The 67,086-nt window shown below is 43.1% G+C and overlaps 4 protein-coding genes and 1 long non-coding RNA gene across 12 annotated transcripts in view; 2 read left to right on the forward strand and 3 right to left on the reverse strand.

Annotated features, from left to right (window-relative positions):
• mslnb (mesothelin b) overlaps positions 1-18,185 on the reverse strand; it is a 121,004-nt gene extending 102,819 nt beyond the window's left edge. For 4 of the 5 annotated variants that reach the window (XM_029740117.1, XM_029740118.1, XM_029740119.1 and 1 more), the window contains exons 1-4: positions 18,033-18,184; positions 4,473-4,582; positions 2,760-2,778; positions 1,066-1,102 (exon numbers count right to left, since the gene is read on the reverse strand). In XM_029740117.1, the coding sequence (XP_029595977.1) occupies positions 1,066-1,102; positions 2,760-2,778; positions 4,473-4,530 (114 nt within the window). In that variant the 5' untranslated portion in view covers positions 4,531-4,582; positions 18,033-18,184. Of the gene's footprint in view, positions 1-1,065; positions 1,103-2,759; positions 2,779-4,472; positions 4,583-18,032 lie in introns of all 5 variants that reach the window. The other variant, XM_029740120.1, reaches the window with a different exon arrangement.
• A 4,205-nt stretch (positions 18,186-22,390) lies between these two features.
• LOC115178113 (probable glutamate--tRNA ligase, mitochondrial) lies at positions 22,391-37,374 on the forward strand. 4 transcript variants are annotated; one of them, XM_029739143.1, is made up of 11 exons: positions 22,391-22,989; positions 25,493-25,648; positions 26,760-26,949; positions 27,310-27,460; positions 28,200-28,348; positions 29,470-29,642; positions 30,781-30,889; positions 33,580-33,733; positions 34,368-34,498; positions 36,065-36,206; positions 36,819-37,374. In XM_029739143.1, the coding sequence occupies exons 1-11, from the start codon at positions 22,695-22,697 to the stop codon at positions 36,915-36,917; spliced, it is 1,749 nt and encodes a 582-aa protein (XP_029595003.1). In that variant the 5' UTR covers positions 22,391-22,694; the 3' UTR covers positions 36,918-37,374. The 4 variants fall into 4 exon arrangements, with proteins under 4 accessions (XP_029595003.1, XP_029595006.1, XP_029595004.1 ...); XM_029739146.1 differs by lacking the exons at positions 22,391-22,989; positions 25,493-25,648 and adding an exon at positions 25,778-26,007; XM_029739144.1 differs by lacking the exons at positions 22,391-22,989; positions 25,493-25,648 and adding an exon at positions 26,039-26,287.
• A 788-nt stretch (positions 37,375-38,162) lies between these two features.
• On the forward strand, positions 38,163-59,006 carry LOC115177919 (ADP-ribosylation factor-binding protein GGA2). Its single transcript, XM_029738913.1, has 17 exons — positions 38,163-38,809; positions 39,995-40,079; positions 42,492-42,567; positions 46,568-46,666; positions 50,879-51,002; positions 51,368-51,468; positions 51,546-51,626; positions 51,747-51,884; positions 52,461-52,542; positions 54,739-54,858; positions 55,192-55,455; positions 55,651-55,712; positions 55,958-56,079; positions 56,178-56,335; positions 56,973-57,142; positions 57,489-57,599; positions 58,322-59,006. The coding sequence occupies exons 1-17, from the start codon at positions 38,764-38,766 to the stop codon at positions 58,436-58,438; spliced, it is 1,956 nt and encodes a 651-aa protein (XP_029594773.1). The 5' UTR covers positions 38,163-38,763; the 3' UTR covers positions 58,439-59,006.
• A 739-nt stretch (positions 59,007-59,745) lies between these two features.
• On the reverse strand, positions 59,746-60,720 carry LOC115178406 (uncharacterized). Its single transcript, XR_003872615.1, has 2 exons — positions 60,294-60,720; positions 59,746-60,218 (listed from the first exon to the last, which is right to left on the reverse strand). It is a non-coding gene; the product is annotated as an uncharacterized LOC115178406 (long non-coding RNA).
• A 1,020-nt stretch (positions 60,721-61,740) lies between these two features.
• Positions 61,741-67,086, reverse strand: part of LOC115178581 (cAMP-specific 3',5'-cyclic phosphodiesterase 4C-like) — a 30,786-nt gene continuing 25,440 nt past the window's right edge. The window contains exons 16-18 of the mRNA XM_029739837.1: positions 66,627-66,803; positions 63,340-63,480; positions 61,741-61,752 (exon numbers count right to left, since the gene is read on the reverse strand). Of these exons, the coding sequence (XP_029595697.1) occupies positions 61,741-61,752; positions 63,340-63,480; positions 66,627-66,803 (330 nt within the window). The remainder of the gene's footprint in view (positions 61,753-63,339; positions 63,481-66,626; positions 66,804-67,086) is intronic.

Genomic DNA, 67,086 nt, shown 5'->3' on the forward strand with positions numbered 1-67,086 from the left:
GGTAGTTTCCTGCTACATCCTACTATATCTGCATCAGTTAGATTGTTGGTAGTTTCCTGCTACATCCTACTATATCTGCATCAGTTAGATTGTTGGTAGTTTCCTGCTACATCCTACTATATCTGCATCAGTTAGATTGTTGGTAGTTTCCTGCTACATCCTACTATATCTGCATCAGTTAGATTGTTGGTAGTTTCCTGCTACATCCTACTATATCTGCATCAGTTAGATTGTTGGTCGTCCCTGAGGGCCACAGGGTGTCAGGGCAGGCTATTGTTCCAGCCCAGCACTAACACACCTGATTCATCTGATGCTGGATTACTATTGGTTGACGTTTCTAAACTTGTATGTATCCCAAATGGCATCCTAATTCCCTCTTTAGTGCACCACTTTTGACCAGTAGTGCACTAAATAGGGAATAGGGTCCTATTTGGGACATATCGTTTCCTCAGAGACTAACATGAGAGAGGTGTTTGACCCTCTGTCCACACAATGGGTATCAATGGAGAAATGACACGTTCAAAGAACGACACACACGTGTCGATGTACAGCTACTGAGACTTACATAAATATCAAACATGTCAAACCTGTCTAGATTCTACTGAATCACTCTGACCTTTTACCTTGTTAGACATGTTTTTATGAGAGAGACAGAGGGATGGAGGGAGGGAAAGAGAGAGAGGAAGGGAAAGTGAGAGAGGTGGGGGATTGACAGAGAGAGAGAGAGAGAGAGAGAGAGAGAGAGAGAGAGAGAGAGGGGTGGAGGGAAGGAAAGAGAGAGGGAGAGAGAGAGAGAGAGAGAGAGAGAGAGAGGGGGGGGGGGCAGACAGAAAGAGAGGGGGGGGTGGAGAAGGGAAACAGATGGAGAAGGGAAGAGAGATAAAGTGAGATGGGGTAGAGAGAGAGAGAGGGTGGGAGTGGAGGGAGAGAGAGAGAGGGATGGAGAAAGAGAGAGAGAGGGAGGGAGGGAGAGAGAGAGAGGGAGGGAGGGAGAGAGAGAGGTGTGGGGCAGACAGAAAGAGAGGGGGGTGGAGGGTGAGGGAGAGGTTGAATGCTCGCACTCACCTGAGTACACAGTTCTTGTGTATGGCAGGTCTCATTTCTGTAAGTTTCCATCAGCAGGGGAGGTGAAGCATAAAGAGTCAAAAGAAAACATCTGAAAAATTCTTTACATATTTCAGCTGCCTGACTATAGAAGAAGAATCATGAGGACACAGAGAACCTTCTAGAGTTCTAAAGTTACGCCAAAGAATCCTCAAAGAATCTTTAGCTGATGTGATTGTTAAGTTTGACATGTAAATGTATAAATGTGTAATACATGGGTTTAGTTTGACATGTACATGTGTAATACATGGTTTAGTTTGACATGTACATGTGTAATACATGGTTTAGTTTGACATGTACATGTGTAATACATGGTTTAGTTTGACATGTACATGTGTAATACATGGGTTTAGTTTGGCATGTACATGTGTAATACATGGTTTAGTTTGACATGTACATGTGTAATACATGGTTTAGTTTGACATGTACATGTGTAATACATGGTTTAGTTTGACATGTACATGTGTAATACATGGTTTAGTTTGACATGTACATGTGTAATACATGGTTTAGTTTGACATGTACATGTGTAATACATGGTTTAGTTTGACATGTACATGTGTAATACATGGGTTTAGTTTGACATGTACATGTGTAATACATGGTTTAGTTTGACATGTACATGTGTAATACATGGGTTTAGTTTGACATGTACATGTGTAATACATGGTTTAGTTTGACATGTACATGTGTAATACATGGTTTAGTTTGACATGTACATGTGTAATACATGGTTTAGTTTGACATGTACATGTGTAATACATGGGTTTAGTTTGACATGTACATGTGTAATACATGGTTTAGTTTGACATGTACATGTGTAATACATGGTTTAGTTTGACATGTACATGTGTAATACATGGTTTAGTTTGACATGTACATGTGTAATACATGGTTTAGTTTGACATGTACATGTGTAATACATGGTTTAGTTTGACATGTACATGTGTAATACATGGTTTAGTTTGACATGTACATGTGTAATACATGGTTTAGTTTGACATGTACATGTGTAATACATGGTTTAGTTTGACATGTACATGTGTAATACATGGTTTAGTTTGACATGTACATGTGTAATACATGGTTTAGTTTGACATGTACATGTGTAATACATGGTTTAGTTTGACATGTACATGTGTAATACATGGTTTAGTTTGACATGTACATGTGTAATACATGGTTTAGTTTGACATGTACATGTGTAATACATGGTTTAGTTTGACATGTACATGTGTAATACATGGTTTAGTTTGACATGTACATGTGTAATACATGGGTTTAGTTTGACATGTACATGTGTAATACATGGTTTAGTTTGACATGTACATGTGTAATACATGGTTTAGTTTGACATGTACATGTGTAATACATGGTTTAGTTTGACATGTAAATGTGTAATACATGGGTTTAGTTTGACATGTACATGTGTAATACATGGGTTTAGTTTGACATGTACATGTGTAATACATGGTTTAGTTTGACATGTACATGTGTAATACATGGTTTAGTTTGACATGTACATGTGTAATACATGGTTTAGTTTGACATGTACATGTGTAATACATGGGTTTAGTTTGACATGTAAATGTGATATTGTTTTTGTTATAGGCCTCATTCTGGACTGGAATGTGGCTCAGATGACAATGACTTACCGTTGTGCATCTGATATTCCTGTGGGAAGACAATGACATCATTTATTGGTTTAATAATTGAATGTGTTTATTTAATTTCTTTAAACTGAGAAGAAAGTGATTAGTTGTGGGCAATGAATAAAAACTTGAATTCTTCCAATTCATTTGACAGTACTGTTAACTGTTATTCTGTCTCTCTCTCTCTCTCTCTCTCTCTCTCTCTCTCTCTCTCTCTCTCTCTCTCTGCTACTACCTGGGGAATACATGTACAAATGTCAATGCTAATATCCAGGTTTTCTATGTAATAAAAAGCAACAGCATCCATTAAAATGTCATTTACTTACACTTGCAGCAGTTAACCTAACCATGCCCTTGAGTACAGTGGACCTGCTCTCTACTCTACTGTACTCTACTATACAGTACTGTTTACTGTACTATACTGTCTACTGAACTATACTATACTGTATTCTACTGTACTCTACTCTACTGTACTCTACTATACAGTACTGTCTACTGTACTATACTATAATTTACTGTCTACTGTACTATACTATACAGTACTTTACTGTACTGTCTACTGAACTATACTATACTGTATTCTACTGTACTCTACTATACTGTACTCTACCATACTGTACTCTACTGTACTCACCCATCAGCTGTCTGACTGAATTACTCTACTGTACTCTGCTCACTACTGTATTATACTGTATTCTACTGTGTACTGTTTTCTACTTTATTATACTGTATTTACTGTATTATACTGTACTCTACTGTATTCCACTGGCTACTGTATTATAATGTACTCTATTGGCTACTGTATTATAATGTACTAACTTTGTACTCTGGTGTCTACTGTACTCTACTGTATTAAACTGTACTCTGCTGTACTCTACTGTCTACTGTATTATAATGTACTCTACTGTCTACTACATTATACTGCATTATACTGTACTCTGCTGTCTACTGTATTATACTGTACTCTACTGTATTATACTGTACTCTACTGTATTATACTGTACTCTACTGTCTACTGTATTATACTGTACTCTACTGTCTACTACATTATACTGCATTATACTGTACTCTACTGTACTCTACTGTATTATACTGTACTCTACTGTATAATACTGTACTCTACTGTCTACTGTACTCTACTGTCTATTGTACTCTACTGTATTATACTGTACTCTACTGTATTATACTGCCTACTGTATTATACTGTATTATACTGTACTCTCCTGTACTCTATTGTCTACTGTATTATACTGTACTCTGCTGTATCATACTTTACTCTGCTGTCTACTGTACTCTACTGTATTATACTGTACTCTATTGTCTACTGTATTATACTGTACTCTGCTGTATCATACTTTACTCTGCTGTCTCTGTATTCTACTGTCTGTATTCTACTGTATTATACTACACTCTACTGTAATCTACTGTCTACTGTATTCTACTGCATTTTACTGTACTCTGCTGTACTCTAGTGTCTACTGTATTTTACTGTACTCTGCTGTATTATACTGTACTCTGCTGTCTACTTTATTCTATTGTATTCTACTGTCTGTATTCTACTGTATTATACTACAATACTGTATTCTACTGTCTACTGTATTCTACTGTACTGTAATGTACTGTACTCTACTGTGTTCTATTTTACTCTACTGTTCTGTACTGTATTTCGCTGTCTACTGTATTATGCTGCACTCTAATGTACTCTACTGTTCTTACCCCAGAAGCAGCAGAGAGCTGTGAGGTAGATCAGGAGGAAGAGGTGGTGTGATCTCATGATGACGAGATAATGACTGTCATGGGGTCAACTGGAAACAGATATCACTGATCTAGGAACAGAAGATAACAGGTTATTATCACTTTAACAGGTTACTATCATTATAACAGGTTACTATAGTAGAGTCAACTGGAAACAGATATCACTGATCTAGGAACAGAAGATAACAGGTTATTATCACAATAACAGGTTACTATCATTATAACAGGTTACTATAGTAGAGTCAACTGGAAACAGATATCACTGATCTAGGAGCAGAAGATAACAGGTTACTATCACTATAACAGGTTACTATCATTATAACAGGTTATTATCACTATAACAGGTTACTAGTATTATAACAGGTTACTATAATAGAGTCAACTGGAAACAGATATCACTGATCTAGGAACAGAAGAGAACAGGTTATTATCACAATACCTGTCACGTCCTGACCAGTAAAAGGAGTTATTTGTCATTGTAGTTGGTCAGGGCGTGGCAGGGGGTGTCTGTTTTGTGTGTTTTGGTGTTTTTGGTTTAGGTTCTATGTTTTCTATTTCTATGTTTAAATCTAGTTTTCTATTTCTGTGTTGGGGTTTTGGCAACGACCTCCAATTAGAGGCAGCTGGTTGTCGTTGTCTCTAATTGGAGGCCATATTTAGTTGTGTTAATTTCACTTGTGTTTTGTGGGTGGTTATTTTCTGTATAGCCTGGGAGCCTTATGGAACTGTTTTTCGTTGTTTGTTTATTTTGTTTAAGTGTTATCTTTAAATAAATTAAGAAGATGAGCACTTTACCCGCTGCGCCTTGGTCCAATCCTTACGACGCCTATGACAGACCCACCCACCAAAAAAGGACCAAGCAGCGGAAGAAGGAGCAGCAGCAGAAATATTTGGAGTCGTGGACATGGGAGGAGATCTTAGACGGAAAGGGACCCTGGAGGCAGGCTGGGGAGTACCGGCAACTGAGGGAGGAACTGGAGGCAGCGAAGGCAGAGCGGCGCTATTATGAGACGCTGTATAGGCCCAAAGGCAAGTGCGAGAGGCAGCCCCCCAAAAAATGTTGGGGGGGGCACACAGGGAGTTGGGCAGAGTCAGGGTGAAGTCTTAAGCCAACTCCCCGTGCTTACCGTGGGGAGCGGGTGACAAGGAGAGCACCGAGCTACGCAGAAATGCGCACGGTGTCGCCCATACGCACGCACAGTCCGGTGCGGCCAGTAAGGGCTCCGCAGCGTTGCCGGGCGAGAGTTGGCCGGCAGCCAGGGAGAAGTGCGCAGGCGCAGCGCATCTGGCCACCAGTGCGTCTCCTCGGTCCAGCTTACCCCGCCCCTGCTCTACGCACGGCAGCCCTCACTCTACAGCACAGCCCAGTTCGCCCTGCGCCAGCGCTCCGCCCGTGCCGGGCTACAGTGACCACTCAGCCAGGACGGGGTGTGCCTGCCCTGAGTTCCAGACCGCCGGTGCGCCTCCACGGCCCAGTGTGCCCCGTGCCCGCTCTGCACACCCAATCTCCTGTAAGTCTCCCCAGTCCGGGGAGACCGGTCCCAGCTCCACGCAGGAGGCCTCCAGCGACGCTCCTCAGCCCTGAGCCTCCAGCGACACTCCTCAGCTCGGAGCCTCCAGCGACGCTCCCCAGCCCGGAGCCTCCAGCGAAGCTCCCCAGCCCGGAGTCTCCAGCGAAGCTACTCAGCCCGGAGTCTCCAGCAACGCTCCTCGGCCCGGAGTCTCCAGCGACGCTCCTCAGCCCGGAGTCTCCAGCGACGCTCCTCAGCCCGGAGTCTCCAGCGACGCTCCTCAGCCCGGAGTCTCCAGCGACGCTCCTTAGCCCGGGGCCTCCAGCAACGCCTCTCAGCTGGGGGCCTCCAGCGATGCTGCGCAGCCCAGAGTCTTCTGAACGGGAGCTATGCCCAGAGCCAGAGCCACCTCCGTAGTGGGAGGATTGGGAAGGGGGGGTGTAGCACAGGGACCGTCGTTGAAGGTGGCCACCCTCCCTTCCCTCCCTTTAAGTTTGGGGTTGTTTTGTGGGGTTTTTGTTTTTTGAGGTGCATTCGGGGTCTGCACCTTTGGGGGGGGTACTGTCACGTCCTGACCAGTAAAAGGGGTTATTTGTCATTGTAGTTTGGTCAGGGCGTGGCAGGGGGTGTTTGTTTTGTGTGTTTTGGTGTTTTTGGTTTAGGTTCTATGTTTTCTATTTCTATGTTTAAATCTAGTTTTCTATTTCTATGTTGGGTTTTTGGCAATGACCTCCATTTAGAGGCAGCTGGTTGTCGTTGTCTCTAATTGGAGGCCATATTTAGTTGTGTTAATTTCACTTGTGTTTTGTGGGTGGTTATTTTCTGTATAGCCTGGGAGCCTTATGGAACTGTTTTTTATTGTTTGTTTATTTTGTTTAAGTGTTTTCTTTAAATAAATGAAGAAGATGAGCACTTTACCCGCTGCGCCTTTGTCCAATCCTTACGGCGCCTATGACAATAACAGGTTACTATCATTATAACAGGTTACTATAATAGAGTCAACTGGTCTCTGGGGATATAGTTCGTGGAACAGAAGATAACAGGTTATGCAGGCCTTTTTCACAACTTAGGGAGAAGGGTGACGTTGTCCCTAGATGCTGATCTTGGGTCAGTTTAACATTGTTCCCCACAAATGGTTAAGGTAAGGATTGGGTGAGGGGAAGCTGATACTGGATCTGTACCATGGGGGAAACTTCTCCCCAGAGCCTGATGCAGACAAGAGTGAATGAAACAGGGAGGCAGATATAGACAGAGAGATACAGAGTGAATGAAACAGGGAGACATATGGAGAGAGGTACAGAGTGAATGAATGAAGGAAACAGATATGGACAGAAAGATACAGAGTGAATGAAAGAGGGAGACAGATATGGACAGAAAGATACAGAGTGAATGAATGAAGGAAACAGATATGGACAGAAAGATACAGAGTGAATGAAACAGGGAGACGGATATAGACAGAGAGATACAGAGTGGATGAAACAGGGAGACATATGGAGAGAGATACAGAGTGAATGAATGAAGGAAACAGATATGGACAGAAAGATACAGAGGGAATGAAAGAGGGAGACAGATATGGACAGAAAGATACAGAGTGAATGAAAGAGGGAGACAGATATGGACAGAAAAATACAGAGTGGATGAAACAGGGAGACGGATATAGACAGAGAGATACAGAGTGGATGAAACAGGGAGACGGATATGGACAGAGAGATACAGAGTGGATGAAACAGGGAGACGGATATAGACAGAGAGATACAGAGTGAATGAAACAGGGAGACGGATATGGACAGAGAGATACAGAGTGAATGAAACAGGGAGACGGATATAGACAGAGATATACAGAGTGAATGAAACAGGGAGACGGATATAGACAGAGAGATACAGAGTGAATGAAACAGGGAGACGGATATGGAGAGAGATACAGAGTGGATGAAACAGGGAGACGGATATGGACAGAGAGATACAGAGTGAATGAAACAGGGAGACGGATATAGACAGAGAGATACAGAGTGAATGAAACAGGGAGACGGATATGGAGAGAGATACAGAGTGAATGAAACAGGGAGACGGATATAGACAGAGAGATACAGAGTGGATGAAACAGGGAGACGGATATAGACAGAGAGATACAGAGTGGATGAAACAGGGAGACGGATATAGACAGAGAGATACAGAGTGGATGAAACAGGGAGACGGATATGGACAGAGAGATACAGAGTGGATGAAACAGGGAGACATATGGACAGAGAGATACAGAGTGGATGAAACAGGGAGACGGATATGGAGAAGGTGGAGGCCCGAGATAATCACACTCCAGCTGCTAGAGGCCTTGTGTAGTTCGGACAAGGCAGCTCTCCCATTTTCTTTCCAACCAATAACTTGCTGATTGTGATGAATGGAGTATGCGGTGACTATATGAGAGAACTACCGACATGTCATTGTCATCGTGTGGTCAGGAGAAGCATCAAGGTGTGTCAGGTCAACATCATCCACACGGCTTTACATGCAATCTACCACAAACAGGCTCAAATCAAATCTATGTTTATTATCAGATGTTAAAGCAGGTAACAGTGAAATGCTTGTGTTTCTAGCTTCAGCAGTGCAGTAAATTATTGTGTTTCTAGTTTCAGCAGTGCAGTAAATTATTGTGTTTCTAGTTTCAGCAGTGCAGTAAATGATTGTGTTTCTAGCTTCAGCAGTGCAGTAAATGATTGTGTTTCTAGCTTCAGCAGTGCAGTAAATGATTGTGTTTCTAGCTTCAGCAGTGCAGTAAATGATTGTGTTTCTAGCTCCAGCATGTCACGTTCTGACCAGTAAAGGGGTCATTTGTTATTGTAGTTTGGTCAGGACGTGGCAGGGGGGTATTTGTTTTATGTGGTTCGGAGTGTGTGTTTATGTAGAGGGGTGTTTGGTTTGAGTATTCCGGGGTTTTTGGGTTATGTTCTACGTGTCGTATTCTAGGTTCTATCTATGTTGTGTATTTCTTTGTGTTGGCCTGGTATGGCTCTCAATCAGGAACAGCTGTACATCGTTGTTGCTGATTGAGAGTCATACTTAGGTAGCCTGTTTTCACCTGTCCCTTTGTGGGAAGTTGTGTTTGTGCATTGCTGTGTGTAGCATGCAACACTGTTCGTTCGATCGTTTTGTTTGTTACGCGTTATGTCCAGAATACAGTATGTACAGCAGTAGTTATATATGATGAGCTATGTCCAGAATACAGTATGTACAGCAGTAGTTATATAGGATGAGCTATGTCGAGAATACAGTATGTACAGCAGTAGTTATATAGGCTGAGCGATGTCCAGAATACAGTATGAATGGCAGTAGTTATATATGATGAGCTATGTCCAGAATACAGTATGTACAGTAGTAGTTATATAGGATGAGCTATGTGGAGAATACAGTATGTACAGCAGTGGTTATATAGGATAGAGTTCCCTGTGGTAGCTGGCTAGTGATAGTCTCTAAGGTGCAGGGTAGAGTACCAGGTGGTAGCTGGCTAGTGATAGTCTCTAAGGTGCAGGGTAGAGTACCAGGTGGTAGCTGGGTAGTGATAGTCTCTAAGGTGCAGGGTAGAGTACCAGGTGGTAGCTGGTTAGTGATAGTCTCTAAGGTGAAGGGTAGAGTACCAGGTGGTAGATGGGTAGTGATAGTCTCTAAGGTGAAGGGTAGAGTACCAGGTGGTAGCTGGCTAGTGATAGTCTCTAAGGTGCAGGGTAGAGTACCAGGTGGTAGCTGGCTAGTGATAGTCTCTAAGGTGCAGGGTAGAGTACCAGGTGGTAGCTGGTTAGTGATAGTCTCTAAGGTGCAGGGTAGAGTACCAGGTGGTAGCTGGCTAGTGATAGTCTCTAAGGTGCAGGGTAGAGTACCAGGTGGTAGCTGGCTAGTGATAGTCTCTAAGGTGCAGGGTAGAGTACCAGGTGGTAGCTGGGTAGTGATAGTCTCTAAGGTGAAGGGTAGAGTACCAGGTGGTAGCTGGCTAGTGATAGTCTCTAAGGTGCAGGGTAGAGTACCAGGTGGTAGATGGGTAGTGATAGTCTCTAAGGTGCAGGGTAGAGTACCAGGTGGTAGCTGGTTAGTGATAGTCTCTAAGGTGCAGGGTAGAGTACCAGGTGGTAGCTGGGTAGTGATAGTCTCTAAGGTGCAGGGTAGAGTACCAGGTGGTAGCTGGGTAGTGATAGTCTCTAAGGTGCAGGGTAGAGTACCAGGTGGTAGCTGGCTAGTGATAGTCTCTAAGGTGCAGGGTAGAGTACCAGGTGGTAGCTGGCTAGTGATAGTCTCTAAGGTGCAGGGTAGAGTACCAGGTGGTAGATGGGTAGTGATAGTCTCTAAGGTGCAGGGTAGAGTACCAGGTGGTAGCTGGCTAGTGATAGTCTCTAAGGTGCAGGGTAGAGTACCAGGTGGTAGCTGGTTAGTGATAGTCTCTAAGGTGCAGGGTAGAGTACCAGGTGGTAGCTGGTTAGTGATAGTCTCTAAGGTGCAGGGTAGAGAAGCAGGTGGTAGCTGGGTAGTGATAGTCTCTAAGGTGCAGGGTAGAGTACCAGGTGGTAGCTGGGTAGTGATAGTCTCTAAGGTGCAGGGTAGAGTACCAGGTGGTAGCTGGTTAGTGATAGTCTCTAAGGTGCAGGGTAGAGTACCAGGTGGTAGCTGGTTAGTGATAGTCTCTAAGGTGCAGGGTAGAGTACCAGGTGGTAGCTGGGTAGTGATAGTCTCTAAGGTGCAGGGTAGAGTACCAGGTGGTAGCTGGCTAGTGATAGTCTCTAAGGTGCAGGGTAGAGTACCAGGTGGTTGCCGGGTAGTGAGGTGCAGGGCTTCACTGAGAAGAATGCTGCTAGCTTGCACCTAACGCCTACACGCACACACACACACAGAAAGATTAAAACACAAAAGGATAATGATGGTGTCTTTCCGACAGCAGATCAATCACATGACGTGGTCTGTCTGTCAAACAATGGTAGATAGATCAAGCTAAAATAACTACATCTTATCCAGCCACACACACACACACACACACACACACACACACACACACACACACACACACACACACACACACACAGAGAGAGAGAGAGAGAGAGAGAGACACACACACAGAGAGACACACACACACACACACACAGAGACACACACACACACACACACACACACACACACACAGAGACACACACACAGAGACACACACAGACAGAGACACACACACACAGGACATCCACTGTCCAGCCAGAGATGGACACAAACTGTGTAGGTGAAGTTACACATCTAGTTTTTCTAGTTTGACCCCTTCCCCTATGCTCTCTCCCACTCACTGGGAGCAACACACACACACACAACAACTTAATGAGTCACCTGTTGTGTGTAAGGTCTATGACCTATTGTATAATGTGCGTGTCAGCTAAGTATGACGCTGCTCAATCTGTTCCTTTGTTTGGCTGTAGAGTCTCTTTGTATCAGCTCTTCAGTTAAAACCTGTTACGGCTGGGGGTTCCGCTAGGGGAACGTTTCCACAACATCCAGTGAAATTGCAGAGCGCAAAATTCCCAAAAATTATTAGAAATATTTAACTTTCATAAAATCACAAGTGCAATACACCAAAATAAATCTTAACTTCTTGTTAATCCAGCCACCGTGTCAGATTTCAAAAAGGCTTTACGGTGAAAGCAAACCATGCGATTATCTGAGGACAGCGCCTCATCATACAAATGCATAACAAACCATTTTCAACCAGGGAAGTGCGACACGAAAGTCAGAAATAACGATATAATTCATGCCTTACCTTTGAAGACCTTCTTCTGTTGGCACTCCAAAATGTCCCAGAAACATCACAAATGGTCCTTTTGTTTGATAAATTCCTTCATTATATCCCCAAAATGTCAATTTATTTGGCACGTTTGATTATCTGCAGTTCCTATAGCTTCCACGAGATGTCAACTGTCTTTAGAAATTGGTTGATGTTTTTCTTTTGAGTAATGAAGAAGTAGGGCTGTTCAGAATGAGTGTCAAGCCAAGTGGACTCTTTTGTTTGGGGCGCGCGACCTGGAGCTCGCTCCACTTTGATTTTATCCGCTATTGAACACAGTATATTCCGAAAACCTATTGAAAACACAGTGAACTCAAAAAAAATCCCTGGATGGTTTGTCCTCGGGGTTTCGCCTACCAAATAACTTCTATTATACTCACATACATTATTTTAACAGTTTTAGAAACTTTAGAGTGTTTTCTATCCAAATCTACCAATTATATGCATATCTTAGCTTCTGGGCCTGAGTAGCAGGCAGTTTACTATGGGCACGCTTTTCATCCGGACGTGAAAATACTGCCCCCTATCCCAAACAGGTTTTAAACATACAGCTGTGTTTGTCCATTATCAAATACACCTTCTAGAAGTGTTTGGCCTAAGTCCACTACTAACACCACTACTAAGCCACTCCTAAGTCCTCTCCTAAGACCACTCCTAAGTCCAATACTAAGACCACTATCAGCCAACACACTATTCCAACACACTATTCCAACACACTATTCCAACACACTATTCCAACACACTATTCCAACACACTATTCCAACACACTATTCCAACACACTATTCCAACACACTATCAGCCAACACACTATTCCAACACACTATTCCAACACACTATTCCAACACACTATTCCAACACACTATTCCAACACACTATTCCAACACACTATTCCAACACACTATTCCAACACACTATTCCAACACACTATTCCAACACACTATTCCAACACTCTATTCCAACACACTATTCCAACACACTATTCCAACACACTATTCCAACACACTATTCCAACACACTATTCCAACACACTATTCCAACACACTATTCCAACACACTATTCCAACACACTATTCCAACACACTATTCCAACACACTATTCCTCCTCATTTTGATCAAATTCATCAATTCAGGATAAAAATCTACAAGATATAGTTTCTTGTACACAAAATTAAATCAGAGATGGTGGATTTAACCATCAGTAAACAGTAGTGGATTTAACCATCAGTAAACAGTAGTGGATTTAACCATCAGTAAACAGTAGTGGATTTAACCATCAGTAAACAGTAGTGGATTTAACCATCAGTAAACAGTAGTGGATTTAACCATCAGTAAACAATAGTGGATTTAACCATCAGTAAACAGTAGTGGATTTAACCATCAGTAAACAGTAGTGGATTTAACCATCAGTAAACAGTAGTGGATTTAACCATCAGTAAACAGTAGTGGATTTAACCATCAGTAAACAGTAGTGGATTTAACCATCAGTAAACAGTAGTGGATTTAACCATCAGTAAACAGTAGTGGATTTAACCATCAGTAAACAGTAGTGGATTTAACCATCAGTAAACAGTAGTGGATTTAACCATCAGTAAACAGTAGTGGATTTAACCATCAGTAAACAGTAGTGGATTTAACCATCAGTAAACAATAGTGGATTTAACCATCAGTAAACAATAGTGGATTTAACCATCAGTAAACAGTAGTGGATTTAACCATCAGTAAACAGTAGTGGATTTAACCATCAGTAAACAGTAGTGGATTTAACCATCAGTAAACAGTAGTGGATTTAACCATCAGTAAACAGTAGTGGATTTAACCATCAGTAAACAGTAGTGGATTTAACCATCAGTAAACAGTAGTGGATTTAACCATCAGTGAACAGTAGTGGATTTAACCATCAGTAAACAATAGTGGATTTAACCATCAGTAAACAGTAGTGGATTTAACCATCAGTGAACAGTAGTGGATTTAACCATCAGTAAACAGTAGTGGATTTAACCATCAGTAAACAGTAGTGGATTTAACCATCAGTAAACAGTAGTGGATTTAACCATCAGTAAACAGTAGTGGATTTAACCATCAGTAAACAGTAGTGGATTTAACCATCAGTAAACAGTAGTGGATTTAACCATCAGTAAACAGTAGTGGATTTAACCATCAGTAAACAGTAGTGGATTTAACCATCAGTAAACAGTAGTGGATTTAACCATCAGTGAACAGTAGTGGATTTAACCATCAGTAAACAGTAGTGGATTTAACCATCAGTAAACAGTAGTGGATTTAACCATCAGTAAACAGTAGTGGATTTAACCATCAGTAAACAGTAGTGGATTTAACCATCAGTAAACAGTAGTGGATTTAACCATCAGTAAACAGTAGTGGATTTAACCATCAGTAAACAGTAGTGGATTTAACCATCAGTAAACAGTAGTGGATTTAACCATCAGTAAACAGTAGTGGATTTAACCATCAGTAAACAGTAGTGGATTTAACCATCAGTGAACAGTAGTGGATTTAACCATCAGTAAACAGTAGTGGATTTAACCATCAGTAAACAGTAGTGGATTTAACCATCAGTAAACAGTAGTGGATTTAACCATCAGTAAACAGTAGTGGATTTAACCATCAGTAAACAGTAGTGGATTTAACCATCAGTAAACAGTAGTGGATTTAACCATCAGTAAACAGTAGTGGATTTAACCATCAGTAAACAGTAGTGGATTTAACCATCAGTAACAGTAGTGGATTTAACCATCAGTGAACAGTAGTGGATTTAACCATCAGTAAACAGTAGTGGATTTAACCATCAGTAAACAATAGTGGATTTAACCATCAGTGAACAGTGGTGGATTTAACCATCAGTAAACAGTAGTGGATTTAACCATCAGTAAACAGTAGTGGATTTAACCATCAGTAAACAGTAGTGGATTTAACCATCAGTGAACAGTAGTGGATTTAACCATCAGTAAACAATAGTGGATTTAACCATCAGTAAACAGTAGTGGATTTAACCATCAGTGAACAGTAGTGGATTTAACCATCAGTAAACAGTAGTGGATTTAACCATCAGTAAACAGTAGTGGATTTAACCATCAGTAAACAGTAGTGGATTTAACCATCAGTAAACAGTAGTGGATTTAACCATCAGTGAACAGTAGTGGATTTAACCATCAGTAAACAGTAGTGGATTTAACCATCAGTAAACATTAGTGGATTTAACCATCAGTAAACAGTAGTGGATTTAACCATCAGTAAACAGTAGTGGATTTAACCATCAGTAAACAGTAGTGGATTTAACCATCAGTGAACAGTAGTGGATTTAACCATCAGTAAACAGTATTGGATTTAACCATCAGTAAACAGTATTGGATTTAACTATCAGTAAACAATAGTGGATTTAACCATCAGTAAACAGTAGTGGATTTAACCATCAGTAAACAATAGTGGATTTAACCATCAGTGAACAGTGTGGATTTAACCATCAGTGAACAGTAGTGGATTTAACCATCAGTAAACAGTAGTGGATTTAACCATCAGTAAACAGTAGTGGATTTAACCATCAGTAAACAGTAGTGGATTTAACCATCAGTGAACAGTAGTGGATTTAACCATCAGTGAACAGTAGTGGATTTAACCATCAGTAAACAGTAGTGGATTTAACCATCAGTGAACAGTAGTGGATTTAACCATCAGTAAACAGTAGTGGATTTAACCATCAGTAAACAGTAGTGGATTTAACCATCAGTAAACAGTAGTGGATTTAACCATCAGTGAACAGTAGTGGATTTAACCATCAGTGAACAGTAGTGGATTTAACCATCAGTAAACAGTAGTGGATTTAACCATCAGTGAACAGTAGTGGATTTAACCATCAGTAAACAGTAGTGGATTTAACCATCAGTAAACAGTAGTGGATTTAACCATCAGTAAACAGTAGTGGATTTAACCATCAGTGAACAGTAGTGGATTTAACCATCAGTAAACAGTAGTGGATTTAACCATCAGTGAACAGTAGTGGATTTAACCATCAGTAAACAGTAGTGGATTTAACCATCAGTAAACAGTAGTGGATTTAACCATCAGTGAACAGTAGTGGATTTAACCATCAGTGAACAGTAGTGGATTTAACCATCAGTAAACAGTAGTGGATTTAACCATCAGTAAACAGTAGTGGATTTAACCATCAGTGAACAGTAGTGGATTTAACCATCAGTAAACAGTAGTGGATTTAACCATCAGTAAACAGTAGTGGATTTAACCATCAGTGAACAGTAGTGGATTTAACCATCAGTAAACAGTAGTGGATTTAACCATCAGTAAACAGTAGTGGATTTAACCATCAGTAAACAGTAGTGGATTTACCATCAGTGAACAGTAGTGGATTTAACCATCAGTAAACAGTAGTGGATTTAACCATCAGTAAACAGTAGTGGATTTAACCATCAGTGAACAGTAGTGGATTTAACCATCAGTAAACAGTAGTGGATTTAACCATCAGTGAACAGTAGTGGATTTAACCATCAGTGAACAGTAGTGGATTTAACCATCAGTGAACAGTAGTGGATTTAACCATCAGTAAACAGTAGTGGATTTAACCATCAGTGAACAGTAGTGATTTAACCATCAGTAACAGTAGTGGATTTAACCATCAGTGAACAGTAGTGGATTTAACCATCAGTAAACAGTAGTGGATTTAACCATCAGTAAACAGTAGTGGATTTAACCATCAGTAAACAGTAGTGGATTTAACCATCAGTGAACAGTAGTGGATTTAACCATCAGTAAACAGTAGTGATTTAACCATCAGTGAACAGTAGTGGATTTAACCATCAGTGAACGTAGTGATTTAACATCAGTGAACAGTAGTGGATTTAACCATCAGTAAACAGTAGTGGATTTAACCATCAGTAAACAGTAGTGGATTTAACCATCAGTAAACAGTAGTGGATTTAACCATCAGTAAACAGTATTGGATTTAACCATCAGTAAACAATAGTGGATTTAACCATCAGTGAACAGTAGTGGATTTAACCATCAGTAAACAATAGTGGATTTAACCATCAGTAAACAGTAGTGGATTTAACCATCAGTAAACAGTAGTGGATTTAACCATCAGTAAACAGTAGTGGATTTAACCATCAGTAAACAGTATTAGATTTAACCATCAGTAAACAATAGTGGATTTAACCATCAGTGAACAGTAGTGGATTTAACCATCAGTAAACAGTAGTGGATTTAACCATCAGTGCCTGCTCAGAGATATTACATTAGTTGTGTGCCGGATGTGGATATCCAGGTTGTTCTTAGGGCCGACCAAACAGTAGTATTCTACCTGACGAACTAACAAGCCTCATGCTATTCTCAGAGGTGGAACCATAGAACTCCCACCTGGGATGTTACCTGTTACCAGAGAAACAGACCTACTCAACAACACAATACTGCTGATGTAACATAGACTGTTATAACAGACCTACTCAACAACACAATACTGCTGATGTAACATAGACTGTTATAACAGACCTACTCAACAACACAATACTGCTGATGTAACATAGACTGTTATAACAGACCTACTCACTAACACAATACTACTGACTGGTAACATAGACTGTAATAACAGACCTACTCAACAACACAATACCACTGACTGGTAACATACCTGTTACAAAACTGATGTAAACAATTTGATAAAAAATACTTAATGCCAACTCAACACAATAGAAATGCTGGCTTATTGTCAATAATAAAATACTATATTTAAAAAATGTTCATAAAAACTTAGCGAAACTATTTTTATTTAAAAAATGACTTCACCACCATGTGAAGGGTGAGAGACCTGCATTGTGATTCTGGTTGACTGTGCTGATGAAGTGATTTAGTAAGAAAGAACTGTTCACAACAAACAATAAACAAGAGGGTTGATCTGTTAAGAACAAAATAGAAGTAAATTGTGCTAAAAAATGAAATAACTTTAATCTCCCTACTCCATAACTGCATGTTGTTTGGTAGCTAAACGCGACACCATTCACCTGTACACACACAACAAACAAAACGACTTGCACACCCAGTCAAAAACCTCTGAATTCAGTCTCAGTCTAATAACAGGGTATGTATCCTGTAAGCAGTCATTATGTCAACCTCCACACTCTCTCCACTCCAACTCGTTTTTATATGCAAGGCTTTTTTAATGAAGGTAAAAATCAAAGCTTACCTGATTAAGGTTTTAGCCGTGTCAGTCAGTCAGCTCGGTAGGTGTGTTAGCGTTGGGATTCCTTCCTCCGTCTGTCTCTGTGAAGGTGTACTGATACCTGAGACGCAGGTCAACCAGTAAGCTACTGTGTTTCCTCAGACACAAGATTATGTTGTGAAAGAACGAGGGTGTGTATCATCTCTAGTTATAAGGGCCTGAGTCATATTAATGCTCTACAGGTGTGTGTGTGTGTGTGTGTTTGTGTGTCTCTCTCTCTCTCTGTGTCTATGTGTGTGTGTCTCTGTGTGTGTGTGTGTCTCTCTGTGTGTGTATGTGTGTGTTTCTGTGTGTGTGTGTCTCTGTGTGTGTGTGTCTCTCTGTGTGTGTGTGTTTCTGTGTGTGTGTGTGTGTGTGCGTGTGTGTGTGTGTACAGTTGCCCTTTGAATACAGTAACACACTGATCCATGGTTAAATTGACAACGCCCTGCGGCTGCTGTGTCCGGCCACCTGAACCCCTAGTTTTATGTCGTTTTTTGTGCTATAAAGTGTGTGTGTGTGTTCCTGGGTGTGTGTGTATGTTATTGGTGATGATGGTAAATGTTATTGTTATATCAGTGTTATTGGTGATGATGGTAAATGTTATTGACGATGACGGTAAATGTTATTGTTATATCAGTGTTTGTGGTGAGGATGGTAAATGTTATTGTTATATCAGTGTTTGTGGTGATGATGGTAAATGTTATTGTTATATCAGTGTTTGTGGTGATGATGGTAAATATTATTGTTATATCAGTGTTTGTGATGATGATAAATATTATTGTTATATCAGCGTTTGTGGTGATGATGGTAAATGTTATTGGTTATAACATGATGATATAAATCAACAAAACCAATAAAGATGTCCCAGGGAGATCAGGTTGGATCTGGATGGGAAATTCCTCTGTGTCTGTGCTTCAAATGATGAATCAAGACAAACCAGTTAAAGTTGATTGTGTGTGTGTGTGTGTGTGTGTGTGTGTGTGTGTGTGTGTGTGTGTGTGTGTGTGTGTGTGTGTGTGTGTGTGTGTGTGTGTGTGTGTGTGTGTGTGTGTGTGTGTGTGTGTGTGTGTGTGTGTGTGTGTGTGTGTGTGTGTGTGTATGATATAATACCAGTTTTTCCTCTATAGGCCACCACAGAAAAATACTTTGGTTTATTTTAATAATGTAGATGTATAGATGTATGCTCACTACCAATACGCTTGTTTACACTGCGCTGCACTGGGGTCAGAAAGCAATCATGGTTACATCAAGACACCGTGGAGCCAGCGCTAGATATAGGTCTGAAAACGTACCTCAATGCAGGGATGGGATATGCCACTTGTACTCCAAAGTTTACCTATCCACACCGCCCCCATTGAGAAGATTGAAGTACTGCTAGTTATCCCATGGAAAACTGCCCTTTTCGTCCTCATGCTAGCTAGCAGTTGCCATCTCAGCCATTTTGGAATGACAGTGTCAACAAAGGCTGCTGTGGCTACTGCTAGCTAGCATGAGCACAAAAAGGGCAGTTTTCTGGGAAAACTAGCAGTATTTCAATCTTCTCAATGGAGCAGTGTCGATAACGGTAACATTTGGAGTACAGTGGCATATCCCACCCTGCACTGAGGTTTGTTTTCTGACCCATATCTAGCGCAGGCTCCACAGTGTCTTAATGTAACCATGATTGCATTCCGACCCCAGTGCAGCGCAGTGTAAACGAGCGTAAAGGTAGGGCCGGTGTCTTCTGGCAAGGTGAATACTGAATACACACCCATTGGAGACAGCAGCACTGTCCCTGCATGGCTTTCCCTCTGTCCCCTGGAAAGGAATGCTACAGATGAGTGAATGTACCACCATTTTCTAGGAAACCGGTGGAGGTGCGGCGTCATACCTGCAACCAATCAGAGCACACAAAAAATGTTTATTCAAACAGACCAATAGAAAAGCAAATGATTACCTTAGTTACTCTAATAAGGTCTCCTCCAGCCTGTTCCTTAGTTACTCTAATAAGGTCTCCTCCAACCTGTTCCTTAGTTACTCTAATAAGGTCTCCTCCAACCTGTTCCTTAGTTACACTAATAAGGTCTCCTCCAGCCTGTTACCTAGTTACTCTAATAAGGTCTCCTCCAGCCTGTTACCTAGTTACTCTAATAAGGTCTCCTCCAACCTGTTCCTTAGTTACTCTAATAAGGTCACCTCCGACCTGTTCCTTAGTTACTCTAATAAGGTCTCCTCCAACCTGTTACCTAGTTACTCTAATAAGGTCTCCTCCAGCCTGTTACCTAGTTACTCTAATAAGGTCACCTCCAGCCTGTTACCTAGTTACTCTAATAAGGTCTCCTCCAACCTGTTCCTTAGTTACTGTAATAAGGTCTCCTCCAGCCTGTTACCTAGTTACTCTAATAAGGTCACCTCCAGCCTGTTACCTAGTTACTCTAATAAGGTCACCTCCAGCCTGTTACCTAGTTACTCTAATAAGGTCACCTGCAGCCTGTTACCTAGTTACTCTAATAAGGTCTCCTCCAGCCTGTTACCTAGTTACTCTAATAAGGTCACCTCCAGCCTGTTCCTTAGTTACTCTAATAAGGTCTCCTCCAACCTGTTACCTAGTTACTGTAATAAGGTCTCCTCCAGCCTGTTACCTAGTTACTCTAATAAGGTCTCCTCCAGCCTGTTACCTAGTTACACTAATAAGGTCTGCTCCAGCCTGTTCCTTAGTTACTCTAATAAGGTCACCTCCAGCCTGTTACCTAGTTACTCTAATAAGGTCACCTCCAGCCTGTTACCTAGTTACTCTAATAAGGTCACCTCCAGCCTGTTACCTAGTTACTCTAATAAGGTCACCTCCAGCCTGTTACCTAGTTACTCTAATAAGGTCTCCTCCAGCCTGTTCCTTAGTTACTCTAATAAGGTCTCCTCCAACCTTTTACCTAGTTACTCTAATAAGGTCTCCTCCAGCCTGTTACCTAGTTACTCTAATAAGGTCTCCTCCAGCCTGTTACCTAGTTACACTAATAAGGTCTGCTCCAGCCTGTTCCTTAGTTACTCTAATAAGGTCACCTCCAGCCTGTTACCTAGTTACTCTAATAAGGTCACCTCCAGCCTGTTACCTAGTTACTCTAATAAGGTCACCTCCAGCCTGTTACCTAGTTACTCTAATAAGGTCACCTCCAGCCTGTTACCTAGTTACTCTAATAAGGTCTCCTCCAGCCTGTTCCTTAGTTACTCTAATAAGGTCTCCTCCAACCTTTTACCTAGTTACTCTAATAAGGTCTCCTCCAGCCTGTTCCTTAGTTACTCTAATAAGGTCTGCTCTAACCTGTTCCTTAGTTACTCTAATAAGGTCTCCTCCAGCCTGTTACCTAGTTACTCTAATAAGGTCTCCTCCAACCTGTTCCCTAGTTACTCTAATAAGGTCTCCTCCAGCCTGTTACCTAGTTACTCTAATAAGGTCTCCTCCAGCCTGTTACCTAGTTACTCTAATAAGGTCTCCTCCAGCCTGTTACCTAGTTACTCTAATAAGGTCTCCTCCAACCTGTTCCTTAGTTACTCTAATAAGGTCTCCTCCAGCCTGTTACCTAGTTACTCTAATAAGGTCTCCTCCAACCTGTTACCTAGTTACTCTAATAAGGTCTCCTCCAGCCTGTTACCTAGTTACTCTAATAAGGTCTCCTCCAGCCTGTTCCTTAGTTACTCTAATAAGGTCTCCTCCAACCTGTTACCTAGTTACTGTAATAAGGTCTCCTCCAGCCTGTTACCTAGTTACTCTAATAAGGGCTCCTCCAGCCTGTTACAACAGTCATCAATCAAATATGTTACAATTATTATTTTTCACACCCACAGCAAACCTCTCAGGGTAAGATTTTCTAGTGATGGGAAACCGAGGCTTTCTGAAGCGATCGGGGCTTTCACCAAATTGTGCTTTAAGATTGTTCATTAAACTGAGCTTTAACACAATTCACATTAGTGACATCTGCTGGTCATCAATGAAAAGCAATGTTTGATGTTTATGTACGTTTTTTTCCATACTATTCATCAAATCTCCACAACGCAGAGGTTAGTTGCAGCGGCAACTAAGATCAGTTACCATTGCAGGTTCGCAATTTCCATCATCTTTCCCTTTTTTGCTGTCAAAACTGAGTCGAGGCCATTATCTAAGATGCTTAAGACAGAAGCTTATACTTAAACAACAATGTGCAGAAAGTGTGGCGTCATAAAACGATTTTCTAAATAATATACCTTCGTTCGGATTCGACCACACTTTGTGTTCTCTTTGTGTTCTGGGTATCAATAGTCCGTCCCATCACTAAGGTTTCCACACTGCGCTTTTATCGGTGAGCGGACTTTTATTTTGAACAGAGCAAACCAGGAAGTGGTGTGATGACGTCATGTGATTACATGTGTAGAGAGCCGGGTACAGTTGACAGTCAACTTCAAAAACTATTAAATCAACAACGCAAATCGATCCTAAACAGCAAACATCGGTAGAATGAATTTGTAAGAGCAATGTCAAGATGCCGGTTTTCCCCTCTCACCAAGACACTCCTCTCCTTGTGGTGTTAACGTTTCCGCGTTCGTTAGCTAGCTAGCTAGCTAGCTGTCTGTAGCGAGTGGAACACATGGATACCTTTGTTTTGTAACTTCGCTAGTTAGCTAATTATTATCATGCTTCTGTCATTGTTTATACATTTCAGCACACCATCCAGATGCCTTCCAATAAAAACGTGTAAGCGGTGTTGCCAGTACAGTACAGGAAGGAACGTCCATAAAGTCGATACCCCAGTGTTGTTGAAGAACGCGTTGCCATTGGCTTTCAACCGCAGTGGTGGACACGGCGGAAAGCAAAAATACATTAGGTTGAATAGCTCGCAGAAGAGATGCTTTTCATCTGAATGTGACGAGGTTTGTCATCATCATGAACATGGTGAAGTGAGAGTGAGGTTCGCTCCGAGTCCAACAGGTACAATAATGCAGCGAATTGGGGGGGTAGTAGGTAGACTGATTAGGATTTGAACCCACGACAGGCTGTTAATAGCTAAACAATCGGATGAATAATCAGGTGTGTTAGTGCTGGGTTAAAGCCTGCACAGTGCATATAGCTCTACAACCCTTGGCTTGGTGGTTGGTTTTGAGCCGTGGCTAAAAGGAGTACACTACAGGGAATAGGATGCCATTTGAATTAGGGACGCAGACTATAACCTGTACATGCTATAACACGACTGTTACAGTGATGCCACATGACCTAACAACGTCCTTCCAGGGGCTAGCTAGACTGTTACAGTAGTAGTGATGCTACCTAGCTAGACTGTTACACTAGTAGTGATGCTACCTAGCTAGACTGTTACAGTAGTAGTGATGCTACCTAGCTAGACTGTTACACTAGTAGTGATGCTACCTAGCTAGACTGTTACAGTAGTAGTGATGCTACCTAGCTGGACTGTTACACTAGTAGTGATGCTACCTAGCTGGACTGTTACAGTAGTAGTGATGCTACCTAGCTGGACTGTTACAGTAGTAGTGATGCTACCTAGCTAGACTGTTACACTAGTAGTGATGCTACCTAGCTAGACTGTTACAGTAGTAGTGATGCTACCTAGCTGGACTGTTACAGTAGTAGTGATGCTACCTAGCTGGACTGTTACACTAGTAGTGATGCTACCTAGCTGGACTGTTACAGTAGTAGTGATGCTACCTAGCTGGACTGTTACAGTAGTAGTGATGCTACCTAGCTAGACTGTTACACTAGTAGTGATGCTACCTAGCTAGACTGTTACACTAGTAGTGATGCTACCTAGCTAGACTGTTACAGTAGTAGTGATGCTACCTAGCTGGACTGTTACAGTAGTAGTGATGCTACCTAGCTGGACTGTTACACTAGTAGTGATGCTACCTAGCTGGACTGTTACAGTAGTAGTGATGCTACCTAGCTAGACTGTTACAGTAGTAGTGATGCTACCTAGCTGGACTGTTACACTAGTAGTGATGCTACCTAGCTAGACTGTTACAGTAGTAGTGATGCTACCTAGCTGGACTGTTACAGTAGTAGTGATGCTACCTAGCTGGACTGTTACAGTAGTAGTGATGCTACCTAGCTAGACTGTTACACTAGTAGTGATGCTACCTAGCTAGACTGTTACAGTAGTAGTGATGCTACCTAGCTGGACTGTTACAGTAGTAGTGATGCTACCTAGCTGGACTGTTACACTAGTAGTGATGCTACCTAGCTGGACTGTTACAGTAGTAGTGATGCTACCTAGCTGGACTGTTACAGTAGTAGTGATGCTACCTAGCTAGACTGTTACACTAGTAGTGATGCTACCTAGCTAGACTGTTACACTAGTAGTGATGCTACCTAGCTAGACTGTTACAGTAGTAGTGATGCTACCTAGCTGGACTGTTACAGTAGTAGTGATGCTACCTAGCTGGACTGTTACACTAGTAGTGATGCTACCTAGCTGGACTGTTACAGTAGTAGTGATGCTACCTAGCTAGACTGTTACAGTAGTAGTGATGCTACCTAGCTGGACTGTTACACTAGTAGTGATGCTACCTAGCTAGACTGTTACAGTAGTAGTGATGCTACCTAGCTGGACTGTTACACTAGTAGTGATGCTACCTAGCTAGACTGTTACACTAGTAGTGATGCTACCTAGCTGGACTGTTACAGTAGTAATGATGCTACCTAGCTAGACTGTTACAGTAGTAGTGATGCTACCTAGCTGGACTGTTACAGTAGTAGTGATGCTACCTAGCTGGACTGTTACAGTAGTAGTGATGCTACCTAGCTGGACTGTTACAGTAGTAGTGATGCTACCTAGCTAGACTGTTACAGTAGTAGTGATGCTACCTAGCTAGACTGTTACAGTAGTAGTGATGCTACCTAGCTAGACTGTTACAGTAGTAGTGATGCTACCTAGCTGGACTGTTACACTAGTAGTGATGCTACCTAGCTAGACTGTTACAGTAGTAGTGATGCTACCTAGCTGGACTGTTACAGTAGTAGTGATGCTACCTAGCTGGACTGTTACAGTAGTAGTGATGCTACCTAGCTGGACTGTTACAGTAGTAGTGATGCTACCTAGCTGGACTGTTACAGTAGTAGTGATGCTACCTAGCTGGACTGTTACAGTAGTAGTGATGCCACCTAGCTGGACTGTTACAGTAGTAGTGATGCCACCTAGCTGGACTGTTACGGTGATGCCACATTACCTAACAACCTCCTTCCAGGGGCTAGCTGGACTGTTACAGTGATGCCACACTGTAACGGCCCTAGTGGCCATTTTGGCTCTGACAAGGCTTACTTCCTTATGTAGGGACTACAGTGCCATTTGGGATTCCAGCTATCTGTGCTTTACTGTACAACAAACTAGCTATAATTGACCCCTCTGTCTGTTTGTGTAGTGCAGTACAGTAGTAGTAATACCATGTAGACTAACTAACTATACTGACCCGTGTCTCTCTAGGTTTCCTGCACCTGGGGGGGCTGCGTACAGCTCTCTACAACTATATCTACGCTAAGAAGTATGGCGGGAGCTTCATCTTACGTATGGAAGATACAGACCAGAGCAGACTGGTGCCGGGAGCTGCAGAGTCTATAGAGGATATGTTGGAGTGGGCTGGTAGGACAGATTTAACAACACACATATATACAGACCTACACACAGACCTACACACAGACCAGAGCAGACTGGTGCCGGGAGCTGCAGAGTCTATAGAGGATATGTTGGAGTGGGCTGGTAGGACAGATTTAATAACACACATATATACACCTACACACAGACCTACACACAGACCAGAGCAGACTGGTGCCGGGAGCTGCAGAGTCTATAGAGGATATGTTGGAGTAGGCTGGTAGGACAGATTTAATAACACACATATATACACCTACACACAGACCTACACACAGACCTACACACAGACCAGAGCAGACTGGTGCCGGGAGCTGCAGAGTCTATAGAGGATATGTTGGAGTGGGCTGGTAGGACAGATTAAATAACACACATATATACACCTACACACAGACCTACACACAGACCTACACACAGACCAGAGCAGACTGGTGCTGGGAGCTGCAGAGTCTATAGAGGATATGTTGGAGTGGGCTGGTAGGACAGATTTAATAACACACATATATACACACCTACACACAGACCTACACACAGACCTACACACAGACCTACACGCAGACCTACACACAGACCAGAGCAGACTGGTGCTGGGAGCTGCAGAGTCTATAGAGGATATGTTGGAGTGGGCTGGTAGGACAGATTTAACAACACACATATATACACCTACACACAGACCTACACACAGACCAGAGCAGACTGGTGCCGGGAGCTGCAGAGTCTATAGACGATATGTTGGAGTGGGCTGGTAGGACAGATTTAACAACACACATATATACAGACCTACACACAGACCTACACACAGACCAGAGCAGACTGGTGCCGGGAGCTGCAGAGTCCATAGAGTTCATGATGGGGTGGGCTGGTAGGAGCAGAGACATAAAGTAGATATTAAGGAGTTTGGCCAACTTTTACAACGGACGTTAGCACCCGTGAGCGTTCCAATACATTCCAAGTATTTGGAATCTAATTCAGATTCTAGACATTCAGTTCCACAGCATTGTTTACATTCTAGAACATGCTGTGGACTGGTCAATATTGCATTTGCCCATGTAATAATGGGGGCTAACATGGATACCTTCCATCTCCATCCTACCCTCCCCAGGTATCCCCCCAGACGAGAGTCCCCGTGGAGGAGGCCAGTACGGTCCCTACCTCCAGTCCCAGAGGCTGTCCCTGTACAGCCAGGCTGCTGACTCCCTGGTCCAGACAGGGAAGGCCTACCACTGCTTCTGCAGCCAGCAGAGACTAGAATTACTGAAGAGAGATGCCCTACGCAGCGGACAGACACCGCGGTGAGTTGGCTAAACACACACACACACATACTTTTATTTATTTTATTTAACTTATATTTATTTTATTTAACTAGGCAAGTCAGTTAACAAATTCTTATTTACAACGACGGCTTACACCGGCCAAACCCAAACTCGGACGACACTGGGCCTGTTGCACGCCGCCCTATGGAACTCCCAATCACGGGCCGGTTGTGATACAGCCTGGAATCGAACCACTGTCTGTAGTGACGCCTCTAACACTGATATGCAGCGCCTTAGACCGCTGCACCTCCTCGGGAGCCCAACATACACATGTATGGACATGTTCAAATACACACACTCACTCATTCACACATATAACTGAGCATTCCTCTACTGCAGGTATGACAACAGGTGCAGACACCTCCGCCCAGATCAGGTAGAGGAGAAGCTGGATCAGAAGGTCCCCCATGTGATCAGGTTCAGACTGGAGTCTGGAGTAGAACCCTTCAACGACCTGGTCTTCGGATGGAACCGTCATGAGGTGGCCCAGGTAAACCGGCTGATACATAAATAAACACAAGCTGTACCTGCAAGCGGTGTGCAATTTCTATTGATTTATTCCGACGCCCCTGCAACACGTAACCTCAGATTTGCAAGTGCTTTTCTTATTTCAAAACACATATAATTGAAACGCCACCTCCCATCCCAGGTTGAAGGAGACCCGTATTAATCTGACGGGTTCCCCACCTGGCAAATGTAGTAGATGGATAGATAACATATATATCTACCTATTCCTCTCCTCAAAGGGATATTCAATGTCTGCTTTTCATTCTTTTTTTTACCCATCTACCAATAGGTGCCCTTCTTTGCAAGGCATTGGACAACCTCCCTGGTCTTTATGGTTCAATCTGTGTTTGAAATTCACTAAAATACAGATAATTGTATGTGTGGGGTACAGAGATGAGGTAGTCATTCAAAAATCATGTTAAACACTATTATTGTACACAGAGTGAGTCCATGCAAATTATTATGTGACTTGTTAAGCACATTTTTACTCCTGAACTTATTTAGGCTTGTCATAACAAAGGGGTTGAATACTTATTGACTCAAGACATTTCAGCTTCTCATTTTTTATTTATTTGTATAAAAAAAATCGAAAAACATAAGTCCACTTTGACATTATGGGGTATTGTGTGTAGACCAGTGACAAAAAAATATACATTTAATTTTAAATTCAGGCCGTAACAACAAAATGTGGAAAAAGTCAGTACTTTGTGCCCCTGCTGTAGGTTGAAGGAGACCCTGTAGTGATGAAAGCAGATGGTTTCCCCACCTATCACCTGGCTAACGTAGTAGATGACCACCTGATGAAGGTCAGCCACGTCCTGAGAGGATCAGAGTGGCTCATCTCTACCTCCAAACACCTGCTGCTGTACAGGTACACACACACTGGTGTGATTCCCACTAGGCACACCCATACAACATTGTTAAATAATAATATTCATAATAATAATACATTTTATTCACTCCTTTCAAGATGCCCAAGGACACATACAGAGCAAAATAGAATAACATAGCAATTATGAGCATGACAATACCAGAAGCAATGTACTAAAAGCAATGTACAAAACGGTAGGTTGCTTTGTGTTATGTTATTGTTATTTCAGGGTTATGGGATGGAAGCCCCTGGTTATGTTATGTTATTTCAGGGTTCTGGGCTGGAAGCCCCTGGTTATGTTATGTTATTGTTATTTCAGGGCTCTGGGATGGAAGCCCTGGTTATGTTATGTTATTGTTATTCCAGGGTTATGGGATGGAAGCCCTGGTTATATTATTGTTATTTCAGGGTTATGGGCTGGAAGCCCCTGGTTATGTTATGTTATTGTTATTCCAGGGTTATGGGATGGAAGCCCCTGGTTATGTTATTGTTATTCCAGGGCTCTGGGCAGGAAGCCCCTGGCTATGTTATTGTTATTCCAGGGTTATGGGCTGGAAGCCCCTGGTTATGTTATTGTTATTTCAGGGTTATGGGCTGGAAGCCCCTGGTTATGTTATTGTTATTTCAGGGTTATGGGCTGGAAGCCCCTGGTTATGTTATTGTTATTTCAGGGTTATGGGCTGGAAGCCCCTGGTTATGTTATGTTATTGTTATTTCAGGGCTCTGGGATGGAAGCCCTGGTTATGTTATGTTATTGTTATTCCAGGGTTATGGGATGGAAGCCCTGGTTATATTATTGTTATTTCAGGGTTATGGGCTGGAAGCCCCTGGTTATGTTATTGTTATTTCAGGGCTCTGGGATGGAAGCCCTGGTTATGTTATGTTATTGTTATTTCAGGGTTATGGGATGGAAGCCCTGGTTATGTTATTGTTATTTCAGGGTTATGGGCTGGAAGCCCCTGGTTATGTTATGTTATTGTTATTCCAGGGTTATGGGATGGAAGCCCCTGGTTATGTTATTGTTATTCCAGGGCTCTGGGCAGGAAGCCCCTGGCTATGTTATTGTTATTCCAGGGCTCTGGGCAGGAAGCCCTGGTTATGTTATGTTATTGTTATTCCAGGGCTCTAGGCTGGAAGCCCCCGGTGTTCGGACACCTTCCTCTCCTCCTCAACAGAGATGGCAGTAAGCTCTCAAAGAGACAAGGAGATATCTACATACAGAGTTTCCAGAGGAGTGGAGCCCTACCTGAAGCACTACTGGATATCACCACACACTGTGGATCTGGCTTTAACAGTAAGAGAGGGAGGGGGAGAGAGAGAGAGGCAGGGGGATATCTTTATACAGAGAAGTAGTGCACTATACAGGGAATAGGAGTCAGATGTAGTGCACTATACAGGGAATAGGAGTCAGATGTAGTGCACTATACAGGGAATAGGAGTTAGATGTAGTGCACTATACAGGGATTAGGGGTCAGATGTAGTGCACTATACAGGGAATAGGAGTCAGATGTAGTGCACTATACAGGGAATAGGAGTCAGATGTAGTGCACTATACAGGGAATAGGAGTCAGATGTAGTGCACTATACAGGGAATAGGAGTTAGATGTAGTGCACTATACAGGGAATAGGAGTCAGATGTAGTGCACTATACAGGGAATAGGAGTCAGATGTAGGGCACTATACAGGGAATAGGGGTCAGATGTAGTGCACTATAAAGGGAATAAGAGTCAGATGTAGTGCACTATACAGGGAATAGGGGTCAGATGTAGGGCACTATAAAGGGAATAAGAGTCAGATGTAGTGCACTATACAGGGAATAGGAGTCAGATGTAGTGCACTATACAGGGAATAGGGGTCAGATGTAGGGCACTATACAGGGAATAGGGGTCAGATGTAGTGCACTATACAGGGAATAGGAGTCAGATGTAGTGCACTATACAGGGAATAGGAGTCAGATGTAGTGCACTATACAGGGAATAGGGGTCAGATGTAGTGCACTATAAAGGGAATAGGGGTCAGATGTAGTGCACTATACAGGGAATAGGGGTCAGATGTAGTGCACTATAAAGGGAATAAGAGTCAGATGTAGTGCACTATACAGGGAATAGGAGTCAGATGTAGTGCACTATACAGGGATTAGGGGTCAGATGTAGTGCACTATACAGGGAATAGGGGTCAGATGTAGTGCACTATACAGGGATTAGGGGTCAGATGTAGTGCACTATACAGGGAATAGGGGTCAGATGTAGTGCACTATAAAGGGAATAGGGGTCAGATGTAGTCCTCTATAAAGGGAATAGGGGTCAGATGTAGTGCACTATAAAGGGAATAGGAGTCAGATGTAGTGCACTATACAGGGAATAGGGGTCAGAAATAGTGGTAGGGTGCCATTTGAGACGCAGACTAAATGAATTTCCCCTGTCATCCTGCAGGTAACCGTGTGGGTCGTAAGATGGAGGAACTGATCGCTGAGTTTAACCCGTCTAAGATCACCACCCACTCTGCTCTGCTGGACCTGGGCAAACTGGCTGAGTTTAACAAGTACACTACCTGTCTGTCTCTCTGTATCCATCTCTCCCTCCCTCCACAAGTACACTACCTGTCTGTCTCTATGTATCCATCTCTCCCTCCCTCCACAAGTACACTACCTGTCTGTCTGTCTCTATGTATCCATCTCTCCCTCCCTCCACAAGTACACTACCTGTCTGTCTGTCTCTCCCTCCCTCCACAAGTACACTCCCTGTCTGTCTGTCTCTACAGTGGGGGAAAAAGTATTTGATCCCCTGCTGATTTTGTATGTTTCCCACTGACAAAGAAATTATCAGTCTATAATTTTAATGTTAGGTTTATTTGAACAGTGAGAGACAGAATAACAACAAAAATATAGAGAAAAACGCATGTCAAAAATGTTATAAATTGATTTGCATTTTAATGAGGGAAATAAGTATTTGACCCCCTCTCAATCAAAACGATTTCTGGCTCCCAGGTGTCTTTTATACAGGTAACGAGCTGAGATTAGGAGCACACTCTTAAAGGGAGTGCTCCTAACCGCAGCTTGTTACCTGTAAAAAAGACACCTGTCCACAGAAGCAATCCATCAATCAAATTCCAAACTCTCCACCATGGCCAAGACCAAAGAGCTCTCCAAGGATGTCAGGGACAAGATTGTAGACCTACACAAGGCTGGAATGGGCTACAAGACCATCGCCAAGCAGCTTGGTGAGAAGGTGACAACATTTGGTGCAATTATTCGCAAATGGAAGAAACACAAAATAACTGTCAATCTCCCTCGGCCTGGGGCTCCATGCAAGATCTCACCTCGTGGAGTTGCAAGGATCATGAGAACGGTGAGGAATCAGCCCAGAACTACACGGGAGGATCTTGTCAATGATCTCAAGGCAGCTGGGACCATAGTCACCAAGAAAATAATTGGTAACGCACTACGCCGTGAAGGACTGAAATCCTGCAGCGCCCGCAAGGTCCCCCTGCTCAAGAAAGCACATATACATGCCCGTCTGAAGTTTGCCAATGAACATCTGAATGACTCAGAGGACAACTGGTGAAAGTGTTATGGTCAGATGAGACCAAAATGGAGCTCTTTGGCATCAACTCAACTCGCCATGTTTGGAGGAGGAGGAATGCTGCCTATGACCCCAAGAACACCATCTCCACCGTCAAACATGTAGGTGGAAACATTATGCTTTGGGGGTGTTTTTCTACTAAGGGGACAGGACAACTTCACCGCATCATTTGACGGGGCCATGTACTGTCAAATCTTGGGTGAGAACCTCCTTCCCTCAGCCAGGGCATTGAAAATGGGTCGTGGATGGGTATTCCAGCATGACAATGACCCAAAACACACGGCCAAGGCAACAAAGGAGTGGCTCAAGAAGAAGCACATTAAGGTCCTGGAGTGGCCTAGCCAGTCTCCAGACCTTAATCCCATAGAGAATCTGTGGAGGGAGCTGAAGGTTCGAGTTGCCAAACGTCAGCCTCGAAACCTTAATGACTTGGAGAAGATCTGCACAGAGGAGTGGGACAAAATCCCTCCTGAGATGTGTGCAAACCTGGTGGCCAACTACAAGAAACGTCTGACCTCTGTGATTGCCAACAAGGGTTTTGCCACCAAGTACTAAGTCATGTTTTGCAGAGTGGTCAAATACTTATTTCCCTCATTAAAATGCAAATCAATTTATAACATTTTTGACATGTGTTTTTCTGGATTTTTTTGTTGTTATTCTGTCTCTCACTGTTCATATTAAAATTATAGACTGATCATTTCTTTGTAAGTGGGCAAACGTACAAAATCAGCAGGGGATCAAATACTTTTTCCCCCCACTGTATGTATCCATCTCTCCCTCCCTCCACAAGTTCTTTAGGCTGGCTGCTGTCAAATCTCAAGGTTGAGTATAGTTCAAGGGTAAGTAGGTTTGTCCCTGTTGCTCTGTGGTTCTTAACTCAGCCACCAGGTGGTGTAGTCTGAGTACCAGTCTCTGTAGCTAACATTCCACTCCTTGTCATTGCCATAGAGACTGGCCTCTGGTAATCTCAACGTTCAATATGCAGCTGGTTTACGGCAGAGTTGCTCATTGGTTGTTCAAAATAACATTAATATTTTCCACGACTAGCAACTTTTCACGTTGTCAACACACTGATTTTATCTGGCTGAACCAAAATAGGAAAGGTTGCTTAGCAACCGGATAGCAACACTTTCAGTGGAGAGAAAACGGTGATAGTTCCAATAGTTGTATAATCGTTGTGATTGGAGGATAGCTGTGAGGGGTCATCGAATCAGGATCAACTCCTCTGTTCTCCTCAAGCTCATTAATGATAGAATGTTCAGATTTGAAGATGGCAGAACGTCCGGTCTCTTTGGCACATGGTGTGGAATGTTAACTAAGAGACTGTTACCCAGGTGGTGCTGTTGCACTGTGTATTTCTGCCTATATATTGTGTCTGCTGACCTGCCCCATTCAGTCATGATAAATGACTCCAATAATCACCTAATCATGATCTTCAGTTTAGAATGCAGTTTGATTAATCAGATGGAGAAAAGGTGTGACACCAATCAGGCCCCTGAGTACTGACTGGCATCGCCCACCTCTGGTTCTAGCACATAAGGGTCTAGGAGCAGCTTTCTCAATTCTTCTCCTACCACCCTTATCTTAACAACCCAACTCACTCTAGACCAGTCCTTAGTAATCTCAGTAATCCTCTCTGTGTTCTCCCAGGATCCACCTGCAGCAGCGTATCGATGATGCGGTGCAACGTGATTGGCTGGTGAGGGATCTGCAGGGGCGGATCCAGGAAGTGTACGGAACACAGGTCCAGGATCAGGATGTTCTGCAACCAGATTACATCACACGGGTTCTACACCTGCGCAAGGTAACTATGACCTCATCACAGGGGTTCTACACCTGCACAAGGTGACTATGACCTCACACACATTCTACACCTGTGCACGGTAACTATGACCTCATCACACGGGTTCTACACCTGCGCAAGGTAACTATGACCTCATCACAGGGGTTCTACACCTGCACAAGGTGACTATGACCTCATCACACACGTTCTACACCTGCGCACGGTAACTATGACCTCATCACACGGGTTCTACACCTGCGCAAGGAAACTATGACCTCATCACACGGGTTCTACACCTGCGTGCAAGCTAACTATGGACGTAACCAAGGTAACAGGGCATCAGCTGTTGTGTTGGTCTTCGCACCAGCTGAAAAACAATCCCTTCATCCCTCTGGCGTTCCGACATTCCCAGTTTGAGAATCTCACAGCCCAGTGCAGAATGTGGAGCCTGTCTGTCTGGAGGTCACCATCTCTCTCTCTCTTTCTGTCTCACTCACTCACATATCTCCTCTCTGTCTGAGCTGGTAGCTCCAGAGCTGGTAGCTCCAGCTCCTACCTGTGGGTTCCACCATCCTTCTCTGTCTAATTCTCTCTCTCTCTCTCTCTCTCTCTCTCTCTCTCTCTCTCTCTCTCTCTCTCTCTCTCTCTCTCTCAGGGTCATATCTCCTCTGTGTCTGACCTGGTGTCCTCAGAGTATTCCTACCTTTGGGTTCGACCTTCTTTCTCTGACCAACAGATGGCAGCACTCAGCTCAGAGATACAACATATCGCTACTCTGGTCATACGGTACGTACCATAACTACTATAGACTAACAGGACTACTCTGGTTCATACCATAACTACTATAGACTAACAGGACTACTCTGGTTCATACCATAACTACTATAGACTAACAGGACTACTCTGGTTCATACCATAACTACTATAGACTAACAGGACTACTCTGGTTCATACCATAACTACTATAGACTAACAGGACTACTCTGGTACATACCATAACTACTATAGACTAACAGGACTGCTCTGGTTCATACCATAACTACTATAGACTAACAGGACTACTCTGGTTTATACCATAACTACTATAGACTAACAGGACTACTCTGGTTCATACCATAACTACTATAGACTAACAGGACTACTCTGGTTCATACCATAACTACTATAGACTAACAGGACTACTCTGGTTCATACCATAACTACTATAGACTAACAGGACTACTCTGGTTCATACCATAACTACTATAGACTAACAGGACTACTCTGGTTCATACCATAACTACTATAGACTAACAGGACTACTCTGGTTTATACCATAACTACTATAGACTAACAGGACTACTCTGGTTTATACCATAACTACTATAGACTAACAGGACTACTCTGGTTCATACCATAACTACTATAGACTAACAGGACTACTCTGGTACATACCATAACTACTATAGACTAACAGGACTACTCTGGTTCATACCATAACTACTATAGACTAACAGGACTACTCTGGTTCATACCATAACTACTATAGACTAACAGGACTACTCTGGTACATACCATAACTACTATAGACTAACAGGACTACTCTGGTTCATACCATAACTACTATAGACTAACAGGACTACTCTGGTTCATACCATAACTACTATAGACTAACAGGACTACTCTGGTTCATACCATAACTACTATAGACTAACAGGACTACTCTGGTTTATACCATAACTACTATAGACTAACAGGACTACTCTGGTTTATACCATAACTACTATAGACTAACAGGACTACTCTGGTTCATACCATAACTACTATAGACTAACAGGACTACTCTGGTACATACCATAACTACTATAGACTAACAGGACTACTCTGGTTCATACCATAACTACTATAGACTAACAGGACTACTCTGGTTCATACCATAACTACTATAGACTAACAGGACTACTCTGGTACATACCATAACTACTATAGACTAACAGGACTACTCTGGGTCATACCATAACTACTATAGACTAACAGGACTACTCTGGTTCATACCATAACTACTATAGACTAACAGGACTACTCTGGTTCATACCATAACTACTATAGACTAACAGGACTACTCTGGTTCATACTGTATCTATCATAACTAACTGTTAACTAAAACTACTCCTGGTTCCCTTTCAATGTAGTCAAGTTTGTTTGTCAGAAGTTAAGTGACAGTGTCCTTTTTAATGAACCAAAGCGTTTCTGAAAATGACATGACTGTCAGTTATGTGTCTTTCATGTTTTAATTGATAACCAAAATGTTCTAGCGTGTACTATTAACATGTCTTGGTGTTAACGGCCTGTCCCATGTCTGTCTCTGTGTAGGTTGATGGAAGGTCTGAAAGGAGGTGAGGAACTGACAGTAGACCAGCTCAGTGTAGAACTGAAGACTCTGGCTAAGAAGACCAGCAACACTAAATACAGAGATGTTATGAAGATTATACGACTGGCCCTCAGCGGACTACAGGTAGGAGAGAGACTGGCCCTCAGACTACAGGTAGGAGAGGGACTGGCCCTCAGACTATAGGTAGGAGAGAGACTGGCCCTCAGACTACAGGTAGGAGAGAGACTGGCCTTCAGACTACAGGTAGGAGAGAGACTGGCCCTCAGACTACAGGTAGGAGAGAGACTGGCCCTCAGACTACAGGTAGGAGAGAGACTGGCCCTCAGACTACAGGTAGGAGAGAGACTGGCCCTCAGACTACAGGTAGGAGAAAGACTGGCCCTCAGACTACAGGTAGGAGAGAGACTGGCCCTCAGACTACAGGTAGGAGAAGGACTGGCCCTCAGACTACAGGTTGGAGAGAGACTGGCCCTCAGACTACAGGTAGGAGAGAGACTGGCCCTCAGATAGGAGAGAGGTAGGAGAGAGGGAGGCGGAACGGAGAGTGACGGCGAGAAAAAAAGCACCACAATGACTGTGTGAAAAAAAAGAGAAGTTGTTTGATTGCTGTCCTGTCAAATGATTGCAACATGATTGTCACAGCTCTTGAAAAAGGATGTTTCTTCTTCCTCTTCCGTCCGTCCGTCCGTCCGCCCGCCTGTCTGTCTGTCTGTCTGTCTGTCTGTCTGTCTGCAGCAAGGCCCCAGTGTAGCAGAGATGATGGTATCGTTGGGACCCAGTGAGATCACACATCGCTTCAACAGAGTTCTACAGCAGCTCTCACGGCAGCACTGAACATTGTGGCTGCATAGCACCCTATTCCCTATATAGTGCACTACTTTTGTCCAGGGTCCTATAGTGCAAAAGCAGTGCATTATTATACGGCTGAGTCACAAAGGGCACCCTATTCTCTCTCGCAGCAACACCTGAAGACTAGGTTGTAATAATTTGTTACCAATCGAGAGAGAAAACAGACTGAAACCGGGAGGGACTACTTGAACTTGTCCAATAAGAAACGTTAATTTTCATATTCCGCCGCAAAAACGTTTTGCTACGTTGTGCCATAATGAATATGACCCTGGTTCATTATTCTAACTGGTTACCTGATTCTAACACAGCAACACTGAGATCTGGTTACCTGATTCTAACAATATTCCTGGACTGTATATGATCTCAATCACACTTGACTTGTAATTGACATTCAGTCAAGTTGAACTGGAAATGTTTGCAATAAAACAGTTTCTACTAATTATCTATGCTCTATGTCTTCAGTGGGAACTCTAAATGTATTCAACATTACATTGATTATGGTTGATTGTCCATTTTGGGGAGGCAGGTAGCCTAGTGGTTAGAGCGGTTGATTGTCCATTTTGGGGTGGCAGGTAGCCTAGTGGTTAGAGCGGTTGATTGTCCAGTAGCCAAAAGGTTGCTAGATCGAATCCCCGAGCTGACAAGGTAAAAATCTGTCGTTCTGCCCCTGAACAAGGCAGTTAACCCACTTCCCCGTTTGGCCGTTATTGTAAATAGGAATTTGTTCTTAACTGACTTGCCTAGTTAAATAAAGGTTAAAAATAAATGTAGAAAAAGATGGAATGAAAGTTATGTCAGGTATATGGTAAGTTGGTTGGCCATCTTTGATGTCACGTTGCTGTGTTTTCATTTTATAAAGCATTTTTACAAAAAGTCTCACCGTGCCTAACCTTTTTACCACACCCGGTCTCTGGGATGGTTAACTCTGGAAACTCCTTTTGGTCTCTACTGAGTTAGGTACATCAGCTTTTTGTTCCACAAATAAGGTGCAAGAAAACTATCTTCAAAATGTTATTAAATCTGTTTGTTCTGGTGTCTCTAGGTCAATTCAGAAAGCTGATTGTGGACATTATTACTGATGAATGTGTTTGTTCTGGCGTCTCTAGGTCAATTCAGAAAGCTGATTGGGGACATTATTACTGATGAATGTGTTTGTTCTTGTGTCTCTAGGTCCATTCAGAAAGCTGATTGAGGACATTATTACTGATGAATGTGTTTGTTCTGGTGTCTCTAGGTCCATTCAGAAAGCTGATTGGGGACATTATTACTGATGAATGTGTTTGTGTTTTATGACCGTGTTTATGCTTTCTGCTTGCATTTGGTATTGATATTGGTTTTCTGTAATTGATCTAATTCAAGGCTCATCTGTAAAAGAGACATTGCTCTCAGTATGACTCCCTGATAAAATAAAAGTTAAATAAAATAAATACATTTGCATTATAGCTCAAACTCATAAACCACCAAGGAAAAGTTGTGACATCTTTAAAAAAACCTGCTGTGAAAAAAATGTGTTTACATTGCATAGCCTAGGGACATGGCTCAGCCGCGGAGAAGTTGTAATATAATTGGTCTGTGACTTACATTCCAAATTTCACCCTTTACGTTTTATAGTGCACTATTTTTAACCACACGGATCTGGTTAAAATGAGTGTACTAGGAGTAGGGTACAATTTGGAACGTCATAACTTCTGACTAAGCACAACTCGAGTCACATGTCGCGGCTGTGGTCTGGTCTCTTCAGACGAGTTGACAGTTCTTTCCGCCCGTTAACAGGACGGTGTGAAGTTTTGAGAAGACACCGAGTACCGGGGGAAGGCGACTGCAAAAGGCCATGGCGACCGGACAGAGTGGCGGAGAGAGCCTAGAATCGTGGTTGAGTAAGTTAAATGACACGGGGAATTCGTTTTTTCTTCTTCAGAGAGTTTGTTAAATGTATTTCCTTTATAGTAGTGCGATTATATTTTGTCGTTTGACAATAACTTTGGTTTCGTGGTTCACAGTTGGAAACGGTGCGTCTTGAAGTTGTGCGTCACTGAAAGTTGAACCTTGCAGTGATCTCGCCAGTTTAATAAACAGTCTTTATATCACGTCATTTTCATGAGCGCTTGCAAATATGGCGAGCAATACGTTCAGCTACTGTAACTAGTTGAAACTGTCTCTCGGCTTGCGTTGTTGTCGCGCTGCATTGAAGTGGCCTTTTACATCTCATGTTTCCTTTGTAGCAAATTCCGCGGAGGGAATTACAGAATAAACAGTTACTAAGTTTGATTGTGAAGGGCAGTTTTATAATGTATTACCAATATGTTCTTTTAAACGCAACAAAATAGCTCTGAAAGAACAGGAAGTATGAGACAGGCTACATCTTGTCAGCCAGTCATGCGCTCATCCAGATGTTTTTTAAAAATCTCCTTCCCTCGACTAACTTACACCCAGTGGTGGAAAAAGTACCCAACTTCTCATACTTGAGTGGTACCTTTATAGTGAACGTCACCCAGTAAAATCCTACATGAGTAAAAGTATATGGTTTTAAATATAAGTATCAAATGTAAATGCTAAAATATACTGAAGTATCAAAAGTAAAAGTATAAATCATTTCAAATTCCTTATATTAAGCAAACCATATGGCACCATTTTTTATATATATTTTTTATTTATGGATAGCCAGGGACACACTTCAACACTCAAGACATAATTTACAAACGAAGCATGTGTTTAGTGAGTCCACCAGATCAGAGCCAGTAGGGATGACCAGGGATGTTCTCTGGTAAAGACCTCAAAAAACGAGTTAAGTAGTAGTACTTTAAAGTACACCACTGCCTACACCCACTACACGGCACAGTGAGCATCCGGTTCTAGTTCAATGTTACAACATCATCATTGTAGAATACACACTTGCAGGGACCTTCTTTTGATCAGAAGTGCAAACGTTTGTCTTTCTTCTTCTATATTTGTTTATATTTATATCCCAGGCAAGGTCACAGACCCATCTAATGCAAAGCTAGGCTAATTGATCTCTCTATCTCTCTCCTTTCTTTCTTTCTCTCTCTCTCTCACACTCTCAGACAAGGCCACAGACCCATCTAACTCAGAAGACCGGTGGGACTGTATCCAGGGCTTCTATGAACAGGTCAACCAGGAGGCTGATGGGTGAGTAGACACTATGGCTGTGTCCCCCAAACGGCAGCTTATGAACAGGTCAACCAGGAGGCTTATGACCAGGGCAACCTATTATCTATATAGTGAACTACTGATGACCAGGGCAACCTATTCTCTATATAGTGAACTACTGATGACCAGGGCAACCTATTCTCTATATAGTGAACTACTGATGACCAGGGCAACCTATTCTCTATATAGTGAACTACTGATGACCAGGGCAACCTATTCTCTATATAGTACACTACTGATGACCAGGGCAACCTATTCTCTATATAGTGAACTACTGATGACCAGGGAAACCTATTCTCTATATAGTGAACTACTGATGACCAGGGCAACCTATTCTCTATATAGTGAACTACTGATGACCAGGGAAACCTATTCTCTATATAGTGAACTACTGATGACCAGGGCAACCTATTCTCTATATAGTACACTACTGATGACCAGGGCAACCTATTCTCTATATAGTGAACTACTGATGACCAGGGCAACCTATTCTCTATATAGTACACTACTGATGACCAGGGCAACCTATTCTCTATATAGTGAACTACTGATGACCAGGGCAACCTATTCTCTATATATAGTACACTACTGATGACCAGGGCAACCTATTCTATATATAGTGAACTACTGATGACCAGGGCAACCTATTCTCTATATAGTGAACTACTGATGACCAGGGCAACCTATTCTCTATATAGTACACTACTGATGACCAGGGCAACCTATTCTCTATATAGTAAACTACTGATGACCAGGGCAACCTATTCTCTATATATAGTACACTACTGATGACCAGGGCAACCTATTCTCTATATAGTGAACTACTGATGACCAGGGCAACCTATTCTCTATATAGTACACTACTGATGACCAGGGCAACCTATTCTCTATATAGTACACTACTGATGACCAGGGCAACCTATTCTCTATATAGTGAACTACTGATGACCAGGGCAACCTATTCTCTATATAGTGAACTACTGATGACCAGGGCAACCTATTCTCTATATAGTACACTACTGATGACCAGGGCAACCTATTCTCTATATAGTGAACTACTGATGACCAGGGCAACCTATTCTCTATATAGTGAACTACTGATGACCAGGGCAACCTATTCTCTATATAGTGAACTACTGATGACCAGGGCAACCTATTCTCTATATAGTACACTACTGATGACCAGGGCAACCTATTCTCTATATAGTGAACTACTGATGACCAGGGCAACCTATTCTCTATATAGTGAACTACTGATGACCAGGGCAACCTATTCTCTATATAGTACACTACTGATGACCAGGGCAACCTATTCTCTATATAGTGAACTACTGATGACCAGGGCAACCTATTCTCTATATATAGTACACTACTGATGACCAGGGCAACCTATTCTATATATAGTGAACTACTGATGACCAGGGCAACCTATTCTCTATATAGTGAACTACTGATGACCAGGGCAACCTATTCTCTATATAGTACACTACTGATGACCAGGGCAACCTATTCTCTATATAGTAAACTACTGATGACCAGGGCAACCTATTCTCTATATATAGTACACTACTGATGACCAGGGCAACCTATTCTCTATATAGTGAACTACTGATGACCAGGGCAACCTATTCTCTATATAGTACACTACTGATGACCAGGGCAACCTATTCTCTATATAGTACACTACTGATGACCAGGGCAACCTATTCTCTATATAGTGAACTACTGATGACCAGGGCAACCTATTCTCTATATAGTGAACTACTGATGACCAGGGCAACCTATTCTCTATATAGTACACTACTGATGACCAGGGCAACCTATTCTCTATATAGTGAACTACTGATGACCAGGGCAACCTATTCTATATATAGTGAACTACTGATGACCAGGTGCACTAACAGAAGGAGCCCAAATAGTACCCTTCCCTGTATAAAGCACTAGGGCCCATAGGTCTCTGGTCCAAAGTAGTGCACTATATAGGGAATAGGGTACCGTATGGGACGTAACCTTGGACACAGCAGAGGCTAGACAAGATATTTCAAAACCATGCTTTTTACACAGGTAAGAAATATTTATTTCCAATACCACAAAGTTGTTTTCATATTAGTTTGTAATCTAGATTCCACTATCGTTCTGAGGAACCACTTGTGTGTTGTGTGGGACATCACTGAAAACCACTCCTCCCTTTTCTGTAATGTTATCTTCAAAATAAAGTGTTGGACGTCTCCCAGGAGACATAAAGAACCATTTATAGCAGTAGGCCACAGGGATTCTAAATGCCCTCTGATTGTTTTTACCAGATGTCTTTTATGTTGTATATAATGCAGTGTTAGATAGTATTAGTTTTGAAAACACTGGTAGTTTATAAATCTACTCTCCTATTCCCAGTCCTCAGGTTGCTACTCGTCTCCTGGCCCACAAGATCCAGTCTCCACAGCAGAGAGAGGCTCTGCAGGCCCTCACAGTAAGACAACACACCATCATATTATTATACTATAGTAATAACTATATAATACTATAGTAAAATCAAAGTTTATTTGTCGCGTGCGCCGAATACAAGAGGTTTTAGACCTTACAGTGAAATGCTTACTTACAGGCTCTAACCAATAGTGCAAAAAAGGTATTAGGTGAACAATAGGTAAAGAAATAAAACAACAGTAAAAAGACAGGCTATATACAGTAGAGAGGCTATATACAGTAGAGAGGCTATATACAGTAGCGAGGCTATATACAGTAGTGAGGCTACATACAGGCACCGGTTAGTCAGGCTGATTGAGGTAGTATGTACATGTAGATATGGTTAAAGTGACTATGCATATATGATGAACAGAGAGTAGCAGCAGTGTAAAGGAGGGGGTGGTGGGTGGGACACAATGCAGATAGCCCGGTTAGCCAATGTGCGGGGGCACTGGTTGGTCGGCCCAGTTGAGGTAGTATGTACATGAATGTATAGTTAAAGTGACTATGCATATGATAAACAGAGAGTAGCAGCAGCCTAAAAGAGGGGTTGGGGGGGGGGCACACAATGCAAAACGTCCGGGTAGCCATTTGATTACCTGTTCAGGAGTCTTATGGCTTGGGGGGTAAAAACTGTTGAGAAGCCTGTGTCCCCCAAACGGCAGCTTATGAACAGGTCAACCCCTCTATATAACAGAAGATCCAGTCTCCTCAGCAGAGGCCCTTCAGGCCCTCACAGTAAGAAGTTGAAAGGTATGAAGGAAATGCATTGTGTGGCTTCTCTTGGCTCTTGTGGGTTCTGTCACGTGAAGGAGCACCCAGGGTTTCACGCGTTGTTAGTTAGTGAAGCGAGAGAGAGAACTGGAACTAGAGTAAAGAGGGAGGGAGAGAGTGGCTAATATGGTTTAAGAGGACATAATGGTTAACATAAAGTTTAACAGTTCACCTGGCTGGTAACAATGGGAGGCTTGAAGAACAGGGTTTAAACAAATGAATCGAGCATGGAGAATGACTTGAGTGCGACTTTCATTTACTCACATGTAGCGCGGTAAGCAGAATGGTCACTCTTCAGTCTACACACGGGGCTGTCTGTCAATGGATGCACCCTGTTCCCTACACACTGACTATACAAAACATTAAGAACTCATTAGGAAACTCTTTCCATGACATAGACCAGGTCTGTCCAACCTTCTTCCTGGAGATCTACTGTCCTGTAGGTTCAGTCCAACCCTCTTCCTGGAGATCTACTGTCCTGTAGGTTTTCAGTCCAACCCTCTTCCTGGAGATCTACTGTCCTGTAGGTTTTCAGTCCAACCCTCTTCCTGGAGATCTACTGTCCTGTAGGTTTTCAGTCCAACCCTCTTCCTGGAGAGCTACTGTCCTGTAGGTTTTCAGTCCAACCCTCTTCCTGGAGATCTACTGTCCTGTAGGTTTTAAGTCCAACCCTCTCCCTGGAGATCTACTGTCCTGTAGGTTTTCAGTCCAACCCTCTCCCTGGAGATCTACTGTCCTGTAGGTTTTCAGTCCAACCCTCTTCCTGGAGATCTACTGTCCTGTAGGTTTTCAGTCCAACCCTCTTCCTGGAGATCTACTGTCCTGTAGGTTTTCAGTCCAACCCTCTTCCTGGAGAGCTACTGTCCTGTAGGTTTTCAGTCCAACCCTCTTCCTGGAGATCTACTGTCCTGTAGGTTTTAAGTCCAACCCTCTCCCTGGAGATCTACTGTCCTGTAGGTTTTCAGTCCAACCCTCTTCCTGGAGATCTACTGTCCTGTAGGTTTTCAGTCCAACCCTCTTCCTGGAGATCTACTGTCCTGTAGGTTTTCAGTCCAACCCTCTTCCTGGAGATCTAATGTCCTGTAGGTTTTCAGTCCAACCCTCTTCCTGGAGATCTACTGTCCTGTAGGTTTTCAGTCCAACCCTCTTCCTGGAGATCTACTGTCCTGTAGGTTTTCAGTCCAACCCTCTTCCTGGAGATCTACTGTCCTGTAGGTTTTCAGTCCAACCCTCTTCCTGGAGAGCTACTGTCCTGTAGGTTTTCAGTCCAACCCTCTTCCTGGAGAGCTACTGTCCTGTAGGTTTTCAGTCCAACCCTCTTCCTGGAGATCTACCTTCCTGTAGGTTTTCAGTCCAACCCTCTTCCTGGAGATCTACTGTCCTGTAGGTTTTCAGTCCAACCCTCTTCCTGGAGATCTACTGTCCTGTAGGTTTTCAGTCCAACCCTCTTCCTGGAGATCTACTGTCCTGTAGGTTTTCAGTCCAACCCTCTTCCTGGAGATCTACTGTCCTGTAGGTTTTCAGTCCAACCCTCTTCCTGGAGATCTACTGTCCTGTAGGTTTTCAGTCCAACCCTCTTCCTGGAGATCTACTGTCCTGTAGGTTTTCAGTCCAACCCTCTCCCTGGAGATCTACTGTCCTGTAGGTTTTCAGTCCAACCCTCTTCCTGGAGATCTACCTTCCTGTAGGTTTTCAGTCCAACCCTCTCCCTGGAGATCTACTGTCCTGTAGGTTTTCAGTCCAACCCTCTTCCTGGAGATCTACCTTCCTGTAGGTTTTCAGTCCAACCCTCTTCCTGGAGATCTACTGTCCTGTAGGTTTTCAGTCCAACCCTCTTCCTGGAGATCTACTGTCCTGTAGGTTTTCAGTCCAACCCTCTTCCTGGAGGTCTACTGTCCTGTAGGTTTTCAGTCCAACCCTAATGTAACATGTCTGATTCAGCTAGTTAAGGTCTTTTTGAGCAGCTAATAAGTAGAATCAGGAGTGTTAAATTAGGGTTGGACTGAAATCCCACAGGATGGTAGATCTCCAGGAAGAGGGTTGGACAGCCATGACATAGACTGACCAGGTGAATCCAGGTGAAAGCTATGATCCGTTATTGATGTCACTTGTTAAATGCACTTCATCAGAGTAGGTGAAGGGGGAGACAGGTTTTTAGCCTACAATTTCCTGTCCCCCGCGGAAATCTAATTAACATTAATCCAACAATCTCCATCAATATCCGTCTGTTTAAGTTAGAGATATCTTTTTTTTGTTGTTGCATGGGCTGCTTCTCAATCCGCCGATATCGCCCTTCCACATCTGAGGTGAAAGGTGGCAGAGCTAGAGAGGTGTTTGTCAGACCAGGAGACATCCCACAAATCAGTCTGCTCAGGAAAACGTCAGTAGCATCTGAACGGTTTGGCCTGAACACTAGTATTATGACCATTCTATTGAATGATGAGACTCTCACCAAGGCGTTCTGCGTTTTGCTCCAGGACGCCCACAAGACTCACAAGCCTCGTCTGAAGATCCCCTGGTATCAGTTTAACAAATGAATGGAAGGATATGTGGAGATAGTTTAGTGCCTAAAATAAGGGGATAAATACATGTTAAATCATTAAAAATATCCTGATCTTTAGTTATATATCTCAGATATAGGACAGACACTTCAGAACTAACTTCCTTTAGATTTCTTGGGGGGACTGTCTGTTGTTCCATGTAATGAATCTGTTATTTAATGTGTTTCTATTGGCTAACAGCAGTAATGCCAAATTCAATGTTTTATCCTATACATTTTATATATATATATTTTTGATACCTTAAGGGGTCTTAAAATTCCAAATCAGATAGCTAAGTGATCCTTGGTATGACCATCATAAAACAGTTCCATGTGTTAGCATGTGGTGACACAGGGCCGTCCTTTGTTACGTACCAAATGCACCCTATTCCCTATATAGTGCACTACTTTTGACCAGAGCCGACAAAGGGTGACATTTGGGACAAAGGCATTGTTAATGTTTAGGGCTGTGTGTGTGGGGTCATGTGATGCCTGTTGATGGTTAACTAAGGTCGTTGAATCTAAACTGTATTTCCTGTGCTGTGTCTGGGATGAGATCCTAAAGGGATCTGTTTCAGTAGTTTCATTCAGTTCCATTCACTGGGAGGGAAAAGATTTTCCATTTGGGCTCCTAGACAGTGTAGATACACTTCCTGTAGAACCTATAGAATTCTGACATCACCGTTTCCCACAGGTTCTAGAAGCCTGCATGAACAACTGTGGCAAGAGGTTCCACAGTGAGGCGGCAAAGTTCCGCTTCCTCAATGAACTCATCAAAGTCCTGTCTCCAAAGGTATGAGTAACCCCAATGGTTTTGAAAGGAAAGTTTCTGTGGTCATCCCAAATGGAAGCCTATTCCCTATATAATGCACTACCAGGGCCCAAATGGCAGCCTATCTTGACTGGGGCCCTGGTCAAAAGTAGTGTACTAGAAAGGGAATAGGGTGCCATTTGGGACCTAGAGTCTGTTAGGTTTCTATGCAACAGTATCAGGAAGGAGTGATTGTATAAAAGGGGCGTTGTGTTATCAGTGTCTCCAGTGTCTCCAGTCAGTTATTGTATTAAAGGGGCGTTATGTTATTCGTGTCTCCAGTGTCTCCAGTCAGTTATTGTATTAAAGGGGTGTTGTGTTAGTGTCTTCAGTGTAATCCAGTCAGTTATTGTATTAAAGGGGCGTTGTGTTAGTGTCTCCAGTGTAATCCAGTCAGTTATTGTATTAAAGGGGCGTTGTGTTATCAGTGTCTCCAGTGTAATCCAGTCAGTTATTGTATTAAAGGGGCGTTGTGTTATCAGTGTCTTCAGTGTCTCCAGTCAGTTATTGTATTAAAGGGGCGTTGTGTTAATAGTGTCTCCAGTGTCTCCAGTCAGTTATTGTATTAAAGGGGTGTTGTGTCTTCAGTGTAATCCAGTCAGTTATTGTATTAAAGGGGCGTTGTGTTATCAGTGTCTCCAGTGTAATCCAGTCAGTTATTGTATTAAAGGGGTGTTGTGTTATCAGTGTCTCCAGTGTAATCCAGTCAGTTATTGTATTAAAGGGGCGTTGTGTTAATAGTGTCTCCAGTGTCTCCAGTCAGTTATTGTATTAAAGGGGAGTTGTGTTAGTGTCTTCAGTGTAATCCAGTCAGTTATTGTATTAAAGGGGTGTTGTGTTAGTGTCTTCAGTGTAATCCAGTCAGTTATTGTATTAAAGGGGTGTTGTGTTAGTGTCTTCAGTGTAATCCAGTCAGTTATTGTATTAAAGGGGTGTTGTGTTAGTGTCTCCAGTGTAATCCAGTCAGTTATTGTATTAAAGGGGCGTTGTGTTAGTGTCTCCAGTGTAATCCAGTCAGTTATTGTATTAAAGGGGTGTTGTGTTATCAGTGTCTTCAGTGTAATCCAGTCAGTTATTGTATTAAAGGGGCGTTGTGTTAGTGTCTCCAGTGTAATCCAGTCAGTTATTGTATTAAAGGGGTGTTGTGTTAGTGTCTCCAGTGTAATCCAGTCAGTTATTGTATTAAAGGGGCGTTGTGTTAGTGTCTCCAGTGTAATCCAGTCAGTTATTGTATTAAAGGGGTGTTGTGTTATCAGTGTCTTCAGTGTAATCCAGTCAGTTATTGTATTAAAGGGGTGTTGTGTTAGTGTCTTCAGTGTAATCCAGTCAGTTATTGTATTAAAGGGGCGTTGTGTTAGTGTCTCCAGTGTAATCCAGTCAGTTATTGTATTAAAGGGGTGTTGTGTTATCAGTGTCTTCAGTGTAATCCAGTCAGTTATTGTATTAAAGGGGAGTTGTGTTAGTGTCTTCAGTGTAATCCAGTCAGTTATTGTATTAAAGGGGAGTTGTGTTAGTGTCTCCAGTGTAATCCAGTCAGTTATTGTATTAAAGGGGTGTTGTGTTAATAGTGTCTCCAGTGTAATCCAGTCAGTTATTGTATTAAAGGGGCGTTGTGTTATCAGTGTCTCCAGTGTAATCCAGTCAGTTATTGTATTAAAGGGGTGTTGTGTTATCAGTGTCTCCAGTGTAATCCAGTCAGTTATTGTATTAAAACCTCTCTAGGGTAGGTGAGACGCAATCGTCCCACACTATTCAACAGCCAGTGAAAAATCAGAGCGCCAAATTCAAAACCACAAAATGTCATAATTCCAAGTTCTCAAACATAGGACTATTTTACACCATTTTATAGATACACTTCTCCTGAATCGAACCACGTTGTCCGATTAGATTATGTTAGGAGAGTACATAGACACAAATAACCACACAGCCATTTCCAAGCAACTAGCATGCATCACAAATACCCAAAACACAGCTAAATGAAGCACTAACCTTTGACGATCTTCATCAGATGACACTCCTAGGACATCATGTTACACAATACATGCATTTTTTGTTCGATCAAGTTCATATTTATATCTAAAAACAGCATTTTACATCAGCGCGTGACGTTCAGAAAATATTTTGCCTCCAATACTGCCGGTAAATCAGCACCACAATTTACAAAAATACTCGTCATAAACGTTGATAAAATATTAAACTGTCATTCAAAGAATTATAGATGAACATCTCCTTTATGCTAACGCTATGAAAGATTTCAAAAAAGCTTCACGAGGAAAGCACTCTGCAATAATCTGAGTACTGAGCTCAGAAAACAACACCAGGCAATACAGATAGCCGCCATCTTGGAGTCATCTAAAATATTAAATAGCATTAGAAATATTCCCTTACCTTTGATGATCTTCATCAGAAGGCACTTCCAGGAATCCCAGGTCCTCAGCAAATGTTGTTTTGTTCGATAAAGTCCATAATTTATGTCCAAATAGCTCCTTGTTGTTCGCGCGTTCAGTTCAGCTACTCCAAATCTAGGAAGCGCGCCGAAAATGTCAGGAAGAAAAGTTTAAAAAAATGTATATTTACGTTCGTTCAAACATGTCAAATGTTGTAAAGCATCAATCTTTAGGGCCTTTAGAACGTGAAACTTCAGTAATATTCCAACCGGACGGTTCCAGTGTCTTGAAAAACATTTTGGAACACAGGTCCCTTCTCACATGAACGCGCACCAATGAACTGATGGGTCTACAACTTCCCAGCCTTCTTATTTGGTCTCTGTTCATCATAGACGCCTCAAACAACTTTCTAAAGACTGTTGACATCTAGTGGAAGCCTTAGGAAGTGCAAAATGAACCCTAACTCACTGTGTGTTCGATTGGCAATGACTTGAAAGGACTACAAGCACCAGAATTTTCACTTCCTGGTTAGATTCTTAGGTTTTCGCCTGCCATATGAGTTCTGTTATACTCACAGACATCATTCAAACAGTTTTAGAAACTTCAGAGTGTTTTCTATCCAAATCTACTAATAATATGCATATTCTAGTTCCTGGGCCCGAGTAGTAGGCCGTTTAATTTGGGTACGTTTTTCATCCGGCCATGAAAATACTGCCCCCTACCCTAGTGAGGTTAAAGAGGCATTGTGTTGTCAGTGTCTCCAGTGTAATCCAGTCAGTTATTGTATTAAAGGGGCGTTGTGTTAATAGTGTCTCCAGTGTAATCCAGTCAGTTATTGTATTAAAGGGGTGTTGTGTTATCAGTGTCTCCAGTTTAATCCAGTCAGTTATTGTATGTAAGAACATTAATCATCATTTAAGGTGTGATAGAGACTGATGAATGATCAAAGGCTTTTTAATAGGGGCTGTCTATCTGAGATAACAGTTGATGAATTAATTCACTCACCCATCCATCCATCCATCCCTCTTGTGCTTCTGCCTCCTCATTGCTTGCTCTTTATGGTTTAGGCTGGGTTACTGTAGTTTAGGCTGGGTTACTGTAGAGCTCTTTGTGGTTTAGGCTCGGTTACTGTAGAGCTCTTTGGTTTAGGCTGGGTTACTGTAGAGCTCTTTGTGGTTTAGGCTGGGTTACTGTAGAGCTCTTTGTGGTTTAGGCTGGGTTACTGTAGAGCTCTTTGGTTTAGGCTGGGTTACTGTAGAGCTCTTTATGGTTTAGGCTGGGTTACTGTAGTTTAGGCTGGGTTACTGTAGAGCTCTTTGTGGTTTAGGCTGGGTTACTGTAGTTTAGGCTGGGTTACTGTAGAGCTCTTTGTGGTTTAGGCTGGGTTACTGTAGAGCTCTTTGGTTTAGGCTGGGTTACTGTAGAGCTCTTTGTGGTTTAGGCTGGGTTACTGTAGAGCTCTTTGTGGTTTAGGCTGGGTTACTGTAGAGCTCTTTATGGTTTAGGCTGGGTTACTGTAGAGCTCTTTATGGTTTAGGCTGGGTTACTGTAGTTTAGGCTGGGTTACTATAGAGCTCTTTGTGGTTTAGGCTGGGTTACTGTAGAGCTCTTTGTGGTTTAGGCTGGGTTACTGTAGAGCTCTTTATGGTTTAGGCTGGGTTACTGTGGTTTAGGCTGGGTTACTGTAGAGCTCTTTGTGGTTTAGGCTGGGTTACTGTGGTTTAGGCTGGGTTACTGTAGAGCTCTTTGTGACTGCTGCTGAAGTTAAAAGGGCTTTAGAAAATACATGTGATTGATTGATCTGCAGTTCCTGGGTCAGTGGAGTGGTGCGGAGGTAAAGCTGAGAGTGACGGAGGTTCTGTACAGCTGGACTTTGTGGCTCAAAGAAGAACCCAAGATTCAGGAGGCCTACCGCATGCTGAAGAAACAAGGTCCATTACAACACCTCAGAACCTTTGAACCACTACTCAGAGCTGTTATACCTTAGAACTCTAGCACCTTAGAACCAGGAGGCCTATCACTCAGGAAACAAGGTCTGTTACTGCTCATAACCGTTATGCCTTAGAACTCTAGCACCTTAGAACCAGGAGGTCTATCGCTACCTTAGAACTCTAGCACCTTAGAACTGTTACAGCTTAGTTACAGGAGGCCCAGCGCATGTTTAAAAAAACAAGGTCCACTATGATACAGAACCGTTACAACCTGTGGGCCCAGGTCAAAGGTCGGGCTCTGTAAAGAGAACCGGGTGGCGTTTGGGGAAACAACCACTCATTGTCTCTCCGTGTCTGTTCTTCAGGCCTTGTGAAGAAGGACCCTAAACTCCCAGACACCATTGTGATGCCTCCTCCCTCACAGAGAGCTGAGGACTCTGTGTTCAACCAGGAGGACAAGGCCAAGGTGTGTGTGTGTGAGAGAGAAAGCCTTTTTTAGTTGATCTTCTTGTCTTATCTCTCTTAATGTGTGTGTGTTTACAGTTGTTAGCCACACTCCTGAAGAGCAGTAGTCCTGAAGATCTGCAGACAGCCAACAGACTGATCAAGAACACCATCAAAGAAGTGAGACTGTGTGTGTGTGTGTGTGTGTGTGTGTGTGTGTGTGTGTGTGTGTGTGTGTGTGTGTGTGTGTGTGTGTGTGCGCATGTTAGTGATGGTTGACTGCTGTATTATTGTCTGTAGGAGCAGCAGAAAGCGGAGCGTGTATCGAGACGTGTCTCTACCCTGGAGGAGGTCGCTAGCAGAACCAGACAGCTGAGAGAGTTACTACGGCAACACTGTCTCACTGGGCCCTCCACACACCACACTGACCACCTGAAGGTATGGGGCTGTTTCTCTCTGTCAACACTGTCTCACTGGGCCCTCCACACACCACACTGACCACCTGAAGGTATGGGGCTGTTTCTCTCTGTCAACACTGTCTCACTGGGCCCTCCACACACCACACTGACCACCTGAAGGTATGGGGCTGTTTCTCTCTGTCAACACTGTCTAACTGGGCCCTCCACACACCACACTGACCACCTGAAGGTATGGGGCTGTTTCTCTCTGTCAACACTGTCTCACTGGGCCCTCCACACACCACACTGACCACCTGAAGGTATGGGGCTGTTTCTCTCTGTCAACACTGTCTAACTGGGCCCTCCACACACCACACTGACCACCTGAAGGTATGGGGCTGTTTCTCTCTGTCAACACTGTCTCACTGGGCCCTCCACACACCACACTGACCACCTGAAGGTAGGTGTGTGTGTGTGTGTGTGTGTGTGTGTGTGTGTGTGTGTGTGTGTGTGTGTGTGTGTGTGTGTGTGTGTGTGTACACTAAACAGATACCGTGTGTGTGTGCTGTACACAGACGGTACTAACACATGACTGTGTATCCTGACCTTCCTGTAGGCCCTCTACGAGAGCTGTGATAGGCTCAGACCCAACCTTTTCCGATTGGCCAGTGACACCGTCGACGATGACGAAGCTTTAGGTAATTTATCTACGTTGGTTATTTAGTCTCTATGTATCCAGATCTACGTTGATCATTTAGTCTCTATGTATCCAGATCTACGTTGATCATTTAGTCTCTATGTATCCAGATCTACGTTGATCATTTAGTCTCTATGTATTCATATCTACGTTGGTTATTTAGTCTCTATGTATCCAGATCTACGTTGATTATTTAGTCTCTATGTATCCAGATCTACGTTGATTATTTAGTCTCTATGTATCCAGATCTACGTTGATTATTTAGTCTCTATGTATCCAGATCTACGTTGATTATTTAGTCTCTATGTATCCAGATCTACATTGATCATTTAGTCTCTAGAAAGGCAAGAACCTAGGAGAAACCTAGAGAGGAACCAGGCTCTGGGGGGTGGCCAGTCCTCTTCTGGCTGTACCAGGTAGAGAGGAACCAGGCTCTGGGGGGGTGGCCAGTCTTGTGGCTGTACCAGGTAGAGAGGAACCAGGCTCTGGGGGGAGGCCAGTCCTCTTCTGGCTGTACCAGGTAGAGAGGAACCAGGCTCTGGGGGGTGGCCAGTCCTCTTCTGGCTGTACCAGGTAGAGAGGAACCAGGCTCTGGGGGGGTGGCCAGTCTTCTGGCTGTACCAGGTAGAGAGGAACCAGGCTCTGGGGGGTGGCCAGTCTTCTGGCTGTACCAGGTAGAGAGGAACCAGGCTCTGGGGGGTGGCCAGTCTTCTGGCTGTACCAGGTAGAGAGGAACCAGGCTCTGGGGGGTGGCCAGTCTTCTGGCTGTACCAGGTAGAGAGGAACCAGGCTCTGGGGGGTGGCCAGTCTTCTGGCTGTACCAGGTAGAGAGGAACCAGGCTCTGGGGGGTGGCCAGTCTTCTGGCTGTACCAGGTAGAGAGGAACCAGGCTCTGGGGGGGTGGCCAGTCTTGTGGCTGTACCAGGTAGAGAGGAACCAAGCTCTGGGGGGTGGCCAGTCCTCTTCTGGCTGTACCAGGTAGAGAGGAACCAGGCTCTGGGGGGTGGCCAGTCTTGTGGCTGTACCAGGTAGAGAGGAACCAGGCTCTGGGGGGAGGCCAGTCCTCTTCTGGCTGTACCAGGTAGAGAGGAGCCAGGCTCTGGGGGGTGGCCAGTCTTGTGGCTGTACCAGGTAGAGAGGAACCAGGCTCTGGGGGGAGGCCAGTCCTCTTCTGGCTGTACCAGGTAGAGAGGAACCAGGCTCTGGGGGGTGGCCAGTCTTGTGGCTGTACCAGGTAGAGAGGAACCAGCCTCTGGGGGGGGCCCAATGCTCTAACTGCTAGCTAGGTTACTGACCCAATGCTCTAACTGCTAGCTAGGTTACCTGCTGGTTACTGACCCAATGCTCTAACTGCTAGCGAGGTTACCTGCTGGTTACTGACCCAATGCTCTAACTGCTAGCTAGGCTTCCTGCTGGTTACTGACCCAATGCTGTAACTGCTAGCTAGGCTACCAGCTAGTTACTGCCCAATGCTCTAACTGCTAGCTAGGTTACTGACCCAATGCTCTAACTGCTAGCTAGGTTACTGACCCAATGCTGTAACTGCTAGCTAGGTTACTGACCCAATGCTCTAACTGCTAGCTAGGTTACTGACCCAATGCTCTAACTGCTAGCTAGGTTACTGACCCAATGCTGTAACTGCTAGCTAGGTTACTGGCCCAATGCTCTAACTGCTAGCTAGGTTACTGACCCAATGCTCTAACTGCTAGCTAGGTTACTGACCCAATGCTCTAACTGCTAGCTAGGTTACCTGCTGGTTACTGACCCAATGCTCTCACTGCTAGCTAGCTAGGTTACTGACCCAATGCTCTAACTGCTAGCTAGGCTACCTGCTGGTTACTGACCCAATGCTCTAACTGCTAGCTAGGTTACTGACCCAATGCTCTAACTGCTAGCTAGGTTACCTGCTGGTTACTGACCCAATGCTCTAACTGCTAGCTACGTTACTGACCCAATGCTCTAACTGCTAGCTAGGTTACCTGCTGGTTACTGACCCAATGCTCTAACTGCTAGCTAGGTTACTGACCCAATGCTCTAACCGCTAGCTAGGTTACTGGCCCAATGCTCTAACTGCTAGCTAGGTTACTGACCCAATGCTCTAACCTCTAGCTAGGTAACTGACCCAATGCTCTAACTGCTAGCTAGGTTACCTGCTGCCCAATTTATTGTCTTTCATGTTGTGTTCCTTTCATTCCAGCTCAGATCCTGCAGGCCAATGATGAGCTGACCCTGGTGGTCAACATGTATAAAGATATGATGGGGGGGAGAGAGAGCAACAGGATGAGAGGAGGAGGAGGAGAGGGCTCCATAAACAACGGTACATCTGTCTAGCTCCTCTCTACACCACTCATACATTGTGGTTTTGTCTGTCAAGGTCTACTAACAGTGTGTGTTGTCTTGTGTTTGTTCCTCCCCCCTCCAAGGTTTTCAATTTGGCAGAGAACCGTGTGTGTGTTCTAGTGTTGTAGTGGTGTTTCAGTCTGAATGTCTCTGTGTTGTCATGTCAGTGGAGTGTTGTCTCTATCCCTAGGACAGAGTACCTTGTGTGTGTTCTAGTGTTCTGTGTTCTGTTCTAGTGTTGTAGTGTAGAGGACGTGTTGTTTCAGTGTGAATCTCAGTAGTTGTATTTTCATATAGTCTCCATCCCCAGGTCCCAGCAGCCCCAGAGAGATAAAGAGTTACCATCTAATAGACCTGTCGGCCCTGGACTCTCCACAGACCCATAGACCACCTTCTAAAGACATGTCTTCCTCCGTCTCACCTCCCCACCACGTCTCCTCCCTGTCCTCCTCCCCCTCTACCTCCCAGCCTCGCCTTGGCACCCCTCCTCCCTCTTCCTCCCCTCCCTCCTCTCCTCTCTCCCGTCAACGGCTCAACAGTACTCTCCTATCTCTAATCGATCTGGACGTGACAGGTTCGTACAGGTTCTGTTTCTTTAGAACGTCCCCCCTTTCATGTGGATGTTTCTGCTGTGATGTCTTCATGATCCAGATGTGTTATGAAACAGTATTCACTTCCTGTATCTGGACTGTAATAGTGTTTGTGTTGACATGTTCATGATGTGGTTCTGTGTCTAATGTTAACAGGGATACATGTGTTCTTTATTCAGGGCTGCATAAACCAGCATCGTCTCAAAGCCAGAGCAGCACATACTACCATGAACTACTCCAGGTACCATTTACCTCTGTATGCGCCCTAAATGGCTCCCTATTCCCTACATAGTGCACTACTTTTGACCAGAATGGCTCACTATTCCCTACATAGTACACTATTTTTGACCAGAATGGCACCCTATTCCCTACATAGTGCACAACTTTAGACCAGGGCCCATAGGGTCATAACAACACCAGATCATATTTACACTGATTTGTTCCTCTTCAACACAGATGCCTATTCTCCACCCCCCTTTATTTCAGATGAGAGGAGGAGAGGAGAACACAGGGAGAGACCATTCCCTGACCACGTGGGTGTGTGGAGGGAGAGACCACCCACTGGTGGCCCGGGGTTGCGGCAGTGGCTCGTCAAATGGGACTGACTGGTGAGGGATGGATGGATGGATTGAGAAAGAAAGCGAGAGACAGAGATGCCTTGAGACAGAGATGCCTCGATGATTCAATCTTTTCTTCTTCCTATCAGGGCGTTCCTTCAGAATCGTCCAATTGTGATGTCAGGATCACCATCAAACTCACAGAGTCAGCCAATGACAGAGTCAGGATCTCCAGTGAAATCAGAGAGCTTCAATCTCCCAGAATCCTTATCAGAGATCCACGTCCCGCTGGAATCCATTAAACCAAGTAAGGTTGTGTCCTAAAATGGCACCCTATTCCCTATAGAGTGCACTGTTTTTAACCAGGGATAACTGGTAAAAGGGTACCATTCGGAACACAGCCCTAGTTTTTGTCATTGAATCCTTTGTCACTGTGTGTTCCATTGGCAATGACTTGAAAATAGTACAGCCACAAGATTTTCATTTCCTGCTTGTATTTTTCTCAGGTTTTTGCCGAGTCCTGTTATACTTACAGACACCATTCAAACAGTTTTAGAAACTTCAGAGTGTTTTCTATCCAAATCTACTATAATATGCATATTCTAGTTTCTGGGCCAGAGTAGTAACCTGTTCAGATTGGGTACGTTTTTCATCCGGCCGTGAAAATACTGCCCCCTAGCCCCAACAGGTTAAACACAGTAATACACAGAATATGTGTGTCCCAAATTGCATCCTAATTCCTTTAGAGTGCACTTCTTTTGACCAGAGCCCTATGGGTGCACTATATAAGGAGCCATTTTGGATGCACACTAGGAGTTACAGTGTTGTCACTACAGTTATCTGTAGTCATTCATGTTAATGGATACCTCTGGTATTTTCTATTTCAAGTCATCTGTTCCATGTTGGCACGTCTGAGGTGTTCATTTCCTGAATGTCTCCGATAGGTCGATTGGAGCCGATCACAGTGTACGACCAGAATGGCGTCCATGTTTCCCTCCATTTTGCCAAAGACCCGCCCCCGGGACACCCTAACGTTGCTGTGGTTATCGTCTCCACGGTGAACACCTCCTCACTTCCTGTTAAAGACATCCTGTTTCAGGCTGCTGTTCCCAAGGTAACAGACAAACGCCCAAACATGGACAAGACATTTTTAAACTCCTACATTCTTTAAGTCCTTCCAATGCTTGAAGGTTTTAACTTTAAACAGTCTCTCTCCTTGTCTAATGAATCCTTCGTTTCCAGCAATGACTGGTTGACTGAATGACTGATTGAATGACTGACTGTCAGGGTTCCCACGGGTCCTTGAATTTGAGGGAATTGGGCCTGGAAAGTCCTTGAATTTGATGTTTAAGAAGGTGTGAGAACCCTGGACTGATTGATTGATGGACTGATTGATTGATCTTACTGAATGACTGGCTGGCTCACTGGCTAGCTGACTGATCTCTCTGTCTGTCCTCCAGACCATGACAGTGAAGCTCCAGCCGTCTTCAGGGAATGACCTCCCCTCCTACAACCCTCTGCTTCCCCCTGCTGCCCTCTCTCAGATACTGCTCCTCTCCAACCCACACAGGGTGAGTCTACTGCTCAACCTGACAAACTGGAAACACAGAGATAGTTTTGTTATCGTCAGACCTGTGACTTGGCCGGCATTCATTCATAGGCGCATCATCAACAAGTGAACTTCACTGTCAACAATGTGGCTTTTAAAGGCAATCTCCCCGACGTTCGTGGCGATCACATTCAGGGTAAAAGCTGTGGATGCTATCTCAAGGGTTTATTAACTTTGAATGTCAAGTACAGTGGCTTGTTGACAATGTGCCTTTGATGGAATGGTTGATGGTTTGTGTGTTATCTCCCTCCAGCGTTAGGTGTGTTTGATTAGAATGGTGATGGTTTGTGTGTTATCTCCCTCCAGCGTTAGGTGTGTTTGATTAGAATGGTGATGGTTTGTGTGTTATCTCCCTCCAGCGTTAGGTGTGTTTGATTAGAATGGTGATGGTTTGTGTGTTATCTCCCTCCAGCGTTAGGTGTGTTTGATTAGAATGGTGATGGTTTGTGTGTTATCTCCCTCCAGCGTTAGGTGTGTTTGATTAGAATGGTGATGGTTTGTGTGTTATCTCCCTCCAGCATTAGGTGTGTTTTGATTAGAATGGTGATGGTTTGTGTGTTATCCTCCCTCCCAGGTTTCAGGTGTGTTTGATTAGAATGGTGATGGTTTGTGTGTTATCCTCCCTCCCAGGTTTCAGGTGTGTTTGATTAGAATGGTGATGGTTTGTGTGTTATCTCCCTCCAGCGTAAGGTACGTCTGCGCTACAAGCTGACCCTGGTCCACGGTGATGGAGAGCAGAGCCTCAGTGAGATGGGAGAGGTGGAGGACTTCCCTGACTGGGTCTCCTGGATGGGCCTCTGATCTGAGAGAACCCAGCATGGAATTCTAGAACCTGACAGATAGACATTCTAGAAACTGAGAGAGAGAGACATTCTAGAACCTGACAGAGAAATATTCTGGTACCTGATAGAGAAAGGTTCTGCGGCAGAATGTGGAACCCTCTGCGATCGCTGCCTTGACATCATGTAGTTGGTCATGTGATCTGTGGTCATCCTTGGAGGTTCTTAAAAACGGATATTTATTTAGTATTTGAAGTAGGCTCTGGGAGACCAGTCTAGTGTTAGGTGTGGGTGTGTCCATGTGTGTGTTCTTCTGTTTGTCTGATTGACCCGGCTTTGCCAACTCCATGCCAAATGACCCACCTGGGTTACGTTTCTCCACCTTTTTATACCAAACTAGACCAGGTGAACCAGGTGCCTCTGCTACTGACCTGTTGTTCACCTGGCTCCTGTGTGAGCTGCTTGTTGTGTTTTTGTTTAAAGTCTGATTGATTGATTGATTGATTGATTGATTGATTGATTGATTGATTGATGCCTCAGATACTACACTCTGAAATCTGTGATCAATAAAACAAAGAATGCTGTTCTTATCTGGAAGTCTTCTGTGGTCATTCTTTGAGAAAAGGTAGATTAGAACCTGTAACCTGGTCCCTATTCCAGTTCCTAGTCCACAAGATTAGAACCTGTAACATTCTGGTCCCTATCCCAGTGCCTAGTCCACAAGATTAGAACCTGTAACCTGGTCCCTATCTCAGTGCCTAGTCCACAAGATTAGAACCTGTAACCTGGTCCCTATCCCAGTTCCTAGTCCACAAGATTAGAACCTGTAACCTGGTCCCTATCCCAGTTCCTAGTCCACTGCACTAGCAGGGGGGAAAGCACCAGTCGACTCATTTAGAACGTCAGTAGATTAGAAAGGTGATTCGTTCAGGTTGGAAAACAAGTCACAACTGGGATTCAAACTGGCAACCATGTGGGTCACAACCTGTGTGTAATGCCCTCCATCCTACCACCCGTAAGGCCTTTTCTTATTTGACTCTCCCTGTAAACCCTGCACACTGGCCTGTCACTAAGCTCTGTCCACTGAGCTTTTTCTTCCAATCAATTCATCCCTGACTATATTTGCCAATGGTCTCTCCTTCCTCCCAACGTGTTGCGCTTGTTCATTTCCCTTCACTGATTTGAAAGGAAATTACATGCCTCCACCAATGCAATGCTTTGAGATTGGTGGGAAGTAGTGAACCAGTGTATGAGTGTACACTTAATATTGGTTCACACCCCGGGAAGATCTGATCACAGTCAGTTATTTTATCTACATTTACATTTGACTCATTTAGCAGACATATTTATTGTTAAATATTTTATGCAGATATGCAGCAGGGTGGGTCCGTCTGATAAAGTGCCAAATACAGATTTACAAAACAACAACAGAGGTGGTGGAAGACCCTGGCTGCGTCCCAAATTACACCCTATTCTCTGTAGTGCACTACTTTTGACCATAAATAGGAAATCGGATGCCATTTGGGATGCAAATCACTCTCTAACCCAACCCCAACCCTGGTCCCACAGTGCATTGCTTTAGAGGAAAGTGGCCAAATTGAGCCCAGTGTAAAGGATGGGCTATGACCTCAGGGTAAAGGATGGGCTGTGACCTCAGGGTAAAGGATGGGCCGTGACAACAGGGTAAAGGATGGGCCGTGACCTCAGGGTAAAGGATGGGTTGTGACCTCAGGGTAAAGGATGGGCCATGACCTCAGGGTAAAGGATGGGCTGTGACCTCAGGGTAAAGGATGGGCTGTGACCTCAGGGTAAAGGATGGGCCATGACCTCAGGGTAAAGGATGGGCTGTGACCTCAGGGTAAAGGATGGGCTGTGACATCAGGGTACATAAGGTTCCTCTCTTTTTGCATTTTTTTTTTCAATTCCGACAAAAATGGAAGAAAAAAGTCCAGTTGAATGCAGCTCCAGATGAGTCTTGGGTTACAAATGTCTCTTAGATATGAAATATACATACACCAACACCTGTATGTCCATGTCTGGGTCCCAAATGGCACCCTGTTCCTTACGTAGTGCACTTCTTTTGACCAGAATGGCACCCTATTCTCTATGTAGCGAACTTCTTTTGACCAGGGCCCATTTGGGAGATAGCCTATAAGTCCCATCAAGATAGATAGAAGCATCTCTATCTATTTTAGTGTGCCCAAAAGCCTGTTTTAACATGGGCAGTAACATTGAGGACTTTCACCATTTTGAAGTAGTCAACTGGGTGGGACTTCCTGTGGGTTAAGGAAGGATCACATAATTCCATCGAGGTCATCAGCCAATGAATTAAACTGGTGAGCAAACATTCCATAACTGCAGGTGGCAGTGAATTGCCAACCTTGGCTTTATACCTGTTTAAATAACACAGTCCAGGTGGCAGTATGCACCCTTCCAGTTTGTTTACCAACTCATAGTAGTAAAATAAGAAAATTAACTACTTCAAAATGGAGATGGCCACAGTGGTGGGACAGATACAATGTTGTGATCTCTTAACATCTCTATAATGGTAGGAATCAATGTGACCTTTGACCTCTATATTGGGTTATTTTCTTTCTTGATGCTCAGACTGTGGATCCAAATAAAGTATTCAAAGTGTTCCAGTGTGTTTTTGCTCCAGAATCCCCTAGGTACAGATCTAGGATCAGCTTCCCCCTCCCCCAATCCTAACCTTAACCATTAGTGGGGGACAATGTTAAACTGACCCAAGATCAGTGTCTAAGGGCAACTTCACCCTTCTCCATGTTTAATAGTCCAATGGAGTCCGAAAGAGCATTGTTTATTGTTTTCCATGTGCTGGCCGGTGGGTGACTGTGTGTTACAGTGTGTGTTACAGTCTTAATAGTCCGTAGTGCTACAAAAGAGCTGTTAAAAGAAGGTTCCCCCTGGTGGCAGTGGTCCATGTACAAAGGCTATATGTCATGAAGACTGAACGACTGTATTCCAAATGGCAACCTATTCCCTATGTAGTGCACTACTTTTGACCAGAGCCCTTTGTACAGTATATAGGGAATAGGTTGCCATTTGGGACACAGCCCATGGCCTTGGTTGGGCGAGGCAGACACTGCCTCAGGTGTCAGGGCAAGTGACATCACTTTGTTCCACGGTGGGATAATGTTTACTAGCTAGCTACCTCACACCTGCAACACAAACCTCTGTTTGTCCCACAGTTCAGCCTGGTGCCCTGTTCTGTAATACAGTACTGTTGTACAGTAACCACCCTGTTCTGTAGCAGATAAAGCCTCTGCCAAGGGGTCCAGGTCTTAATGGCCCAGGAGGTAGTGCTCATAGCTTACCCTGTAAACACAGAGAACTGGAGGTGGAAGTGGAGGCGCTGTCATTATGAGTCCTTTCTAGTCCTCCTCTTCCTCCATCTCTGTCCATCCAGACCTTCACTGGGTCTATAGTCCACCTCTTCCTCCATCTCTCCTCTTCTTCATCTCTCCTCCTCTTCCTCCATCTCTCCTCCTCTTCCTCCATCTCTCCTCCTCTTCCTCCACCTCTCTTCCTCCACCTCTCTTCCTCCTCCTCCATCTCTCCTCCTCTTCCTCCACCTCTCCTCCTCTTCCTCCACCTCTCTTCTCCTTCCTCCATCTCTCCTCCATTGGGTCTGATTTAGCTTCTCTTCTCTCTTTTATCTATTCTTCTTTTTTTGATCTCCTCATTTCCAACTAACTTTCCTCTTTCTCATCTCCTTCCTCCTTTTCCTCTCTTTCATTCTCCTCCTTCTTTCTTCTCCTCCTCCTCCTCCTCTTCTTTCTCCCCCTCCTCTCCTTCTTTCTCCCTCTCCTCTCCTTCTTTCTCCTCCTTTTCCTCTCCTTCCTCCTGTTCCTCTCCTTCTTCCTCCCCCTGTTCCTCTCCTTCTTCCTCCTCCTCCTCTTCTACACCTTCCTCCTCCCATTTCTCTTCTCCTCTTCCTTCCTCCTCCCTCTCTTCTCCTTCCTCCTGCTCCTTCCCAACACAGTCTCGTTCTCCATTTTGGTTCTCAACATCTATGACATCCTTCTCTCCTCTATCTTCTTCCTCCTCCTCTTCAACATGGTCCTCCTCCTCCTCCCCTTCAATATGGTCCTCCTCCACCTCTTCAACATGGTTCTCCTCCTCTTCAACATGGTCCTCCTCCACTTCAACATGGTCCTCCTCCTCTTCAACATGGTTCTCCTCCTCTTCAACATGGTCCTCCTCCTCCTCTTCAACATGGTCCTCCTCCACTTCAACATGGTCCTCCTCCTCTTCAACATGGTTCTCCTCCTCTTCAACATGGTCCTCCTCCACTTCAACATGGTCCTCCTCCTCCTCTTCAACATGGTTCTCCTCCTCTTCAACATGGTCCTCCACCTCCTCCTCTTCAACATGGTCCTCCTCCTCCTCCTCTTCAACATGGTTCTCCTCCTCTTTTTCAACATGGTCCTCCTCCTTTTCAACATGGTCCTCCTTCTCCTCCTCTTCCACATGGTCCTCCTCCTCCTCCTCTTCGACATGGTTCTCCACCTCCTCCTCTTCAACATGGTCCTCCTCCTCCTCTTCAACATGGTCCTCCCCCTCCTCTTCGACATGGTTCTCCACCGCCTCCTCTTCAACATGGTCCTCCTCCTCCTCTTCAACATGGTCCTCCTCATCCTCCTCTTCAACATGGTCCTCCACCTCCTCCACTTCAACATGGTCCTCCTCCTCCTCTTCAACATGGTCCTCCTCCTCCTCCACTTCAACATGGTCCTCCTCCTCCTCTTCAACATGGTCCTCCTCCTCCTCCTCTTCGACATGGTTCTCCACCGCCTCCTCTTCAACATGGTTCTCCTCCTCCTCTTCAACATGGTCCTCCTCCTCCTCCTCTTCGACATGGTTCTCCTCCTCCTCTTCAACATGGTCCTCCTCCTCTTCAACATGGTCCTCCTCCACCTCTTCAACATGGTCCTCCTTTGAATGGTCCTGGTTTCCGTTCTCCTGTCTGACCATGTGGTTGGACCCGTTGGGTTGTTGTATGTGGTTGTGGTTGGGCTCCACATCTTCCAGTGCCAGCTCAAACTGGGAGAATAAAGAGAAGACAGTAGATTGATAGTTAGTTATATAGATGGTCATTGGTAAAGAGAAGACAGTAGATTGATAGTTAGTTATATAGATAGTCATTGATAAAGAGAAGACAGTAGATTGATAGTTATATAGATAGTCATTGATAAAGAGAAGACAGTAGATTGATAGTTAGTTATATAGATAGTCATTGATAAAGAGAAGACAGTAGATTGATAGTTAGTTATATAGATGGTCATTGGTAAAGAGAAGACAGTAGATTGATAGTTATATAGATAGTCATTGATAAAGAGAAGACAGTAGATTGATAGTTATATAGATAGTCATTGATAAAGAGAAGACAGTAGATTGATAGTTAGTTATATAGATAGTCATTGATAAAGAGAAGACAGTAGATTGATAGTTAGTTATATAGATGGTCATTGGTAAAGAGAAGACAGTAGATTGATAGTTATATAGATAGTCATTGATAAAGAGAAGACAGTAGATTGATAGTTATATAGATAGTCATTGATAAAGAGAAGACAGTAGATTGATAGTTAGTTATATAGATAGTCATTGATAAAGAGAAGACAGTAGATTGATAGTTATATAGATAGTCATTGATAAAGAGAAGACAGTAGATTGATAGTTAGTTATATAGATGGTCATTGATAAAGAGAAGACAGTAGATTGATAGTTAGTTATATAGATAGTCATTGATAAAGAGAAGACAGTAGATTGATAGTTAGTTATATAGATAGTCATTGATAAAGAGAAGACAGTAGATTGATAGTTAGTTATATAGATGGTCATTGATAAAGAGAAGACAGTAGATTGATAGTTAGTTATATAGATAGTCATTGATAAAGAGAAGACAGCAGATTGATAGTTAGTTATATAGATGGTCATTGATAAAGAGAAGACAGTAGATTGATAGTTATATAGATAGTCATTGATAAAGAGAAGACAGTAGATTGATAGTTATATAGATAGTCATTGATAAAGAGAAGACAGTAGATTGATAGTTAGTTATATAGATGGTCATTGATAAAGAGAAGACAGTAGATTGATAGTTATATAGATAGTCATTGATAAAGAGAAGACAGTAGATTGATAGTTATATAGATAGTCATTGATAAAGAGAAGACAGTAGATTGATAGTTAGTTATATAGATAGTCATTGATAAAGAGAAGACAGTAGATTGATAGTTAGTTATATAGATGGTCATTGGTAAAGAGAAGACAGTAGATTGATAGTTATATAGATAGTCATTGATAAAGAGAAGACAGTAGATTGATAGTTATATAGATAGTCATTGATAAAGAGAAGACAGTAGATTGATAGTTAGTTATATAGATGGTCATTGATAAAGAGAAGACAGTAGATTGATAGTTATATAGATAGTCATTGATAAAGAGAAGACAGTAGATTGATAGTTATATAGATGGTCATTGATAAAGAGAAGACAGTAGATTGATAGTTATATAGATAGTCATTGATAAAGAGAAGACAGTAGATTGATAGTTAGTTATATAGATAGTCATTGATAAAGAGAAGACAGTAGATTGATAGTTAGTTATATAGATAGTCATTGATAAAGAGAAGACAGTAGATTGATAGATAGTTATATAGATAGTCATTGATAAAGAGAAGACAGTAGATTGATAGTTATATAGATAGTCATTGATAAAGAGAAGACAGTAGATTGATAGTTAGTTATATAGATAGTCATTGATAAAGAGAAGACAGTAGATTGATAGTTATATAGATAGTCATTGATAAAGAGAAGACAGTAGATTGATAGTTATATAGATGGTCATTGATAAAGAGAAGACAGTAGATTGATAGTTATATAGATAGTCATTGATAAAGAGAAGACAGTAGATTGATAGTTAGTTATATAGATAGTCATTGATAAAGAGAAGACAGTAGATTGATAGTTATATAGATAGTCATTGATAAAGAGAAGACAGTAGATTGATAGTTAGTTATATAGATGGTCATTGATAAAGAGAAGACAGTAGATTGATAGTTATATAGATAGTCATTGATAAAGAGAAGACAGTAGATTGATAGTTATATAGATAGTCATTGATAAAGAGAAGACAGTAGATTGATAGTTAGTTATATAGATGGTCATTGATAAAGAGAAGACAGTAGATTGATGGTTATATAGATAGTCATTGATAAAGAGAAGACAGTAGATTGATAGTTATATAGATAGTCATTGATAAAGAGAAGACAGTAGATTGATAGTTAGTTATATAGATGGTCATTGGTAAAGAGAACACAGTAGATTGATAGTTAGTTACCGTAAATTCCGGACTATAAGCCGCAACTTTTTTCCCAGGCTTTAAACCTCGCGGCTTAATCAATGACGCTGCTAATATATGGATTTTTCCCGCTTTCAATTTTTTTTTCTTCAAAAAAACACATTCTGTGACGTGCTCAGTTTTTTGGCGGCATGAAGCTTTCATTAGACCAATGAAATTGCCGAACGGGTTAAGGTCAAACAACTTTTTTGTTTACTGTTTAGATTAAATCGAGCGCTTTCAAACTTCCCATCATTCTGATTACGGTAGTCATTTTGTCACCCTCATCATGGCAAAAACACGGAGAAATGCATATGATGCAGCTTTCAAGTTGAAGGCGATTGATCTGGCTGTTGGAAAAGGGAATAGAGCTGCTGCAAGGGAGCTTGGTCTTAATGAGTCGATGATAAGACGTTGGAAACAGCAGCGTGAGGAATTGACTCAGTGCAAAAAGACAACTAAAGCTTACTGCTCATTTTTTTTTGTTGTTGTTACAAGCCGTGTTTTGTTAAAGCCTATTTATTTTTGTTACAAGCCGTGTTTCGTTAAAGCCTGTGTAAAGTTCATTTGTTTCAATGTACCGGTAGGCACCTGCGGCTTATAGACATGTGCGGCTTATTTATGTTCAAAATAATATTTTTTTTTAAATTCAGTGGGTGCTGCTTATATTCAGGTGCGCTTAATAGTCCGGAAATTACGGTATATAGATGGTCATTGATAAAGAGAAGACAGTAGAGTGATAGTTAGTTATATAGATGGTCATTGATAAAGAGCACCACCAACTGGTTTTCTACAGTAATAGTTCATTAATAGATCATCCTTTGCGTGTGTATGTGTGTGTGTGTTACCTGGAAGCGGTCGGTGAGCAGGTGTTTGTCGTAGGGAGGAGAGGGGCTCTGAGGCATGGTGGACTGGTACCAGTCTCTGTTCTCCTCCAACGTGTCCAGCAGGTCCTGGGCATCAGGGTGGACCAGATCACCCCACGTCTCCCACAGAGGGTGGACTATGTAGTCTATGAAACCCACCTGGAGTCAGAGAGAGGGAGGGAGAGAGAAAGGGAGGGAGAGAGGGGGGAGAGGGAGAAAGAGGGAGAGAGAGAGAGAGAAAGGGAGAGAGAAACGGAGAGAGAGGGAGAAAGGGGAAGAGAGGGAGGGAGAGAAAGACAGAAAGAGAAGAAGGGAGAGAGAGAAAGGGAGAGAAGGAGAAAGGGAGAGGGAGAGAAAGGGAGAGGGAGAGAGAGGGAGAGAGGGAGGGAGAGAGAGGGAGAAAGGGAGAGAAGGAGGGAGGGAGAGAGGCACACTAACATAT

The sequence above is a fragment of the Salmo trutta genome, chromosome 38 (genome assembly GCF_901001165.1).
Source record: "Salmo trutta chromosome 38, fSalTru1.1, whole genome shotgun sequence".
In the NCBI taxonomy this organism is placed as follows: Eukaryota; Metazoa; Chordata; class Actinopteri; order Salmoniformes; family Salmonidae; genus Salmo; species Salmo trutta.

What these genes read in the sequence shown, in the direction of transcription:
- LOC115178113 (XM_029739143.1), top strand. Translation starts at nt 22,695, where the DNA reads ATGCTTCTGTCATTGTTTATACATTTCAGCACACCATCCAGATGCCTT. An exon ending in GGATATGTTGGAGTGGGCTG is followed by an intron (nt 25,649 to 26,759) that starts GTAGGACAGATT and finishes TACCCTCCCCAG; the next exon opens with GTATCCCCCCAGACGAGAGT. An exon ending in AAACACCTGCTGCTGTACAG is followed by an intron (nt 28,349 to 29,469) that starts GTACACACACAC and finishes TTGTTATTCCAG; the next exon opens with GGCTCTAGGCTGGAAGCCCC.
- LOC115177919 (XM_029738913.1), top strand. Translation starts at nt 38,764, where the DNA reads ATGGCGACCGGACAGAGTGGCGGAGAGAGCCTAGAATCGTGGTTGA. An exon ending in TCAAGAACACCATCAAAGAA is followed by an intron (nt 51,627 to 51,746) that starts GTGAGACTGTGT and finishes TATTGTCTGTAG; the next exon opens with GAGCAGCAGAAAGCGGAGCG. An exon ending in TCCTCTCCAACCCACACAGG is followed by an intron (nt 57,600 to 58,321) that starts GTGAGTCTACTG and finishes ATCTCCCTCCAG; the next exon opens with CGTAAGGTACGTCTGCGCTA.